This window comes from Prunus persica, chromosome G5, assembly GCF_000346465.2.
Source record: "Prunus persica cultivar Lovell chromosome G5, Prunus_persica_NCBIv2, whole genome shotgun sequence".
Lineage (NCBI taxonomy): Eukaryota > Viridiplantae > Streptophyta > Magnoliopsida > Rosales > Rosaceae > Prunus > Prunus persica.
The window spans coordinates 639,100-700,047 of NC_034013.1; the positions used below are offsets into that span (position 1 = coordinate 639,100).

Genomic DNA, 60,948 nt, shown 5'->3' on the forward strand with positions numbered 1-60,948 from the left:
AGGAAATGGGCTAATTTCCTAAAGTGATATCCTATTTTATTGAGATGATTGGCTAATTTTTCCTAAAGTATTGGGCTTTTTTCTCTAGAGTATTTGGTTTTTTTTCTCTCTTTTATGCTTACCCACATATGTGGGCTCAAGAAATGAGCTTGAGTTTTGGGGCTCCCAAGCAGCCCAAAACTTTCATTTCTCGGCTCATCAATGGGCCTCATGAAAGCTCGTTACCATTCATACCACAACTCACTCAGCAAGCCCCGAGCATTTGCATGGCTCGAGCCCACTTAAGCTTGTAGCGTGGCTATGTGCAAAATAAGGTTTTTCTGCTTTGCATTGCATGTCGATCGGCGTGCTCGAATTTTATCGCTTTGAAAAGGGATATGATACTTGACGGAATAATTAGCATGGGCTTGTAGAGCCAGTGCCTTTTATGGGCTCATTTTAATTCTTAGCATGATAGATTCAATATTTATTTGGCATGGCATGTGGTCATAGCTCGTGCAAGCGTGCATGACGAATTTCGCATGCTCCGAACTAGGTCTTTTCTTAATAAGGTGTCTCACTGGGCGGAGAATTTATTTGGGCCCAACCCTGGATTTTTTGGGCCTCAACAAGAGCAATGATCCCTAAATTTATGCCTTATTTACATTTTGGTCCTCCAACTCGAATATTGGCTATGCTAGTCTGGTTCACTTCCTCTTATGTAGTGTCATCACCACCAGCGAAGAACAAAGTGAAGGTTCCAATTCCCAATGCGCTAGGCCTTCTCCCCCATTGTCAACCTTTATACATAAATTCCTACATTTCTTCTTGTTAGACCTCATCCCTGATTTATAGCTAATTAATGTATATACCGTTTATATCTCTCCAGTCAACTATATTAATTGTCAATCCCTATAGACTAGGAATTCCTTTAGGCTTAAATGTTAAAATGGTCCTTGTGTTTTATCTCATAGGCCAATTTAGTCCCCGTGTTATCAATTTGGCCAATTTGGTCCTTGTGTTTGTATATGTTAGTCAATGTGGTCCATTCCTTTAAAAATATAAAATTAATTTTTTAAAAAATGTAATTGATGATAAAATTTTTAATTCAAATTGAAAATGGAATATATTCCTTTTAAATTTCACCTTCCCCAATTCGCGCACACACCTCAACCACCTCCCAAACCCAGCCACCATCACCACCACCACTCCAACCCCAAAACCATAGCCACCCTCACCACCATTCCAACCCCACCTAAACTACAACAACTCTCTCTCTCTCTCTCTCTCTCTCTGACAAATCATGAAGATCATCATAGCCAGTCACCGTAAGCTTGACGGCTCTACCGCCAATTGATCATCCTGGCTGTAGCAAAAGTCGATGACATCCAGACCCATGGATCGGAGAGGAGAGAGAGATGAAGGGTAGAGTATGAGAAAATCTTAAACAGAAGATAGAAGAAAATTTGCAGCAAGAAAAGAGTAAGCATCAATTCTACTAAGAACCCTTCTTTTTTTTTTTCCTACGAGAATCGAGACCATTGGAGGTTGAGGTTGTGTGAGTTTTAATCATTTTAGCATTATTATTATTTGAGTTTAAATCTTTACAATTAATTACAAAATTTTAAATTAATTTTAAATGTTCTTTTTTAAGGTTTTAACATAATTTTGACTAAAAGGATCAAATTTGTTAACAGATACAAACACAGGTACTAAATTGGCCAAATTAATAACACAAGGACTAAATTGGCCGATAAGATAAAACACAGGGACCATTTCAACATTTAAGCCATTCCTTTATATATATATATATATATATATATATTTCCTATTGTAACGTTAGCTTGGCTGTATATATACTTTCCTCCAACAGTGAGAAGAATAACAATTCATATTTCACAAACTTACATGGTATCAACGCAAATTATTTCCTAGGGTTTTAGGTTGCTATGTTCTCTATTTTGCAGGTACAGCACCATTCTTTTCTCTTCTTCTTAAGCCTGTCGCACAACACTTAAATGACCTCGCTCCACAATCACAACGCCCCCTTCCCAGTCCCGGTCTTGCCCAGGGGCAGTCAGTGCGACTACCCTGGGCCCATTATTCAAGGGGGCCCCAAATTTTTTATTATTATAATAAGTGTTATATTATATGATTATAAATTGATTTAATATTTTTCCATAATTTTTAGGAATAGGATATTGAGATGAATCTGAAATTTTGGAACAAAGGATCCATGACGAGAGTTTTAAAAGAAATTCTTTGATATTTGCTTGACTTGCATTCTTGAAATTCTTTGACTCACTGGTATAGTATCCATAGTTGGACATTTGTTTTCATTATTTAGTAATACGGAAGACATTGCTCAAAGTCTAAAAATATTTTCGAATAAATACTTTCTCAAAAAACCCAATGCTTAGTTGATAAAACAAGAAGTATACTAGTATTAGTGATTAATGTGTGTAGGGCACACTTTAGATTTTCGCTCTGGGCTTTTGAAAACTCAGGACTGGCCCTGCCCCTTCCTCTGTCTCTAAGATGAGTTCTTCCGCTATTGCCTCCTCAACTGTTGCTGCCATGGCCACGTATTCTCTCCCCAACATCACACACCTTGTGACAATGAAGCTTAATGTCGATAACTATCTCTTGGGGTATCATCAGGTTGAAACCTTCTTTATTCCTTATTGGACAAGATTTATTCAAATATATTGATGACACTTATTGTCAAGGAGCTGTACATTCCTAATTAGTCTAAGTCAACTATTTGATTATGCAAGATTATAGGAACATAATTACTTTCCTAGAATAGTTTCCTAGGCTCTGTATACATAACCTTCCTATTGTTATATATCAATATGAATGAAATATTATTTTTTACCCAATCTGATATGGTATCAGAGCTGTCGATTATGACTGTCTCTTGACCTAACCCTAGCAATCGCTTTTGCAACAGCAGCCGTCAACAAACCCAGCACTAGAAAATCACTCAACCGTTCCCTTGCCTTCTTTTTCCCAAAACCTCTATTTCTTATTGCAAACCAGCCTATATTCCATCTATATTCCATCAGTTTGTCTTATTGTTCACCTTCATCAAATTAGTTTGTCAAACCAGTCTGTATTTCATCTCACAACCCAGTACCAGTTTGTCAAACTAGTTGTCACATCATTCAACAAATATTCAAATCTCACAAACCAACTCAAATCACCGTTTCCCTTCAACCTAATATTTTTTTTTTGTCCTTTTCTCTTCAGTTACCCAGAGTAACGTTTACAGATTTCTTTTTGCCTCTTTTTTCTCTCATCACTTGTAAGCAATATCATGGCCAACGATGATAGGTCAGCAAACACCAATCAATCCTTAGTGTCAGGAGGCTCCAAAACTACCACACAAATCGTCACTTTGGAGAGTGACACCTCCAACTTCTCCGCAGGAATCAAACTAGATGAGAATAATTATTCTCTATGGCATCAAATCATAGAGATGAAGATAGCTGGGCGAGAAAAACATGGCCACTTGACCGGTGATATTGCCCAACCTGCAGACACAGATCCCACATTTAATAAATGGCGTGCATCGGATTGCCAAGTCAAGAGTTGGTTGTTCGATGCCATGCAACCTAATCAGATTAAACGATTTATTTGTTATGACACAGCAAAGCAAGTCTGGGCTGCAATCAAGCAAACCTATTTAGATGGTGCTGATGAACCCAAGATTTATGACCTTCACAGACGGTCATTCATAATGAAGCAAGCTGGCGCATCAGTTGCTAAATATTACAGTGAGCTCACTGAGATTTTTCAAGAGCTTGATCAATTAAGTCCAAGCACCATGGAGCATCCGAAAGACATTGAGACTAGACGCAAAGAGGTTGATTGTCTCTGAGTTTATATATTTCTTGCAGGGTTGGACAATAATTTCGATCAAATCCGAGGAGAGATTTTGCAGATGGAGCCAAAACTCGAACTGGAGGCCGAATATGCACATATTAAAAGAGAGAGTAATCGACAGGGAACCATGTCTGAAGCTGGTGTAACCTCCGAAGCCACGGCCTTGGCTACTGCGAGGGCCAAACAATCTCGGCCGAACAATTATAGTGTCGACCCTACTCGTAACCGGCCTCCAATGAAGTGTACCAAATGTGGTTTAGATAACCACACAATTAAGGGCTGTTATGAGATCATTGGTTATCCAGAAGGATGGGTCCATAAAGGGCAAAAAAAAGATTCAACCAGAGCCTCATTTGCATCCGCTCAATCATCCGAGGAGACTGCATCAGAACTTCCATCAGGTACATCTGGCTCCAAGGCCTTGGCCACCTCAGGTACCTCTTGCACATCTTCACTTACTTGTAATAGATCATGGATTATTGACACTGGCGCTACTGATCACATGACATCTAGTTTTACTGGGTTGCACTCTACCAAACCATCAAGCCAAACACATATTACCAGTGCCAATGGAAGCACCTCCCAAGTTATGGGAGAAGGGTCTTTATCTCTTACATCTTCATTAAGTCTTGATCATGTCTTAGTTGTCCCTTCACTCGACTATGACTTGTTATCTATTCCTCAAATCATTGATTCCCTTAATTGTACCGTCTGTTTTTGGCCATTGTATTGTCTATTTCAGGATCTTCTCGCCAGGACCGTGATTGGATGTGGTACTAGGAGAGGAAAGTTGTATTATCTGGACTTGACAGAAGACAGCAGTACGAGATTGACTCAGACACATCATGTGAGAGGAGATGAGTCTATCAGGATGAAGAAAATTTGGCTATGGTATTGACGATTAGGGCATGCTTCTTTTGGTTATCTGAAACTTTTATTTCCATATTTGTTTTCCTAGTTTGCTGAATCAGACTTTCATTGTGAAACTTGCATTTTGGCCAAAAGCCATCGTATTTCTTACCCATTAAGATTGAATAAAAGTTCTTTGCCTTTCATGATTGTCCATTTTGATGTTTGGGGACCATCACGAGTTCCACTATTAGCGGTTTTAAGTGGTTTATGACATTTATTGATGATTGCACTCGGATGACCTGGGTTTTTCCCTTAAAGCAGAAAAGTGAAGTCACTGCCAAATTCAAGTTATTTTATCAATATGTTGCTACTCAGTTTGACAAGAAAATCACTACACTTCGGTCTGACAATGGAGGAGAGTACGTCAACCATGACCTACATAATTTTTTAAGTCAACATGGAATTGTTCATCAAACCACATGTGCCTATACACCACAACAGAATGGCGTCGCAGAGCATAAAAATCGTCATCTCTTGGAGGTTGTTCGTGCCTCTTTATTTGAGGCTCGTATACCTCATCATTTTTGGGGCACTGCTACAAAAAAGCAAAAAGACGACGGTAAATCACCGTCGTGTATTCGATTTTTCAATGGTCGTGGAATCCACCGTCATCTTTTCCCTCATATACCACGACACTAAATCACCGTCGTTGTTAAAATATACAACGTCATCAACAAATACAAAACGACGTCTTTGTACTGCAAAAAGATCTAAAAAAGCAGTCGAGGATGAGAATAGACGACCAACACTCTAAAAACACCGTCGTTAAAAAGGAAAAATATGACACATATTAAGAGAACAAGGCCGCAAGATAGACATACAACGACGGAAATAAAAAAACGACGCCGTTAAATATCATTTTCACGACAATAAAAAATTTGACGTCTTTAAATACATTAGAAGACGACGTTATTGATACCTACTACGTCGCATATATAAAAACAGCCGTCGTAAAATTAATTTTCCACTTCGATTTTTCGATAAAAGATGACGTGGAAATAGTTGTCAGTGTCATTATTTACGACGTATGTATTTATTGAGTAGACGTTGAAAAACGAAACAACGTCGGTTACAAATATATGAGAGTCGTATTACAAAATTTATACGTCATATTTTCAGAAACAAACAACGACGATAAATATTAGACGTTGTTAAATAAAACAACGTCGGAAAACAATAAAAACAGACGTGTTTAGTCTGCTAAAGTTCTAGAAAATAGTCGAGGATGAGAATAGACGACCAACTCAAACAAATCACCGTCGTTAAAAAGGAAAAATATGACACATGTTAAAAGAAAAAGGCCGCAAGATATACATACAACGACGACAACTAAAATTTTACGCCGTTAAATATAATTTACACGACAAGAAAAAATATGACGTCTTTAAATACATGAGAAGACGACGTTATTGAAATATACTACGTCTCTTATTTACAAACAACCGTCGTGAAATAAATTTTCCACTTCGATTTTTCTAAAAAAGATGACGTGGAAATAGTTGTCAGTGTCATTATTTACGACGTATGTATTTATACAGTTGACGTTGAAATGCGAAACAACGTCGGTGGCATTTATATAGTCGACGTTGTATTTATATCTATCATCATTACTCACGACGCACTTAATAATATAGACGACGTTGAACTTCTAAACAACGTCGGTTCCAAATAAATGAGAGCCGTATTACAGAACATATAGACGGCGTTGATTATGATGAGAGCCGTATTACAAATAACGTCGTTTAATTGTTATTAGACGGCGGTTATAATGAATTTCCGTCGGAATTCATTTCGTTCCTCTTCGTTTATAAAAGAACTTGCGATGTGGAAAATGTATGATGACGTCGTATTTTTTAACGTTCAGATTATATATCTCGTTTTTTAGACGTCGGTATTATGGGATTGGAGTCGTGTTATTTTGAATTACATGGCGGTTCTTTATCCTTCACCGACGTGATATCCTGAATAATTGCTTCACAATAGCGTCGTGGTTCTTCATTGTTACGTTGCTTTAAGACGTCGGTAAATATGCTGAATAACTGGTTCACAATAACGTCGTGTTTTATTTGAACGTAGAAAGTGAAGAAATCACATTACAATATATTACAAAATTAATGTCATACACTGCCAATTACATAAGCATCATTCACTGCCATATATCTTCACACCCATCTCGAATATTTTGACCGCCTAACTCACCCACCAGTTCATCAAATGTGTCAACATTTGGCATCCCTCTAGTAAATGGCTCACACTCAATTATCACATCACCTAAGACTTCATCACCAATAACATCATTATATTCTCTATTAGGCATTGATAACACTACCGACCAACCACGATGCATCGGGTCGTCAACAAAAAATATTTGTTTGACTTGAGAAGCCAAAACAAATTGGTCATTCCTATGTCCAATTTTACTCAAATCTACAAGGGTAAATCCAAGTTCGTCGACTACAAGACCAGAACTATCTATCCAATCACACCTAAAGACTGGGATTGTAAACTTTTGGTAGTCAAGGTCCCAAATTTCTTGAATGACACCATAGAAACCCATATTTGAGAGAATTGGGTTTTTATCCTTGGCACTAGCAACTTGCATGGTATGTGCAAGTAAATAAACTCCACTATTTTGAGTTGTCCGCACATCATCTTGTGCCTTGATATTGAATTTAATACCTTTAATAAGATAGCTCCTATATAATGGCACTGACATGTTTGGACCAGCTGCTAGCCACCTTAAATTTTCTGATACGCCATGATTGTCTTCCTCAAGTTCACTTTGAACCTGCAAATTAATCATATCTTAATTCAATCTAACATATAAATAAGAAGAAAATTAAAAGAGAAATATGTTATTCAACAATATATACCTTGAAGCGTAGCCATTGAATGAAAGTGCTATTGTGCTTATCCTGCAGCCACTTTGTTCTCTTTCTAAATTTTGGATAAGCAGTCTTGATGTGAATCATATGTTGCCTACATGACACGAAAAATTCAAGCATTACGGTCCTAAATATAGAAGATAAACATAAGAAATAATTTAAAATGGAAACTTAAAGAATAAAGCTCATACGTACTCGATATAAGGTAGGACTTCCTCCGTATTCTCCAAGACATATAGATGTGCTTGATTCAACAGGTCCTGATCAACTACGCTCACTGTGCAACCTGATAATGGCTTTGAAAGTCCCATCTTTTGGCTTGAAGGCACTCCAACTGTACTAACATCAGATAAATGCTGAGTACAACACTCTACCGCTTCTTCAGCTATATACCGCTCAGCAATGCAACCTTCGGGACGAGTACGATTCTGAACATACCCCTTCAGAACTTTCATATATCTTTCAAACGGATACATCCACCTAAAATATACTGGCCCACATAGACGAACTTCTCTGACAAGATGTACTACTAGATGAACCATGATATCAAAGAATGAAGGGGGAAAGTACTTCTCAAGCAAACACAGAGTAACTACTACATCTTCTTCCAACTTATCTAGCTTGGAAACATCAACAGTCTTTGCACATATAGCATTGAAGAAGAAGCACAAACGAGTTATTGCATACCTTGCAGGCTTCTCCAAAACAGAACGAATTGCCACAGGGAGCAATTGTTGCATTAAGGTATGACAATCATGTGATTTAAGGCCAAGAAGTCTTGAATCTTGTAAAGATACAAGATTTTTAATATTTGAAGAATAACCTTCAGGGACCTTCATACCATAGAAAGAATTGCAAACCTCTCTCTTCTCTGCTCTTGACAAATTCCAAGGCCCAGGAGGCAAACGAGTACGTCTTTCTCCATACTCGGGTTGCAAATCAGTTTTGACCCCCATGTTCAATAAATCTAATCGAGCAGCAATCCCATCTTTATTTTTTCTAGGGATCTCCAGCAATGTACCAATGATACTATCGCAAACATTCTTCTCAATGTGCATAACATCTAGGGCATGCCTCACAGGAAGGTATTTCCAATACTCGAGATCAAAGAATATTGATTTCTTCTTCCAACAAACTCTGTCACCATTTTCAACCATATGCAGCACTTCTTCTCCGGTTAATGGCTCGGGAGGTATGCCATATTCAGGTTTCCCATTAAAAGCTGCACGTTGCCTCCTATATGGATGATTGATTGGTAACCATTTTCTATGCCCAATGTAACAAATTTTGTGGCCATTTTTCAACCTGTGACTAGGTGTATCATCGCCGCATATTGGACAAGCTTTATATCCTTTAACAACACAACCAGATAAGTTTCCATAGGCGGGGAAATCATTAATTGTCCACATTAATGCAGCTCTGAGTGTAAAGTATTCTCCATTATGTGCATCATACACTCCTCTAATCCCAACCCACAAGGATTTTAAATCATCAATCAAAGGCTCCAAGTAGACGTCTATATCATTTCCGGGTTGTTTAGGACCGGAAATCAATAAGGTTAACATCATGAACTTTCGTTTCATGCACAGCCATGGAGGGAGATTATATGTAACTAAGATAACCGGCCAACAACTATATCTGCTACTTAGAGAACTGTGGGGATTGAATCCATCAGATGAAAGAGCCAATCTCAAGTTTCTCGGCTCATTACCAAACTCAGGCCATTTATCATCAAGAAGTTTCCAAGACGGGGAATCCGCCGGATGAGACATCTGACCGTCAATTGATTTTCTAGCAACATGCCACCAAGTCAAACTCTTAGCTGTCTCATGTGATTGAAACATCCTTTTAAACCTTGGAATTGGGGGAAAATACCACACCACCTTCGCTGGCACACCCTCTTTCAAGATTGAATCTTTGCCTTCCTTCCACCTTGAGATACCACAAGTAGGACAATTAGTTGAATCCTCATACTCCTTCCTATACAAGATGCAATCATTGGGGCATGCGTGCATTTTCTCATAACTCAGCCCCAATGCACACAAAGTCTTTTTAGCCTCATACATGGAGGTTGGTATTGTATTTCCTTCTGGAAGCAAATCGCCTTGAAGTATCAATAATTCTGTAAAACAGACATCACTCATCCCATGTTTTGCCTTCAAATTATACAACTTCACTAATGCCGATAACTTCGTGTACTTTCTACAACCAGGGTACACTGGTTGATCTCCATCCCCAATCACATTGGCAAACTCATACGGATCCGAACCAAAATCACCAAAATCATTATCATCCATATCAATTTCTTCAGACACAAAACTGTACCTACTATGGCCATCATCTTCTTCAACATTTCTGCTAGCATTAGTAGTTGCTTCCCAAGGTTCTCCGTGAAATGTCCAATTCTTATAGCTTTGGTCAATTCCATTAAAGTATAAGTGATCCCTTATAATTCCAACCCCAAACAACTTCAAATTAACACATTTAACACATGGACAACGGATATGTGTTGTAGTTAGAAGATTTTCTACAGCAAAGTTCAAAAATGCTTCCACCCCAAATTCATATGCCTTCGATCTTCTATCCGAGTGCATCCATGACTTATCCATCTCCGACACTATAACCTATTATCTATAATAAAGTGAAAATACAGGCAATGACCATCACTATAGCAGATTATACAATGATCTAATCGCAAGTAATACACAACAGAGACGACGGGTTTTAAACAAAAACAGACGTATTTGGCATATATAGACGACGGATTTTCAACAGACGTCGTCTATTATAAGTAATACAAACGACGGTTTATGAAAAAACCGTCGTGTATAAGTAATACAACGACGGTAGTTTAAAAAAACCGTCGTGTAATCGACGTCGTATGCCTTAAAATTCGTCGTGTCTCAGTTTATTTTCAAGAACACAAAACCCATTAAGAACACAACATATATATGAAACCAAGCAAGAAACCAACATATACATGAAACCAAGCATGAAAACAATAAATCCATTCCCAATTCAACATAACATAGGGTGATTAAAAGATACGACAAAATTAAATCCATTCCCAATTCACATAACAGATAATGTAATCCATGAACCCATTAAACAGAAAATCCATGAACCCATATCTATAAGCATTGTGCACTTTACACCTTCTCAGAGCGAAATGACAAATCATTTGGAAGTTGGTGATCTGTGTCTTTTTGTGTTGATTTCCAGCAAAAGTACACCTTTATTTGATCTTGTCATGAACCCATTAAACAGAAAATCCATGAACCCATACCTATAAGCACATTATTAACAGATCGCAAAGCATACACATAAAACCCTTTAACAAAACAACCTAATATCATTCAATGAATTTACAAGGGGAAGATAAGGTTTATACTTACAGGTTGGACGAGCTCACAGATTCGACGGAGCCTGGAGAGTGTAACTTTTAATTAGAGCAGAAGTGAGAGAGCGAAATGTTATGTCGCGCGAAATCTGAAAATTTTAGGTTTCAGGGTTCGAAGTATAAGAATAAGAGCCAAATCTAAAAAAATTTAGGTCGCGCGAAAATTTTTAGAGTTTGCGCGTTTTAAAACGTCGAAAGAAAAACCAAGGCGAAAGTTCTACACGTACCGACGTAAATTTAATATTCCACGACGGAAACTTCATTTTTCGGATTAAGAACGTAAGGCCGTTCATTTTGAAGCTTCATTTTTCGGATTAATTTTAAATTTATTTTGAATTTTTTATATAACGACGACTGAAAAACCACGTCGGTGTTAAGAAATTAAAGACGTTGTAAATTATATAAACCGACTTACATATTAAAATGACGTCGTTTAAAGCGTAAACCATGTCGTATGTTTTTCTGTACGACGTAAAATATGTATTCCACGACGCAACCACCGTCGTTAAAAATTAATACCCTAAACCCATAAAACTAAATTATACAATTTAAAAAATTAAGTTTATAAAAGGTTTTATGGTTTTAAAGCCTAACATATACCCTAGACTACCCAAAAATTATACTTTAAAAATAAACCCCAATAAATAACAACCCTAATCTCTAAACCCTAGACTCTAAACCCTAAACTATAAAACTAGAAGTGATTTTATGACTCATCAAAACAATTTTGTTTTGGATGGTCATTTTAAATTTTTGTTATTCAAAATGAATTTTTTCAAGGTTTATGTGGAAGAAAATATATCAATGACTTCATAGGAGTTGACTTTTCAATTTTCTGATTTATTTTAAATTTATTTTGAATATTTTGATATAAAAATAATAAAATATTCTTACCACAACAACAAACCACGTCGGTGTTAATAAATTGTAGACGTTGTAAATTGTAATAGACTACTAAGTCGTTAAAATGACGTCGTTAAAATGAGAAACCATGGCGGCTATTTAACTATACGACGTAAAATATATATTTTACGACTTAACCGCAGTCGTTACATAAACGTCGTCGATTATACCCTGAACCCTTAAGAAATTGAAGATATTGTAAACCATTAACGACTCAATTGTTCAAAGAACGTCGTCTAACTATATTTTTACGTCGTATTTGTTTAAAACACGAAACAACAAAATACGACGGTTTGTGACTTTATTAGGTCGTTGGAAAAGTATTACACGTCGGTTAAGCAATTTGTATGTTTGTTTTTTTTTTAATTTAAGAAAACCTCAACAAATTTTTACATTACATATTATAGAGAAAATTGGTACATTATACATAAATATCAAGTGTTCAATAATTGCCCTGTTTAATAATTTGGAAAACAAACTCTGCGATTCATTCCGGACTTCATCAATGGCTTCTTGGGGGTATGAAGCTTCCTGGTTTCCCTTGGCATACTGCATAAACAATGACTATTAGGGTTTATAAATAAAAAGAAATTCAATCACAGACGACGATATTTTTCATAACCGACGTAGTATATCCATTCAACGACGTTAATTTTACATGACCGTCGTTGATAATACAAAAAACGACGTGAAATGTATGAAGGTAATTTCTTCTTACCTTATTCTCAAACCCCAAGGAAGGATCCATGATGATGTCCCTCATGAAGCGCATCACATAATACCCGCATTCGACATTGCTGGGTTGCTTTGGTGTGCCTGAGAGAGTTTTCCAAATTACATTTTTACGTCCTGCTCGGCCTATGTGGGTATTATATATTTTTAAAGCACTGTTCACGATGTTTTTCGCCTCTTCGTCGACCACACGATGACCTGGCAGAGGATCCAGAAAATAGACGGTCTCCTTCTTTGCTCTTACAATCAGCAAGATCCAATGACGGCTGCACAAAATTAATATAAAAACGACGGTTATTTACAAAAACGACGTATTATAGTATTTCACACGACGAAATAAAGTAGATAACGACGACATTATATATTTATCACGACGATAAATAAATACCGACGTGGTTAGTAGTTTCAAACGACTAAATAAAATAAAACACCGACGTGGTTAGTTTATAAGCTGTCATTTATTGAAAATCATAAAAACAAAATCCTAAGGAGACTAACCCTGGATTGTAAGGCATCATGAAAATCTGTTCACCGTCTGTCTTCTGAAGTCGAGCTGCTACCAGTCGTGATCTTTCAGTTATTGTGCCAGAGTTGGCACTAACTGTAGCAGGGTCGATAAAGCCAACCATGCTGCACATATTGGCTTGTTTCAAAACATCGTGTAAGTACCTAAATACATAAAATAATATAAACAAGTCAGCACAAACAAACACGACGGTTATGTATAAAAAAATGACGTATTATAATATTTCACACGACGTACTGAAATAGATGAGGACGTTATAATATATTTATCACGACGGTAGTTAGTTAAGACGACGTGGTTAGTTAGTTAAGACGACGCAATATATAAACCAACGAGGTATTATTTTAGAAGTACAAACCTCATATATACAGCCAATACAGTAGCTCCAATTTCTTCCATGCCTGCAAATTGTGTAATATCTTCAGGCAGGAGGAAGGTATCGCGCTCACCACCAAACACCTCCTTGTAAATTGGAGTGTCTTATCCTCAGGCAGGAGTGTCGTTTCCACAAAACGACAAAGGGTTTTTAAAGAAGATGGCGCCTCCATTTTTGAATAAGCACCAACTTCAATAACCTGTTTAAAGAAATAAAAAAAATGACGTGGTAATTCAATAAAGACGACGGTTTAAGTAATAAAACGTCGTCTTAAAAGTATTTAAACGACGGTGAAAAAACTGTCGTGGTAATTCAATAAAGACGACGGTTTTATGAATAAAGCGTCGTCTGAAACCATTTAAACGACGGTGCAAAAACCGTCGTTTAAATATTTTATTACGTCTTAAAAAAATTCCGCCGTCTAAGTTTTAAACAAACGACGGATTAAATAAAAATATCGACGTCTGAAATTTTGAAAAACAAATAAAAAAGGCAAAGTTATGTGAACATACCTTGTCGTCATGCTTTTCTTCATCTTCTTTCTCCTTTTCTTCTTCCTTCTCTTCATCTCTTTTTTCTTCTTCCTTCTCTTCATCTGGCTGATGTTTCCCCATTTTGGCAGTATCATCCTCCAAATGTAGGGATCTCACATCACCTCCAGAGCAGCTAGCTTTGTCAGACATTGGATTTTTGGGGCTTTGGCTAATTCTTGGTTTAAGCATGCTTGGATCAAAATTGGGAATTAATTGGGAAAGCTGACTCAGGAAATGCTCCCTCTCAGCCTCTACCAATTGTTTTGTCCTAGCCTCCATCCTTAAGGCCTCTTCCCTTGCCTTAGCCTCCATCTTTTTAGTCTCTTCTTGAAGGAGAACTCTTAAACTGTCCTTCAAACGGTCGTCAAAGCTCACCCTCTGTGGTTTGGGCAAATTGAAATATTGCCTTGGGGAAACACCAGCACCAACTCCCCTCAGTCTGCCTGGATGCTCGGGGCCCAAAGCCATGGTCAGCACATCATTGCTGCCATCTACTCTGACTTTGCCTTCCGAGACTTGTTTCTGCAATTCATCCTAAAAAAAGATAAACAAAAAAACACACGACGGTTATTTATGTACAAACGACGTATTATATAATTTCACACGACGCAATAATGTATAAACCGACGTTATTATAACTTATCACGACGGTAGTTATACCGACGTGGTTATTTATTTAAAACGACGAAATGAATAAACAACCGACGTCTTATGCTATAATTAAAGATAACAGAGTAGTGATTCCTATTTAGACCGTTAACGACGTTTTTAAAAAAGTTTCGACGTGGTAATATCATTCACACGACGCAAAAATGAACCACCAACGTCTTATGCTATAATTACAGAAAACATAGTAGTGATTCCTATTTAGACCTTTAACGACGTTTTTAAAAACTTTTCGACGTGGTAATATCATTCACACGACGAAAAATATAACATACGACGTAATAAGAATAATTCACAGTTTAATAAAAATTTAAAACAGAGTGATAGTAGGCTTACAATTAATTTTGCTTTCTCTGCCACCTTTGGATCAGGGATGTTACCATGTTTGTCCTGTCTAGCTCTCTTCCATAAGGTAGATCGATCAATTTCTACCCCAGGCATGGTTTCCTCCAATTGATCCTCCAATCCAGCATATCCTTTTCGAGACAATCGATGATTGTACTCGAGTTTCTCCCTAATCTGTGCATGTTGAGAATGCACAGACTCAAAATCTTTGGATAGCCTTGAAGCTACAAAGGCATCCCATTGTGCTTTCTCTATGAATTTATATGTTTCAGGGGGTTGGCTTAATTTCTCCCTGTCATTGGTGTATGGAAGGATATAATGCCTCGTTAGTGTAAACTTGAAATCCTTCCATTTCTTGGAAGCAGAAGCTAAAACAGAGGTCTTGCCCCCTTGGCCTACGACAAAAGCCATGTCAACTGCTTCCCAAATCTGCTCCTTTATATCCTTGGGGATTTGGGACCATTTCTTGTCCACAAGTGGGATCCTGGAGCGTGCCAACACACCAATATACGACTGCATCTCAATATGTGCTTGGCCAACACCTTTCCCCCTTTTATTGTACTCAACAATTGGCCTCAGTTTCTGAAGCTTTCTCTTCACAACACGAGGCATTGTGCTCATACCTCGACCAGTCTTTGAATCATCTGAGATTGTTGTCTGGCTGGTTTGTTCTGTCTCAGCAGATGATGAAGCAAACTTCATCTTCTTCGAAGACTTCATCTCCTTCGAAGACTTATCTTGAGGAGCTACCATTCCAAGCTTCTTGGAGCCAGAATCCTTAGTTTGTTGTTGAGAAACCATTTTAACAGACAAAACTGCAAGTGAAAATACAAGTGAAAAAATTTCAGGAAAACATTAAGAACACAAACGACGGTATTAAAAAAATACGACGTATGATATGATTTTAGACGACGCAATGAAATAATCTCAGACGTAATAAATGTTTAAAACCATTATTTATATAACGTCGTGGTATATATGTTCACACGACGTCGTGGTAAAACTATTATTTATATAACGTCGTGGTATTTATGTTCATACGACGTCAATAGTAATACATCGTCGTGGTATTAACATTCACACGACGTAAAACAATAAGATATTTTGTCGTCTATATTAGATACCAACCCTAGTTTCTTTTTCTTTATATTTTATCAAATAAGGGAAAAACAAAAACCATTGTTCAGCGAAATCAAACCTGCAATTAAACAAGCATATAAAAAAAGACTATTATTTTAAAAACAACTTTGTCAATTTTCAGACGACGCTAGAACAACTGACGAACCGTCGTGGTCTACCGTCGTCTTATTTAGTTGATGTAGTTGTCTTCAAAGTTGGAAACTTTCTCTCTTTGTCTGTATATTTTATCAAACTTGGAAAGAAGTAAAATGATTTTGGCCCGAAAAAAGGTAAAAAGATTTTTCAAACAAAAAACGTATGAGCATGCAAAACAGTAACCAAAATAGTGAAAATGAAAGCTTACCTTTTGCGTGCAATGAAAGCAAGAGGAAGATGATCGATGTTTAAGTTCAGAGATGATGAAGAAGACGAGAGGAAGACGATGAGAAACTCTGACAATGCTCTGACAAGGAAAAAAGACGAAAAGGTTTCTCTGAGAGATTGAAATTTTTAATCGGGTTTGGAAACAGTGCATGTGTAAGTCGAAAAGTTGCTTACATATAAAACCATTTCAAAAAAATAATACGGCGGTTACATTTAACTACGTCGTTTTTAACTAAAACGACGCAATATTTTTCATTCGACGTGGAATCATTTCATTTAACGTCATTAGGTTTAATATAACCGACGTGGATTTTAATTTTTAAATTATGAATAGAATTTTTTTTCCCGTGACCTTTCAGTTTATTTTTCAATTACAGTGCGTTATAAATAGAGTTTTTTTTCCGGAGGAAATTTAAAACGAAGGAAATTAATATTCTGCAATATGTAAAGTTTCTTTTTTGGATGACAGATTTAAATAAAATAAGAATATAAAAACAACAAATGTGTAAGTCAAGTAGACGAAAAGTTGCTTACATATAAAACCATTTCAAAAAAATAATACGGCGGTTACATATAACTACGACGTATAAATTACAAAATACGACGGTACATTTAACTTCGGACGTGGTAAATAAATACGACAGTAGTTTGTAGGTACCGTCGTAGTAAACTCAAAAATTAAAGTACATAAGTAATAACTCGCGTCATGGTATATTATTTAACACGTCGTTTTTATTAATTTACCGACGTGGATTTCTGTAATATACGTCGATCATACCGACGTTGATTTTACAATTTAAACGGCGGTTTTTTTGTAAGGACCGCCGTTGGTTTTAAAAATTTATTCTATAAATTTGTCGCTTTCATTCATTTTCGGTTTACATTTAAGGTTCCAAGTTCTTCCTCTCTCAGTCTCTCATGTCTCAAAGACAATAATTTGGATGTTTTCTCAAAGAGAAATTGAGCTTACTCGCATCAAATATATGTCCACAAGAAGAAGCTTGTCAACTAGCCTTCTCACTTCCTTGATCAAGCCTGATAGGACACTTAGTGCTTCTGAATACTCCTTGCTTTCCATCAAAAGAGATGCAAGCCTGGCCTCCACTCGCTGTCGAAGGAAAGTTCGCTTCTCAGGGAAATCTGAAGATCAGATGTGCCTGATCCTCTGCTTGATTTTCTTGCCTAAGAAGATCCGTCGGATTTATTGTGATAGCCTCTTCCTTTATCCGTAGAGCTTCAGAAGAAGAAGATGGGTTTCAAGAATGCGATAAAGAATAGAAATGGCTTCAGATGGCCTCTAAAGCATGAGCAATTGAATCAGTAGTTTCTGGGAGATATGATGAAGACATTGTCAATGCTTTGAACTACACAAGTCCTGCAGAAAGATATGTTAAAGAAACTGAAACAACGGCGGTTTTCTGTTCTACCGTCGTCTTTTCTCGTCGTCTATATTAAGTTAAGATGGCGGTAGATTTATAATTACCGACGTAGATTATTTTGTTAAACGTCGTTAAGTGTACTACAACCGACGTGGATTTTAATTTTAAATTATAAATAGAGTTTTTTTTCCCGTATTCTTTCAGTTTTAGTTTTCAATTCCAAAGCGTGATAAATAGATTTTTCTTTCCCGAGGAAATTTAAAATGAGGGAAATTAATGTTCTAGAATTTGTAAACTAACACGACGCAATATTTGCAAATCTGTGTCATCTGTTAAGATTATGATGTGGAACAGAGTTCCATCTGGTAAGATTTCGTAACCCTTGGGATCTCAGACAAAACTGATTATGTCGGCGGTGTTCTATATAAACCGTCGTGGTTATTTCAATTCTTGTCATTAAGTAGATCTACCGACGTAGGATAAGAAAATCAAAGAAAAAAATTGTTAACAAAAATTCTTATTAAGACGACCGTTAAAATTAAAGGTACGACGTATAAAATGAATAAATACGACGATAAATTTTATTGTACGATTTAAAGATAACGTCGTAGAACTATACGAGAATGACGTCGATATATTTATATTTTCCGTCGTTGTAAATTAATTTAATACGGCGATATTTTGTATTTTAAAGCCGTGGATTTGTTTGTAATTATACGGCGTCTTATACGAAAACCTCGTCGTGTTATTTTATGAGTAAAAACGGCAGTTTTTATTGAAATCATCGTCTTTACTTTCTACGTCGGTCGATTCATAACTTCTGCCGTTCTTTGTTGGCATTGATTTTACACTGCGGAAATCTGTTTCAAATAGACGTCGGTTGTTTAATTATGTACGTCGTTGTTTTTGAACAGCCATTTGAAACTCCATTTTTTAGTTGTCTAAGGTTGTATTACACGACGGTGTTTTTAGAACCGTCGTCTTTTTATAAACCACGACGGTTTTCACTTAGACCGTCGTTGTTTTCTGGTCGTCTTTTTCACTTTTTGTAGTAGTGGGGGGAGGTTCTTTGTTCTGCTGCTTACCTCATTAATAGAACACCATCCAGCACTCTTCAGTATCAAACTCCATTTCAGACATTGACCACTCTCCTCACCATGCCATCCACACCAAATCTCGAACCACGTCTCTTTGGTTGTGTTGCTTATGTTCAGGTGTATCTACATCAGCGTGGCAAGTTTGATCCGTGTGCACTGCGTTGTGTCTTTGTAGGTTATGCTGACACTCAGAAGGGCTATAAGTGTTTCCATCCTCCTACTCAGATCATGCATGTTACCGCAGATGTGACTTTCCATGAGAGTGAGTTCTATTACTTAGGGGGAGTTTCTGAGCATCCTCTGCAGGGGGAGAGATCTATCTTTGCAGAAGATACTCAGAGCATCCAAATTCAACAAACTGTTTTAGAGCAATTAGTGTCCGAGCAACCAGCTATAGTAGTGCAACAAGATCAAGAGTTACTGGAAACTCCAGATGATGGTTCAGATAATTTCCCTCCTACTACAGTACCATCACCAATCATCCAATCAGGTCCTGAAGATTCCCCGCAGGTAACTGAACATTTAAATTCCAACTTAAGCACTTTACATGAGTCGAGTCATACAGGAAACACAAGTTATCAGTTACCTATTCGTACCACTAGAGGGATTCCTAGACAACAGTATGACCCGGACCCAAAAACCAAAGTTAAATACCCTATTGCTAATCATGTGTCCCTACATAGGTTGTCTCTGTCATGTATATCATTTGTATGTCAATTATCCACTATATCTATTCCAAGTAATGTGTAGGAAGCTCTGAAAGATCCCAAGTGGACTCAAGATATGAATGATGAAATGGAGGCCCTCCAGAAGAATTCCACTTGCGAGATGACTATCCTTCCCAAAGGAAAGAGAACAGTGGGTTGTAGATGGATATATACAGTAAAGTTCAAGGCAGATGGCACCATAGAACGATACAAAGCAAGATTGGTGGCGAAAAGTTATACTCAGACTTATGGGATTGACTATGGGGAGACATTTGCCCCTGTAGCCAAGATAAACACAATTCGGGTACTTCTTTCTCTGGCAGCAAACCTAAACTGGCCATTACATCAGTTTGATGTCAAAAATGCCTTCCTACACGGCGACCTAGAAGAAGAAGTCTATATGGATTCCCCTCTAGGATGCAAGATGGGGCCTAATACTAGCAACATGGTGTGTAAACTGAGAAAGTCTCTTTATGGCTTGAAGCAGTCACCCAGAGCATGGTTTGGAAAGTTCAGCAAATCAATGAAGGTTTTTGGATACAAGTAAAATAACTCAGATCATACTCTTTTCTTGAAACATAAGAAAGGTAAAGTCACTGCCCTGATTGTATATGTTGATGACATGGTAGTTACCGGGAATGGCCCAGTAGAAAAGGCAGCATTGCAGCACCACTTGGCAAGTGAGTTTGAAATGAAAGATCTTGGTGCTCTGAAGTATTTCTTAGGCATCGAAATGGCTCATTCAGAACAAGGAATATTTCTATCATAACGGAAATATATCCTTGACATTTTGACTGACACTGGAATGTTAGCTAGCAAACTAGCAGATACGCCAATGGAGTTGCATCATCAGCTTAGTGAATATCCTGATCAGGTACCCACTAACAAATAAAAATATCAACGCCTTGTGGGTAAGTTAATCTATCTAGGACACACTAGACCTGATATAGCATATGCTGTAAGTGTGGTGAGTCAGTTCATGCATGCACCAAGTGAAGCCCACATGGATGCGGTAAACCGAATTCTGAGATACTTGAAATCATCTCCTGGAAGAGGATTGATGTTCGCACGACATGGTCATCTAGATGTTGAGGGTCACACTGATGCAGACTGAGCGGGCTCTGTTACTGACAGGCGATCTACATCTGGATACTTTACCTTTGTGGGAGGCAATCTAGTATCTTGGCGAAGTAAAAAACAGAAAGTAGTGTCAAGATCAAGTGCTGAAGCAGAATATCGAGGTATGGCGCACGGAGTATGTGAGCTACTCTGGATAAGGAATTTGTTGGAGGAATTGGGGTTCAAACCCAAACATGCCATGCAACTGAATTGTGACAACAAAGCTGCAATAGATATTGCACATAATCCAGTGCAACATGATAGAACCAAGCATGTTGAAGTTGACAGACATTTCATCAAGGAGAAGCTCGAGGCAAAGATCATTAAGGTATCATTTGTTAAATCCGAAGATTAACTTGCAGATGTCCTCACCAAAGCAGTCACAGGCAGGGTATTTCACAGCTCACTTAGCAAGTTGGGCATTGACGACATATATGCTCCAACTTGAGAGGGAGTGTCAAAGAGCTGTACATTCCTAATTAGTCTAAGTCAACTATTTGATTATGCAAGATTATAGGAACATAATTACTTTCCTAGAATAGTTTCCTAGGCTCTGTATATATAACCTTCCTATTGTTATATATCAATATGAATGAAATATTATTTTTTACCCAATATGATACTTATCTATGTCCAGCCACCTCTTCTTCCAATTATAATCATTAGGTTCACACAGATAAGACTTTTGTCAGTACACTATCTGTTACTTTGTCATAACCCATTCTTGCTTCTATAGTTGGCTGTAAAACCTATGCCTCCATGTGGTCTCTTATCTTCAAATACTTCATTTAGAAGTCAATCGCCAACTTCTCTCATCTTCGGCGTCATCTTAATGAGATTTCTCGCGAGACTAGATCTGTCTCAAATTGTCTTTAGGAGGCCAAATCAATTTCTGACTAGCTAGATTCCATAGAAGAACCAGTCTCTAATACATACTTGGTTAATGCCATTCTCCAAGGCCTTAGTGATGAGTACAAGATGTTGGTGACAGCTCTTGAGAACCTAGACACTCTTCCTGATTTCAGTGCTTTACGATCTCGTCTTCTGACTCAAGAGTCCTGCCGTCGACCTATCTTTTCCTCTTAGCCGGTTGCCTTGCTTGCCTCCCAGGGTGCATCCCAACCTTCCTTCTCAAATTCTAGTTCATGAAACAATCATAGGCACAGTGATTGGAACCACATGAATAATGGTCATCGAAACAACTTCGATTCTCGTTTCTCGACTCCTGGTGTTTTGGGTGCAGCACCTACTGCCTCTTGTTAGCTCTGTCATGGCTCAAGTCATTTTGCTCCGACATGTCCTATGCTCTCTCAGTTTTCCAGTCCACATGTGCCCAACTCTTTGCACACTGCATTTGCTGGATTACAAATTGCAGGACAGCCGCATACCACTCCTTCACCTGGTCCCACTTATACCATTCATTTTCTACATGACCCTTCTTGGTATCTTGGTACAGGTGCCATCACTCACATGATTGGGAATCCGAGCCTTCTCTAGCAACGCCTTCCATACAATGGTCATGATAAAGTTCACCTTGGCAATGGAGATCAGATGCCTATTTCCTACATGGGTAACATGTCATTCTCCATTGGCTCCAGCTTTTTCCAATTAAACAATGTTTATGCGATTCCTTCCATGCATAAAAATCTTCTGTCTATTGCACAACTTTGTCATGATAATAATGTTTTGTGTGCCTTTGATTCTCAACACTTTTATATTTTTGATCGCTCTAATAGTTCTCTCCTATTTCAAGGCCTATGTAATAACAGTCCCTACAAGCTTCCATATCTTCCTTCTCGTATTACATGTTTATCTGCTTCTCTTCAGTCATCATCAATATGGCACAATCACTTAGGTCATCCTTCTAGTAAAATAATATCCTTTTTAGGCAAAAATCACTTGTTAGGTTCCCAATTTAAATTCCAAAAATATTTTTGTAAAGGTTGTGCTTTGAGTAAATCCACACAACTTCAGTTTAAAAATTCTAATGAAGTACGTAACAATTCTCTTTTTTCTCTTGTGCATTCTAATGTTTGGCAATCTCATATTTCTTCTGTTAAAGGCTATAAATATTATGTGTTGTTTACTGATGATTTTACTTGGTTTACTTGGCTATATTTCATGAGACATAAGTCTGAGGTTCTTTCCCATTTTAAGAATTTTTTGTCATACATTATGACTCAATTCTCTACTTTCTTAAAAAAGTTTCAGAGTTATGGAATTTATCATAGCTTTTCTTGCCCCCATACTCCTCAACAGAATGGTCTTACTAAACGCAAGCACCATCACATTACTGACATGTCTCAAACTCTTCTTTTCTCGAGTCAAATTCCTACTTGTCATTGAGTTGATGTTGACAGGACCCGATCCAAATTCCGCTTTGGAATCCGAGTCAGACCCTGTGCGTGACCGACACTTGGCAAATGTCGGGTACAAAAGACCTATTTGCCCTTCTATACAAAACACGAGAAGATGACAAGGTTGACTTCTACCGAAAAACCGGCAGAGTTTCCCTTGTAACTGGCTCAATACCAAAACATTCACACCTGCCAAACAAGTATACATATATACAACCAACTGCCAGCATATGTATATATACATTCTAAGAGATCAAAACTCAGTCTAGGGCAAAACATCAGAGCGACTGCTAAGAATTTACGAAAGAGTGAATCTTTGTACAAATAGGTGAGAGGTGCCACTATGGTGGAGAACCCTTCCACGAAGCGACGGTAATACCCGGCTAACCCCAGAAAACTTCGTATCTCAGTAATACTGGTTGGTCGTAGCCAATTGACTACTGCTTCAATCTTTTGAGGATCAACATAAATGCCCTCTGCAGAGATCACGTGTCCCAAGAAGCTCACTCTGTCTAACCAAAATTGATACTTGCCGAATTTGGCATAAAGTTGCCTCCTTCTCAGAGTCCTCAACACAAGGTTTAAATGCTTCATATGTGCCTTCTGACTCTTTGAATACACCAGAATGTCATCTATGAACACAATCACAAAGCGATCCAAATAACGTCGAAACACTCTGTTCATGAGGTCCATAAATGCAGCTGGCACATTCGTTAATCCAAATGGCATCACCAGGAACTCATAGTGCCCATACCTCGTTCGAAACGCAGTTTTAGGCACATCCTCTTCTCTAACCCGTAACTGATGATATCCAGACCTCAGGTCAATCTTAGAAAAGACCTTGGCACCCTTCAGCTGATCAAACAAGTCATCAATGCGAGGCAAGGGATATCTATTCCGCACTGTGATCTTGTTCAGCTGTCTGTAGTCAACGCATAACCTCATGGTGCCATCCTTTTTCTTAACAAATAAAACTGGAGCACCCCATGGAGAAAAACTGGGGCAGATGAAACCCTTATCTACCAGCTCCTGTAACTGCGTCTTTAACTCCCGCAACTCTGCTGGTGCCATTCTGTATGGTGCTTGCGAAATAGGATTTGTTCCTGGAGCGAGCTCAATAACAAACTCAATCTCCCGCTGAGGAGGTACTCCAGGAAGATCCTCAGGAAATACATCTGGAAAGTCCTGTATGATTGGAATATCCTCCAATCGCAGCCCATTATCTCTGGTATCAATGACATGTGCTATATAGCCTGAGCACCCTTTTCTTAGCAACCGTTTTGCCGTCATAGCTGAAATGAGACAAGATGGAAGCACTCGGCGTTCGCCATAAAAAGTTACTTCATGTCGTCCGGGACTACGGAATACAACTTCTTTCCTGAAGCAATCTACTGAGGCACGATGTCTGGCTAACCAATCCATCCCTAAGATGACGTCCAAGTCAACCATGCCCAAAGGAATTAAATCTGCTTCCAAAAACACATTTCCCACCATCACTGTACTATCGCGATACACTGTACCTATCCTAAAAATCTCTCCTGTAGGTACTGAGATCGCCAGTTCAGTTTGCAGAGCCGAAAGTCTAACGTTGGCATTATGGGCAAAACTAGGTGTGACAAATGAGTGCGTAGCCCCAGGGTCAATCAAAACTCTAGCAGGAATGCCAAAGACTGGTAAAATACCTGTAATTACGTCAGGCGATGCATGTGCTTCCTGCTGGGACATGTTATATACTCTGCCTGTGGCTCTGGAACGTCCACCACGTCCCCTCTGCTGACTACTACCTCCACTTGCCACACTGGTTTAGGCACCACCACTGGACGAAGCCTCCACAAATGGTGGTATCTCCTGTGATCGACCCTGCATAACTGTCCCTGGAATTGGCGCATCTGTGGTCTCTCTAGTCTGCAGGAACAACGGGAAATTCTTCCGAAAATGTCCAGGTTGTCCACAGTAATAACATCCAGTAGTACCCTATTGGCAAGGCCCAGAATGGTACCTACCGCACCTGGCACATTGGGGGCGACTCCTCCTGCCAGATCCTGACAGCAACTGTCTTCCAACACCTCTTGCACTACCCCCAGAGCGGTTTTCAAAACTGCTACTTTGGTTGGAACCTCCGCTGGAGCTGAATCCAGGTCGGTAACCTCCATAGCTATGACCATTGGATGATCCCAAACTGTAACTGCCTCTCTTAGATGATCCCTGGCTAGGACCACCTATTTCAAACTGCTGCCTACAGAGTTCACCCCGTGGTCTGGCCCTCATCTGGCTGCTACTGTACAACATTACTTCACCACCCTCCCCCGCGCTCCCAGCACGCGCAGGCAGATTTGGGTGTCTTAAGCAATTTCGGGTGCTCAAAAAATCTCGGAACCAGGACTCCAAACTCCTATCCTAGATAAAACACCCCATTTGGAGTCACTTTTGTTCTTGGACCTACCCCAAAAACTGACTGGAAGTGGCCGAACATTGAGGCCGAAAGTCGGCCGAATTCCAATTTGCAAACTGAGCTAGCTACGGTCAAAATCGATGCAAACCTACCCAACCATCAGCTAGAGCATGAAAAATAGCTAGAAAACCATACCTTACTCGACAAATTTGGAAGAGAATTGAAGGAGAACGAGCGGTTGGAAGTTTTGACAAAACCGACTCGTTTTTCACCGTTTCCGGCGGCTGACGGCAGCGGCTGGCAGCGGGCTGGGCTGGGTGTGGTGGCGGCGCGACGCCGGTCGTTTTGGCTCCGGTCTTGCTGCTTGGAATGGCCGGTGGTGGTGGCTCTAACAAGTGGAGGGCGACGGGAGGGAGAGAAAGAAAACAGAGAGGGAGGAGGGCTCGGGGAGAGAGAAAGAGAGAGAGAGAGAGGTGAGGTTATATAAAAATTTTGATTTTCCAATTTACCATTTTGCCCCTCGTGATATTTTAATCATATTTTCTTTGTTAAAACTCCGATCCGAGCTCACTTCGTGTCTATGAACTCGTGTCGTCGTGCTCTACGCAACGGTGTATGTGGAATTGTCAAATTCCTTTTGGGTCAAAAAGTCAACTTTGAGTTCATAATTTAGTCAAAGGGCAAAATTGTCTTTCCGCATAATAAATTACTCATTAAATATGAATTTTAGGTTTGGGTCATTACAGATGTCGTCTCCTTTGCTATTTTTTTCATCAATCGTTTTCATTCACCTATTGTTCACTGGTCTTCTCCTTATTCTTGTCTTTATGGAAAAATTCCTTCATATTCTGAGTTGCGAGTTTTTGGTTGTGCATGTTATCCGCATTTAGGTGCATATATGACTAATAAACTTTTACCAAGAACTGGTGAGTGTGTTTTTCTAGGTTACAACTTGCAGCTTAAAAGGTACAAATGCCTTGATCACACTACTGGTCGTCTCTTCATATCTTGCTATGTTCACTTGATGAGCATTCATTTCCCTTTGTTGCACAGAAACGTTTGCCTCATCCCAGTGAATGGGTTACAATCCCCTTTTCACATGTTGTGCCTCATCCCACCTACTACTTTGCCATATCCCACCTTGCCACCGGCTACAGAGGCATCATCCCCACACGTGGCCCCTATTCGAACATACCAAGGCTGGCCATGTCCACCTCATGATCTGCAATCTCATTTTATATCATCCTCTCCTAGAGCTCCTGAGCCCACTGTTGATGGGTATACTTCTGATTCTGGTTCATCTATTGTTATGTGTCATCCTATGCTTACTCACCACCAGGCTGGTACTCTTCACCCTCGAGTTCGCAATGACGGCATCATTCAGTATCCTCTTCCTCGTGCTTTGTTGGCTCATGCTTCTCTTACTTCCAAAGAACCCACTTGTTTCTCTTAGGCTGTTCGTTTTCTTGAATGGCTTGAGGCCATGGTTACTGAATTTAATGTTCTTCTCAAGAATCAGACATGGGTTCTTGTTCCTCCTTCTCAGCAACATGTGGTTGGATGTAAGTGGGTTTTTAAGCTTAAACAGAAGTCAGATGGGTTTATTGAGAGGTACAAGGCTCACCATGTTGCTAAGGGTTCCATAACAACCTGGTATTGATTTTGATGAGACTTTTAGTCATGTGGTGAAGCCTACAACAATTCGGACCGTTCTTGCTCTGGCAGTTTCCTTTGGTTGGTCTCTTTGTTAACTGGATGTGAAAAATGCATTTTTTCATGGTTATTTGGACACTACTGTTTTTATGTCTCATCCTCCGGGTTTGTTGAACCAGCTCGCTCTACTCATGTATGTCGGCTTTATAAAGCCATTTATGATCTTAAGCAGGCTCCTTGTGCTTGGTTTCAGCGACTTAGTGGCTTTTTACTCCAGTTTGGGCTTGTTCAGAGTCGAGCTGATCCCTTTTTATTTATCTTTCACTGCTCGTCTAACATTATGGTTCTCTTATTGTATGTTGATGGTATTGTTTTTACATGGAATCAACCCTCTTTCATCTCCTTATTTGTTCTTACACTTGGTCAAGAGTTTGAACTTACTGATATGGGTCTGCTCTCTTATTTCTTGGGGCTTGAAGCCACCTCTATCACCTCTGGTCTCCTTCTCTCACAAACAAAATATATTCTTGATCTTCTCAAACGGCATTCCATGACTGATTGTAACCCTTGTAGTACTCCAGTTTGTGCATCTCATTAGCTATCCTCTCTTGATGATGAGTTACGTTCTGATGCAACTAAGTATAGGCAGTTTGTGGGCTACCTTCAATATCTCACTTTCACTAGACTTAACATCTCTTTTGCCGTTCATCATATTGCTGTCTCCGAGCCCCCTTGCTCTTCATGATTTCTCTGATTCTGATTTGGCTGGTTGTCCTGATACCCGTCGTTCGACCACCAGTTTTTGTGTGTTTCTTGGTTCCAACCTTATTTCTTGGTGTGCTAAGAAACAATAGACAATTTCTCGCTCATCTACTAAGGCTGAATATCGCTCTCTAGCTCATGTTTGTGTAGACACTACTTGGATCTCTTATCTCTTTCATGAGTTGGCGCTTCCTCCTTCTGGACCAACCTTATTGTTGTGTGACAATCTCAGCACTCCTACATGGCTTCCAATCTAGTGTTTCATGCTCGCACTAAACATATTGAACTCGATTACCACTTCATTCGAGAGCGCATTATCTCTGGCTCTCACCAAGTTCAATTTGTTTCCTCTTCCAATCAGCTCGCTGACATCCTCACCAAAGGCCTAATTGATGTATATACTGTTTATATCTCTCCAGTCAACTATATTAATTGTCAATCCCTATAGACTAGAAATTCCTTTATCTATATTTCCTATTGTAACGTTAGCTTGGCTGTATATATACTTTCCACCAACAGTGAGAAGAATAACAATTCAAATTTCACAAACTTACACTTCTAAAAAACTGGCTTGGCTGACAATAAGTAGGGGAGGAGGACTTGATGTTGTTTTGGGTGGGATCATAAAAACGCTTTCTACATAAGCATTCAGGACACACTACCAAGTGTTTGTTATAAGATAAACACTTCTAAATAAGTGCTTATAATCTAGCAAAAGTTCTTTCTATTTTATTAAGGGCCCGTTTGATAACCATTTCAATTTTTAATTTTCATATTTAAAACCCTAAAAATTGGAAACTTGAAAAATGAAAATAAAAAACTGTTACTAAACATATTTTCAATTTTTATTTTTCAAAAAAAAGTAAAAATGAAAATAAAAATAAAATAATTATCAAACGGTGCTAATATTATATGTGAAGTTAGAATGTTCTATTAGTTTGGATAATTTTTGAAGCAAGCAAAAATTATTTTTATATTTTTACAAAACAAGCTGAAGTAAGCAAAAGCACAAAGTGCAGTGTGCAGTGCAGATGACCAAGTAACGTTCATGAGAGCTGTGATGAAAGATTGGACTTCGGAAAAGAGAAGGAAAAAGAAGAAAAGGAGAAAGCGCCAAACACAAGATTGACAAAAAGAAATGTTATCCAGACGGGTTGAGAGCAGCAAATGCGATATACTCGCCTGGTTTGAAGGACCACGTAGACAGCGACCTACTTTGTTTTTGAATTTTAAAATTGTAACAGCGAGTAATATTAAAGCACAGTCGACAGTCGACCCAAAGAAAAAAGCAAATAGCAATGAAGGCGTTGGATTGGAGTAAATGCAAATTAAATTATTATTATATTTTTTGTAAGAATGCAAAATAGCAAATTAGGGCTTGGCTTTTACTCGCTTTTTAAATATACGCCCGTACACGGAAAGGCACGAAATAAAAAGAAAATATAATATCCGAATTAAAATATAACTAATATTCAGAATTCTCGCATTTCTCAGAAAAAGGGCTTCGGAGCCGCTCTGCGTTTTCGTTCCGGAACCCTAGAATTTCCGCGTCGGCGTAATTTTCCTGAATTATTGGTAAGTTGAACGTATTTTTTGGGCTTATTTTACGATTTTCCTCAATTTTCATTGTATTTTCTTTTATGATTCTTTTACTTTGAATTTCCGAATAAATAAAAGATTTATTTATTTTTAAACAAATTGTTCGTTGGTGGAAGTAAAATGCTGATTTTTGTTTGGTTTAAGCTTTAATTTTAAAATATTTTGCATGATCTATGCTGAAATTTGAAAAATAAAATAAAAGCAAATGTAAAATTTTCTGGTGGTTTTTAAACCAGGTCTGTAAGTTGAATGTAATTCTCGTCGCAGTTATTAGGGTTTGTTGTTCAGTTGGGGTTGGATTTTAGTCCCAGATTCGTGGGTAAGTATGTTGTCAGAGTTAGGGTTTAGATACTTGTTGCAGAATGAGCTTACTTGGAATCTAGCATCATCATCTTCTTCTCCTTCTTTATTTTTTTATTTTTCTGTTTTACTGGTGGTTAAGAATTAAGATACCACAAAAAACAATAATCATTTTGTAAATACCATTTTAAAATTGGTTGGTTTTGTTTATGGATTAGGGTTTGTAAATTGTGCTGATCTGAGAAATGGTAAATTTCTTTGCACTCACTGAGCTTTTATTTTATTTTTCTTATGGTGTTTCAGAGGCTGGTTTGATGGGATTTTAGTACAAGTGCAAAACTGCAAATTATTATTATTATTTTTAAATTTAAAAAAAGAAAAAAAGAAAGAAAAAAAAGATGTCGGGATCTGAGACAGGAGTGATGACGAGTAGAGAGCCGTTCAGCGTCGGTGGTCTGCAGAAGAGTCCGCTGCAATCACAGGCCGCCATACAGAACATGCGCTTGAACTTCAGTCCTGACGGCTCTGCTGCTGCTGCTCTCTACAAGCCTGTCGCCGCCGCCACCTCGCCCACTTACCAATCCTCTGCCGCTGCCGGCGGTTCTGCTCCTGTTCCGTTAGCTGCCGGCGAGGGTTCACCAGGTGCTGCTGTTATGGCCCCTGCTCCTGCTGCTGCTGGGCTTAACATGAACATGGGTAGCGAGCCAATGAAGAGGAAGAGAGGGAGGCCCAGGAAGTATGGGCCAGATGGCACCATGGCACTGTCTCTCTCACCTTCAGCTGCGTCTGTCACCGTAACCCAGTCCAGTGGTGGAGCCTTTTCTCCTCCTCCTCCTCATCCTCCTCCTCCATCTGTAGGTTCTGCTTCACCCACTTCCATCAAGAAAGCCAGAGGCAGACCACCTGGTTCTACCAAGAAGCAACAATTGGATGCTTTGGGTAAAGCTTCTTTCCTTTTATTTTTCCAAATTGGGTTTTCCTTAAATCCTTTGAATCTTATTGGGTTTGCTTTTATTTTTTGTGGGCGGCGTTTTAAATCTGCGTTCTTCTGTGTCTTTGATGTTGCTATTGTTTTTCTTTTGCGTTTACCCTTGTCTGTCGCGTGGTGATTTTTCAATGTTTGAGTGAGCCGTTGGGTTTTAAGGCGACAGTGGCTTTGACTTATTCCCATACCGGGATCAACTAAGTTCTATTTTTATGTACTTGTCTTTGTTTTTTTTTTTTTCTTACTTATTATCTTCTCTATTGGAGGTTCCTTGTTCCCACCCTTTTGGGTTTCTGACAGAAAATGAAGTGGTCGTTGTTTTTTATTTAATGAAAAGGGATATATTCGTGGATGACTCTATGGAATAGAAAAGGGTACTGGAACTGAGGTTCTGTTCAGTGTCTCTTTAGATTCTTATGTTTGTTTCAAAATTACTTATCTGCCCTTGATTCTTGTATTGCAATCAGATGCTGTAAGCTCAAAGATATTGAACCTTTGATTATTCATGATATTTCCATGCGCATATGATATCTTATAATGATAATGCTTTTTCGTATTTCTTTCAAATGGAATTATTCGTCTTAAATTGTTTACGCAGAGTCTATTTTACAGTGGAACTTTATCAATAAGATTTTATAAAATATTTCCAATATTGGAAAAATATGCTTTTGAAAGTTTCCAATCATGCTGCTTAAATCTTATTAATAGCGTTTAATTTAGTATTTCAAATATCAAGTGGTAAGACTAGAATTGTCACGAAACAAAAATGTTTATTTGTTTCCTTATATAACTTATAGATGCAGTGGCAAGGATCTTATTTTATTGTTTCCTTTTCAAGAATTCAATTTTGATGTTGCTTTTCCCCCTGCAAATTAATGTATAATAATAACGGTGCTAAGTGTTAATTTGTTTTCCTCTTTGCAGGATCTGTGGGGTTTGGATTTTCGCCACATGTTATCACTGTAAAAGCTGGAGAGGTTTCTAATTCCCCTTCTTTCTTTAATTTTTTATTTTTACTGCTCTTCCCTCTTTGAACATCACTGCACTCTTACTCTGAATAGTTGTTGAGCTACAAACATCACTGCAACCCTTACAGTTTCCATATTCTCCAACTTCTTGTCTGTTTCATTAACTTTTGAATTTGACTGATCATTTTTCTAGTTGATTACAGTATTGAAATTTTATTTTAATGCATTTAATCTTTCAGGATGTATCGGCAAAAATAATGTCATTTTCTCAGAATGGTCCTAGGGCTGTTTGCATCTTGTCTGCAAATGGAGCCATTTCTAATGTGACTCTTCGCCAACCAGCCACATCTGGTGGAACTGTAACATACGAGGTTTGTGAGATTGCTACCTGTCTGTTGGCCTTCCCTTGCATAGGATGTGCTGACTTTTTCATGCGGTTGTATTGAAAGTATGTTGGGCCTCAATAGTTATCCTCTGGGAGTATGGACGGGATGAAAAATTACTCCAAGTCTTTCTAGGACTGAAATTGAATTGTGTCAAAAGAAAAGAAAAAGCTTGGTGGTGAATTGGTAACAGTTAAAGTTTACATATACTCCACAACGCTGTGAAGAAAAGCACTCTAGGGGGCTACAGTAGTGATTTTTGTTGTTTCTCATATTGCCGCTTTTACTAGTTTAAATTGCCCTTGACCTAACACGAGTAATTATCATAAACTTTTTGTTAATCATTTGGTAATTACGATAGGAGGGTCGGCTTCATTTTATGTATATTTTCTACCTATGAATATTCTCTGCTAATTCCTGTTTTTCTTATGAATTTTCATATGCAGGGGAGGTTTGAAATTCTAACACTTTCTGGCTCATTTCTTCTATCTGAAAGTAGTGGCCAGCGGAGTAGAACTGGGGGCTTAAGTGTGTCATTATCTGGCCCAGATGGTCGAGTTTTAGGTGGTGGTGTGGCAGGTCTTCTGACAGCTGCCTCCCCTGTTCAGGTACATTTCTTATAACTTTTCCCATACAGTTATTTGTGTGTGTGCATTTTTATTTATTTATTTATAACTTGTGATGCGAAAATTATTAGTTTAAGTTCAGAAGATTTTCCACAATATGTGTGGGTCTATAAACTGTGATGTTAACACTGGACAGGCCCTATTCTATATATTTGTTTCTTTGAGAAAAAGGAATTTATCAGCAGTATTAGCACTGCCAGATACAGCATCTTCATATGATTGAACATAATAGAAACACTGATTTTACGATTGCAAAATCCATTGCAGGTAGTAGTTGGGAGCTTTGTTGCAGATGGTCGGAAAGAACCAAAGACAACAAACCAATTGGAGCCTGTAGCACCGAAACTTGCACCGAGTAGTGGGCCAACAGGGGCCAGTAGCCCCCAGTCACGCGGAACGCTCAGTGAATCTTCAGGCGGACCTGGAAGTCCGCTTAACCAGAGTACAGGAGGCTGCAATAACAGTAACCCGCAAGGCATGTCTAGCATGCCATGGAAGTGAAGCTTTCATAACTCCAGCCTTTTCACTAATTTGTGTAGTAGGCAAGATCAGGATCAGCAATGTTGTGTTTCTTAACTTTATTCGGAGTCTCGAGGGCACCCTGTTGTAGTTTCAACCTTGTGTAATGTATGTTTAGTAGAATAAGAACTGTATAATACTGCTTGACCTTATAGGATGTCGGCAGCTGAAAGTGTCAACCAGGTAACAAGAGGTGTTTGTGAAATAGAAATTAGATTAAGCCTTGTGCTTTTAGGACTTGGTAGGATTAGGATGAGTTGGTGATCTAGTTGTTTATCATGTGTTGGCTTCTTGTAATCTTTGTAGACCCTTCCTTCAGATATGCTCAGCTTCACCTTATTCTCGAATGATAAGATGGTAAATGGTGCCAATTTGATTCTAACCATTCTGTTTTGTAGAACCATCTCTTCTTTTTGGGTCATGGTTTGCTTTCATTTTTCTCTTTTTCCTGTCTTGCTTGGTTCATGCCCATGAAACTCCATTTGTTACTGTTCTCCATATGTTTATCACCTATGGAGCAGAGTTCAGAGAAAGTCTTCGCCATTGTTTCTGGGTTTCTGGTTTTCGTAGTATATAGTCTTTCGTGCTGTGAGATCAACAAGCATCTACGGTTAAAAGTTGCCCGCGTCTGCCCTTAGCAGTTATCTGCGATACTCTAAATGCATACCAAATCAGAACTTAAATCAGCAATTATCGCAACTGAGTTATGCACCAAAATAAATTTGCTTATGTTTCACCATAATTTTGCTTATGTTTATCTTTTGGCACTTTTTTGTTTTTGGTTTTGAATACAAGCTATATTGAGAGGAGGGAGAATCGAATTTAGAACCTGGAGTGCATAGGTAATTGCTCTTTAACCGCTTGAGCGACGATGCCCTTACCTTTTGGCACTCCAAATTGTATTAAAATCTTAAAATAAAATACTCAATTAGAGTGTTAGAATTTAAGTGGGAGTGCCAAATCGCTTGGGACATTTAAGTAACGAACCAAACTATAATCAAACGTACGAATTTCCACCTTTGGAAACTTTGAAACTGTGAGAATCACATCGCTTCAACCCTTTTGTAAGAGACACATGTATTGCATTGTACGTACATAAAACCATGTTCTCTCATACAGAACATACATAAAACCACTATCTTATAAAATTCTACGAACACTACAGGCATGCACTAGTAGGGGTGGGCATCAATCCGGCCGATCCGGTCAATCTGGCCGAACCGATTATATTGGATTGATTTGGTTTGGTTTTGACCAAAGAAAAAGTCAACATTTTGAAAAACCGAACCGAACCGGTTTGATTTGGTTCAGCTGTGGTTTGAGAGTTTTAAAAACTGTCCTAAACCGAACCGGACCGATTATAAATCAATTTATTATTTATTTAATTTAGTTTACATGTGGCAAGGTTTGTGTGCGTTTTGTGAGTTCGCGTATCTGAATGTTGGTGCACGTTTTGATCTTCTAATTTGCATATCCCAGTTATTTGTGTGTGCTTGTATTTCCCTCTCTTTCTATCTCTACTATGTGTGTTTGCTCTTTGTGTTGTGTGGCTCTTCTTACTCTATCTATCTTAATTAATGGGTCCATTTCATAATTTCATACGCATTCAAACTCCACCTCTGTGATAAAAGTATTTACCTCTCTGTGATAAAAGCTTTTCATTTGTTTGTATTGTGATGAATGCAATGAGTAAATTTAATGCTACTTGGTTAATGCAAATTTTGTATATGTTTGTTTTGATGGAAATTGTGAACTTAGATGCATGCTAGACATTGGACAACCTTTGAATAAATGGAATGATGTTGTATTAGCCTTTGATGGAATGGAATGGAATGATATAATGACAAAATGTTAGCATTATAATGTAAGAGCAGGTTGAAAAATGCATGGTTTTGTGTTAGGCACAAACCGGCCGAACCAATCCGAACCAAACCAATTACAAGTGGTTTGGATTGGTTCGGTTTCCATTATGATTTTAGGCTAATCCAAACCAAACCGGACCGTTATTTTCTTATTGGTTCAGCTGTGGTTTGAGAGTAAAACCGAACCAATCCAGACCGTGCCCACCCCTATGCACTAGTGACGAGGAGCTCTTGCCTTCCGTGCTCTCTTCAACAGAAAACGTAATGAAAAAAACCCAAGAGCCAAGGTCTGCCAAAACCATCCTCTTGAGTTAGCAGGGTCCACCCTTTTTGCCAGCTTCCACGCGTATACAGCCTCTCCAATATGTGCTGCTGCAGCTAGGAGAAACGTTGTCCTAACTACTCTCATTGACCGGAGAAAGAAGAGGCTAATAGCTCTGAAGAGTGGCACAGGTCCAATGTCTGGCAGATAAGCAGCACAGAATAGCGTGGCCATTCCAAGCACACAAAATAGCCATGCATATATTGTAGGCCCATCCAGAGTTTTCCTTTTCCTCTCCTGCCAGTATGAGATCGTAGCAGCCATTCCCTCTCGAGGAGTCACCATTGGGACATAGCCAAGCTCCTCCTTTGCTTTAAGGAAAGAGAAGTAATGGGTAACACCAACCTGTAATTTATACAAGAGATTCAACAAATGTTGACAGACACGACATAAGTATAATTGGTCTCACTACCCCTGTGTCTACATAGGATGAAGCTTTACTTTATATCCATAAAAAATAAAAATAAAAATGCACTGATTGATGGTTTTTCTCAGAAGATTAAAATCACATTATTTCTTAAAGCTTGATTTCTCTCCCAGAGGAACCATATAGCTCAGAGAAACTGTGAATCGGAATAGAGGAGCTCGCCACAACAGTGAGATAAAAGAGCTCGGCCACAACATGTGTGCTAGGCTTCAACCGTAATTATATTCACTCTCCACAATGCAGAAATTTTTGTTTCTATTGGGAGGGGAAAACAGTGAATGGATAAAGATAGAACTGCCACATGCATATCTCCAATACAGCCAAAACTTAAAAATGGAAGGATTAAGCAAACCTTGTATACTTCAGCAGGAAGGATCAATGGCTGAGGAAGCCACCATCGATTTAACCATGGATACAAGATAGTATAGACTGCCCAAAAAACCTTTCCTAAAGAAAGAGCACGAGGTACAGACAAGGAGGCCTTTGGTAGGTCATAATCCAAGCTTCTCAGCAGAGGTCGGATGAACTCAAAGGTGTTGACTGGAGACCCTGTAAGAAAGGTTGGTTTTCACCTTTTACGTTTCAGATACTACTCTTTATGTCAAAGGAATAGTTCAATAATCTGTGTCTAGCAAATTCCAGTTAATAATATGACAACGAAAAGAAACTACATTAAAAAAGGTAAAGTAAGGGTTGCATTGTTACCATCGGATACAAAATATGGCTGACCAGCAGCTATGGGATGTCTTTCTTTATCTCTCCCGGGAATGTCATCCAAAAGTCCCATGCTTGCCATTACCAGTGCAAGTACTAGGTTATCGACATAAATCCAATCTGTTTTCACATTTGCTTCGCCAATTTTGAATGGAACTAGGCCTAACTTTGCCAGAGACACTATCCTCGGAAGGTGCCTTTCTTCACCTGGACCATAGATAGCAGCTGGACGAACTGCACAGGTGTAAAGGCACTTCCCACTCTTCTTCCTATAAAGCACAGAAACAACCACATCTCAGCATATAATTAATGCGAAGACAAACTAAATATGGCGGATGAGAACCCATAAACAATAGCCAGTGTCATTACCAACAAAGATAACTCCACATTTCGGCTGGTATAAATACCACGATTTAATACTACTCACACTTGTGCTCACATACACTAAAGTTTTTGTATGAATCCAGCCCATATCTCCTAAGACACACAAATTCCCGGTACACTAGAATGACCCTATTAACAAGCACTTCTCCCTCACTAGTTTGCTCGCACGCATATCCTACGACACACCAATTCCAAGTACACTAGAATATCCCTAGTAACATATATTGTGGAATGCTTAATTGAAGAAGGCATAGGAACAATTTCAATTAAAAGTACTTACCTAAAGGGACGAGCATTGTACTTGAGGACCAACTGCTCGGCAATTGATTTACTACGGCCATACGGGTCGACATGGCTATCAATGGGGAAGTAGCGCAAGGCCTCATTCCCATTGACAATCTCCTCTCCCCCAAACACAACATTGTACGTGCTCACATAAACAAGCCTTTGGATCCCAAACTCGAGACAAGCGTCTAATATATGACAGGTTCCATTTATATTGACCTCGTCAACACGACCAAACTGCAGCATTTCTTTCCCTGACATGCCATATGAAGCAAGGTGGAACACACAGTCTGCTCCGCGCAGAGCCTTTTCAACATCTTTTTTATGGGTAACATCCCCTACATGATTATTACTATTGATTATTAATATTTACACAAAAAATATTGAAAATTTCAATATACCCAAGTGAAAAAAATTGAACTTGAAAGAGAAAACGCAAAAGAAATGAAGAAAGTGGATGAATTTGAAAGGCGTAGCAAAGGGGTAACGAGTAATTGGGAAGATGGATCAAACCTTGGACGCAGTGGACGCCGTGTTGGAGGAGATTGGCGGACCAAGGGGAGGTCGTTCGGAGGTCAAAGGCTCGGACTTGGTGAGCCCCTCTTCGAAGCAGCTCCAAGCAGAGTGCGGAGCCCACAAACCCCAACCCACCCGTCACCACAAAAGTGTTGCCTTCTATGCCTTCATTTTCGCTTAAGTGCATCTTTTCTTGCTTTCCTTCTTTCTTATTGTTTACTCGAATCGAACTCAAAGACCGACTCAGAAGAAGACTCTCTCACACACAAGTCAGGTCACAACAAAATGGTGGAGAAGAAGTATAAGAATTTGATCTGCTGTGACGTTGGTGCACGCACAAGCCATGACATGTGTCCATGTTTTAAATTCTCAATTAATTATTCACCTAAAAAGGAAAAATTACATTCAATTCAAAATCAGATTTTGTTCTTTTATCAGATTTCATAATCAGATTCAGATCTGTGTTTGAGATCTCACCACGCATCCTTAACTAGTAATATTTCAGCGGAGCAGTGATATTATGAGGCATGCTGACTCTGTGAAATGAGTTGTATTTCAGTAGAACGGTACAAAGAAGTAATGTTTTAGTTGAACTGTGGATGGAACACTAACATCACTTCGCAAGCTGACACAATATGAGTTGATTTTAATTATTATTCATGTGTTGCACCATCGTGATCCACTTTGGACAAAAACATTGTCATTATGATCTACTTTGACAAGTCATCTTTGCGTATTTGCGTCATACGTGATAATTTTTTCACATAACGTAATGTGATTAGTTGAAAATAGCAAAATAGTGTGCTATCTCATTCTCTTGAATTCGGCCGGGACAAGTTCTTTGAAACATACAAATACCAACGACCATCACTTAGATGACGGCATTACGAACATGGCCATAGTTTGTGATGAAGGGGCCTCGATCTTGACCAATACGACCAAGTTCCCCTTGGTTATTATCGTTACTTGTTTTTTTTTTCTTGGAAAAGAACTAAGGCCTCCTTGGTTGTGAGACAAACCACATATCAAGAACCAAGGGTTCTTTGTCAAAAGGAGACAAAGCTTGTTTGTTTTTTGGGTCAAAGAAAATAAAGCTTGTTGGTTGGTTGTGAAAAGGATCAAGAGCCCTAACTTGACAAAAAGGGCAAAGCCGGCTTGGTGATGACAAAATGAACTGCTGGTTATGAAAAGAATGGCAAGGGCCGCTAATCATTGCAAGGACAATCCATCTACAAACCTTTGTTTTCAGTGTTTTTTTTTTTCTGATGTGGTGCATCTACACAAATTATATCTAATGTAGTTATGTAGTTAATGTCACTCAGTAATATTATATCTAATGTATCACCTATCATTTAGGCACTGCTTTTGTGACATGCAAAATACAGAAAAGGGAAAGAGAGTTAAATATATATATATATATATATATATATTTTGAAAATCACAAACACAACCTTGGTAATTGGTATGCCATCCCAGTCCCACACATGAAACAACTCAGTGACTCAGATGGGTATAAAAGAAAAAGAAAAAGAAAAAAGAAAAAGGAAGAAGAAAGTTGTAGTATCTTCTAGAACAAGTTGAAGTTGAAGTTGTTGTTGAATCTCAAGCTTCCATAACTGGCGCTGGCATAAGCAGTGAGGAGCTCATTTTGGGGAGACCAGAAATCAGCTTTCAATCCTCCTCTCCTGATTGCTTTCAGTAATTTGTTCCTGTGTACGCATCCTGTTACAATCACCTTCTGACTGTATGCATCTACTTCCACCTTTTCTATCCCTGTATTCAATTTTTAATTAATATTATATCAATTGTACTTTAGTTTAAGATATGACAACTTCTATGTAGCATATTTCATATACCACAAAGAAAGGTATATTAAACATGTTATATGGAAATTACCTCGTCTTAAATCACAATTCACTAAAAGAGAAAAATGTATGAAACATGAGATAGACAAATTTTTTTTCACAACAAAGGATACCTCTCAATTTGGACAGGCATTTCCTAAGTCGCTTCTCATGTATCCCAACCATCTCCACCTTCAACTCCACACTCTGCAAATTAACCAACAATATTACATATGACAATGTAACATAACTTGTGAGAGGGAAAACACAACTGCTACACTTGCTAGAAATGAAAGGGTTAATTACTTGAAGAAAATATATATTAATGCATCAATCCAATATAATGTTACCTCCATGAGAGAATTCTGGGAATTCTGGACTGGAAATGATCAACTGATGATGTATGTATGTATGTATGTGATGTGTATGTATGTACAGAAGCTTGGAATGAATTAAAGGAGCAAAACAACGAACAAAAAAGAAGAATGGATGAATGAAACAGATAGAGATTTTCAGTCACTTATATATGAGAGGGTTACAGAGTGGGGACATGAAAAAGATGGAATAAACAGTAAAGCAATCTTGGTTTCTGGGACTGTCTCTGCCTCGACAAAACTTGTAGAAATTATATGATCTGATCTGCTTTGTTTTTAATTAATTATACTTTGCTTTTTCAAAGCCACAAGACATATACCCTAGAACAAGAAAACGGTTAACATAAGGAGACAGAGCAGTGAGTGAGCTCAAGCTTCTAGGCTTCCCGTCTGCGCAAAGCAATGTGAGTCTCAAGCATTTTGAAATGAATGGCTTTGACGGTCCAACTTACCCTTCTTCTTCTTTTTTTTCGGTTAGTGTTTCTTTGACGGGAATGCAGTCAATTCCTTAGGAATTTGCAATCATTGAGAGGATTATCTGAGCCGTCCACTGCATGATCTTGCTTGGTGGGGACATTCCCTCCTATCTTTAGTTGATAAAGACAAAAAAGTGATCCCTCGATCTGCTTGTAGTGTTGTGTTGTATTGACCAAGCATATACTTGTGCATATCGCAAATTGCAAGGTGGGAAAAAGGAAAAGAGTGAAAAAGAAAAAAGAAAAAAGAGAATAAAAACTTGATGCAAGGAAAAAAACTTCCCAGCAAGTTTGGTATTTTTGGGTTCTCTCTTCTATGTAGTTTGCTTTGCACATATTATTCATTATTAGGGTTATTTACTCAAATAGTTTTCAAATTTATACCCAAGTTGTATTTTGGTCCCTCAATTAAATTATCCACTAAAATGACCAATCAACTCTTTATTATTTAGCAAATTAGTCTACCATTACATTCTGTCAATGTCGTCGTTAAATATGAGGGCAAATTAATCATTTCGTACATTTTAAAAAAAATACTGAAAAATGAAATACCACCCCCCCCCCCCCCCCCCCCCCCAAAATAAAGATTATTAGTCACCAGCTTTTTGAGTCCTTTAGTGACAATAGAGCAATCAAATTTATTTCTTGTTACACTGGTTCTGAGTTACGAGATGGGTTATGGGTTCTCCGAGGTTGGGGTCGGGGGGAGGAGGAGGAGAGGTCTGTGGAGAAATAAGGGAGAAGAAATCTGGGGGTGGGGGTCACTTTTTTCTCTTTTTCTTCAAATTTTTCTAATTTTGTAAATTTAACCCTTTTTTATTTTTTTAATTATGAAAAGTTATATTTACCTTAAATTTTGGTTAAATTTAACAAAAAATTAGACAGTGGAACCAATTTGACGAATTATAAAGAGTTGATGAACCATTTGAACAAATAATTTAGTTGATGCAACTCGGGTATAAATTAATGACCATTTAAATAAATAACCCTTCATTATTATTAGATGCTACAATTTAAAGGGAAGACTTGAAGTGACGCTTAGGTGTGGTCCTGTCCATTGGTTCAAATTACTATAACTTATTTGGTTGGTTAACCGCTAATGTCAAAATGTTAAACCAAGGCCCAAAAAAGATTAAATGAAGATACTAGTTCTCGAACATTCGTTATATATCATTTGGAGCGATTTAAAAACCAACCGGGGTGGTGGCGCAGTTGGCTAGCGCGTAGGTCTCATAGCTTCTGAGTTATCCTGAGGTCGAGAGTTCGAGCCTCTCTCACCCCAGCACTGTTTTTCGTACCTTTTTTTTTTTAATTTCCTCAAATTGCCTTGGCCAATTGGCAGTAGAGCCCATGTTTTTCATACCTTAATATAAATGCAGCTTTTGTTTAAACTCAAAAGAGAGTTTATTCTTGTGGTAGATAATAATTTAATTTTACGTAATCTAGATAAAGTCAATAACTAAAATATAGCATCTAATTTTATAATAATGTAATTTAAAAACTTCAAAATTATATACATTGTCACTCCTTTAAAATCAATCACAATGTCACATGTCCACCTCTAGCAACCCTTTCTGGCTAGCCACCACTCGTCGTCGACCACCCTTGCCCACCAACGCCCTTTATTTAGACGTGGTAATGGGTCGTGTCGTGTCGGGTGTCGTGTCTAGTTCTGTTCGTCTTAAACAGGTTACCTGGTTAATAATCTGTTTACTTATTCCTAGTTTCCAATAGATTCGTACACTTGCGGGTATTTATAGTTGGATAATTAGCATTTTAATTTGTGTCATTAAAATTAGAAGAAGAAAAAAATTCGAAAAAAATTTATTTCACATTTATTAAATTTTATAAAATAATAATAATAATAAGGAAATAGGGCATTTTAATTTGTGTCGTTAAAATCAGGATGCTGAAATTTGGGGATTGTTTTTTGGCATAAAACTCGCTATTTCTCTTAATTCCTCTCCTCTGTTTGTTGTGATGGACTCTAATCTTGTGGTACAGGTCATACAAATGAAGGAACCCACCACTTGTCAATGAATGCAAACAGATGATGGACCAAATTGGCCAGTGCAAATTTCAGCATGTCTACTGTGAGAAAAATAGTGCGGCAGATTGTTTGGCAAATGCAAGCTTCAATGGAGACATGGGCCTTTGTCTTTTGGACACTGCACTTGTTTGGGTGACTTTTTTATTAGCTAATGATGTGTTAAGGGTTCCTAGGAACCGTTTGATTTACTTTTAATTGTGTTTGGTCCTTTGTCTGGGGTGTTTACCCCCCATTTCATAAATAAATAAAATAAAATAAAATCATAAAAAAACTGCAATCATTAGTAGGAACTGACTATAAGGGAAGTATGGGATATATTATTTCGTGTGATTTCCACCGACCCAAAACATGAAAATAACTGTAATTACCAAATTCTATTGTTAGTAAATCAAGATAATATTCTAAATTAGAAATTGTGGTAGAAGAAGAAGTAGACAAATTTGAAGAATCATGTGCCATCGTTGGCACAAGATTTTTCTTCTAGTGCTCATGTAATTCAAATAGTAAATCCTTTGAAGATGATAAAGTTTTATTAATTTCTATTTTTCCTTACCTATGAGTTTACCTTGCAAGTGCACAAGAATGATGTAGCGTTTTTGAAGTCCAAGTATCTTTCCCATGATGATTCTAAATTATTCTTATATTCGAATACCTAAAATTAAATCTCCTTGGTTAATTAGGCGATTTACTTCCTTATTTTATATAGTTGACATATCCTTGTATAATTGGGAGATATTCTCCTAATTGATTATTGTATCTATTTCCTTGTAAAGCACTCTTATAAACTTTTATATATACCTCCTTATGGAGAAGAATATAATTAACCTAAAGTATTCAAACCATATTCATATTTTAGCATGGTATCAGTGCAATTGATTCTAGGTTGTCTCTAAACCCTCAAATCATATTCTCAAATTCAAACCTAAACCCTAAATCAAATCCATTACCTCTCAAATCAAATCCTCTTATCAAACTCCACATACCTCACAAATCAAATTCCTAGATCAAATTCATACCTCAAAGTCCTCAAATCAAATTCTTCAAATTCTCAAATCAACTCCTTAACCACAAACACGCACTCATATCAAATCTTACTTCCACTGCGATGTTAGAACCCCTTACAACTCTCTCCCTCCTTGCAGACTTACAGAAGCATGCTGCCAATCCTGCTGAACTGGCTACTCAGGGTTGTGCTACTATCGCCACCACCAAAGGTTCTGCTTTTCGTACGTTCTCTCCAAAGCCCGCATGAATTATTGACTTGGGTGCTATAAATCACATGACATTTGATCCTGGCAAACTTATTCATCGCCAACCAACCACTCAGTTGGTAGTGTCTAATGCTAATGGTACCTCCCTCCCCTGTGGTTGGGGAGGGCACTTTATCTCTCTCTAACTCCATACATTTGAATTCTGTCTTGATTGTCCCATCCTTGAACCATAACTTGTTGTCTGTTCCACAACTTACTACTACTTTGGGGTGTACTGTAACATTTTGGCGGAATCATTATGTTTTTCAGGACATCCTTAAGGGGAAGACTATTGGTTGTGGTACTAGGTGGGACACACTCGACTACCTGGATTGGGTACTGGATAGTAAGACCAAGGTTGGTCAAGCTTACAAGTGGAACTCGTTTTGAGAGGGAGAGAGATAAAGTTTGGTTATGGCATAAACCTCTTGGGCATGCCTCATTCAGTTATTTGAAGAAGTTGTTTCCATAATTATTTTTCATTTTTGATGTTTCCAGCTTCTAGTATGATACGTGTGAATTGGCTAAAAGTCATTGCGTCTCGTTACTGTTAAGTTCAAATAAAAGTTTAGTTCTGTTTTCTCTTGTTCATTCTGATGTTTAGGGACCTGTTAAAATTGCCACTCCAACTGGAGTTTGATGGTTTGTCACGTTTATAGATGATTGCACACGCATGACCTAGGTTTCCCTTTTCAAAACTAAAGGGGAAGTCAGTTTAAAGTTTCAACAGTTCAGTAAAATGGTGGAAACACAGTTTCAAGCATGAATCCAAGTTCTTTGTTCTGACAATGGTGGAGAATTTCTCAACTAGGATCTTAACAAGTTCTTACAGGATCATGACATCATACATCAACGCTTATGTCCATAGTTAACTCGCAATTGTACGGGCCAATTAGTAGTATAGTGTTGAGGCCCAAAAAAAAATCCACGCTTCGGCCCAAATAAATGCTCAGCCCAATGCAATACCTTACCGAGAAGAAATCCAATTTAGGCACGTGAAAGTTCGCCATATGCGCTTGTACACATACCACGCCAAGCAAATAAACAACGCGTCATGCTACAAGCTTAAGTGGGCCCAAGCCACGCAAGATGCCCGGGGCTTGCTTGAGTGGGTTGTGGTATGGAAGGTAATAGGTCGTCATGAGGCCCATTGATGGGACGAGAAATGGAGGTTCCAGGTTGCTTGGGAGCCTCGGAACCCAAGCCCATTTCTTAAGCCCAAATATATGGGTGAGCAAAAAGAGAAAATAACCCAACCAAAATAACTCAACCAAAATTAGCCCAATCAAAGAATAGCCCAACCAAGAAGCCCATCATTCAACAAAAATAGCCCATTTACTTAGTGAACCTTGGCCCATACAATTGCCATAGATGAACCACAAGCTCCAGCACCTAGCTGGAATAGAAGCTACGAAAAGGAAGTTTGAAAGTTCATTGAATAAGGCTGCTAGGAAGTGCCAGCACATGGGAATGGATCAAGTTCCAAAACAAAACACCAGAGAAACCAAGGGATGTTAACATGCAAGCTACCAGGAAGAGAGACACTCTTCAAACCAACATACACATCCCAACTCCTTCCCTATCAAAACTGGTTATAGGAAAGAGTGAGAAAGAAAGGAAGAAAATGGCTGGAAGTAGAAATCTTCTACTGAAGCAGCCGCAGGAAAGGAGGCCTTGAGCTCCAAAATCCCTGATTTTGTGCAAATAGATAGAGAAAATCTCACTAAAACAGGAAAAGTCAAGAGAGGAAAGGAAAAGGGAAGGAAAACCTTGCTAAGTTGGGGAAGAAACCATTAAGGTTTCTTGGGGAATGAAGGTTTCCCGCAGCTATAAAAGGAGGTCCCCTCCACCTAGCAAAAACCAACCCAGGCTGAGAGAGCAAGCTCCCTCTCTTACTTGCAAAAATCCAGTAACCCTATTCACTCTTCTTCTTCGTTCTTCTCTGTTAACAGACTATTTTCAGAGTCTGTCAAGCTGCCGGAAGAAGTAGTGCCCTTCCTTTACCCCTTTTTAGCCAAGATCATCCTGCAAACCTTGTCTCCCTCATCTTAAACACTCCCATTTCTCCCTAGGAAGCCTTATTTTCCTCTTTGGTGCTCAACTCATGCTGACCTTGCTCCCATGCCACAATCTCCTCATGTTAAGCTAAAACTTTATCTGTAAGCAAGCATAAATCACCTGTAAGCAGCCATCATTTTCGTTGGTGAAGGTAACCAGAACACTTCCTAAGGCTTTACTGCCCTTTCGAAGTGCTTTTGGGGCTTAATTTTCGAACTCAGGCACATGGGGCAATTCCAGTAATTTTTCCTTTACGGCAGCCCAGCCTATTTGCAGCTGCTGGAAGAAAAAGACCCCCACATATAGCAAGACAGAGGTCATACCCACGAGGACTGATAAGTTCAAATTAATTATGTACTTAGATTACCCAATTCTAGAAACAAGAAGTTAAGTCTAAAACATAATTTAAAGTGAGATTACTTGTGATTGTGAAAACAAATGAACAAAATAAAATTGCAAACAAAAGCAAGTAAACAAGTGTAACAAAGAGTGGTCTTAAGGGTTGGAAAACAGATTTGGAAACTAGGGCGTTCGATTCACCATAACAATCCAATTCTAGGTTATAAGGATTCAAGTGACATGTCTAATTTAGATTCAAAGATTGATTCTAGCTAAAGTATGATTAAGCCATGGTATCTGGTCCTAACCTTATATTCCTAATTCCCTAATTAAGTCCTTGTTGTTGAACTTAAATTAAGCATTAGAAATCCATTAAGCATAGAAGAATGTTTTAAACAACCAAGCATGTATCTAATCCCTGTTGTCGAATGTCCATACATACTCATCTTATTCATAGTTCAATTGAAACAAAAACATACCCTATTCTTAAAGCACAATGGTGGAAAATTCACTGCATTAATTGTGTATGTGGATGACGTGGTCGTAACTGGGAATGACATAGGAGAACAACAGAAACTACAAAATTATTTGTCTCAGGAATTTGAGATGAAAGATTTAGGTGCTTTGAAATACTTCATCGGAATTAAAGTAGCATGGTCAAAAACTGATATATTTCTATCTCAAAGGAAGTATCTGATAGATCTACTCACTGAAATAGGAATGCTTGCATGAAAGCCTGCTGACACACCCATTGAGATGAATCACAAGTTGATTGAAGACATGGACCGGGTCCCTGCCAATAAGGAACAATACCATGGCCTTGTTAGAAGGTTGATATATTTAGCACACACAAGACCAGATATTGCATATGCTGTAGTGTGGTTAGTTAATTTATGCATTTATCAAAGGAATGCAGTTGATCGAATGTTAAGGTACTTAAAGTCAACCCCTGGAAAAAGGTACGAATGTTCTCCAAGAATGGAAATCTTGAAGTTATTGGATATACAGATGTTGACTGGGCTGGTTCCATTACAGATAGACGCTCTACATCGGGTTACTTTACATTTGTTGGAGGTAACCTTGTCACTTTGCGGAATATTTCCAGGTCTAGTGCAGAAGCAAAGTATATAGGAATGGCTCAAGGAGTGTGTGAATTATTATGGATCAGAAGACTCTTGACAGAATTGAGTTTCAAACCAGAAAAGCCAATGGAGTTGCATTGTAACAACAAGTCAGCTATTGATATTGCTCATAATCAGTTCAACATGATCGAACTAAAGAAAAAATTGAGAACAAGATCATCTGTCTACCTTTTATAAATTCAAAATATCAAATAGAGGATGTCTTAACTAAAGCTGTATGTGGACAAGTGTTTTATGACTCACTTAACAAGTTGGGAATTGATGACGTGTATGCACTAACTTGAGAAGGAGTGTTGACATGAGCTATCCTAATTAATCAAGGAGATTTATTTCCTTGATTAATTAGGTGATTTACTTCCTTATTTTATACAGTTGACATATCCTTGTATAATTGGGAGACATTCTCTTAATTGATTACCGTATCTATTTCTTTGTAAAGCACTCTTGTAAACTCCTATATATACCTCCTTATGAAGAAAAATACAATTAACCTAAAGTATTCAAACTATATTCATATTTTAGCAAATCTAACTAATATGCAAGTGAATTTGTAGAGATTGTTGTAGTGAAAGTTTATTAAGGAAAGCAAGAGTTATAAAACCAAATAAAACAATTTCTATTTCCTTTAAAACCAACCGGGCTCTTAGAGTTTTCTTGGCTCAGGTAAAAAGGTAAAAAAAAAATGTTTTCAAGCACACCCCAGCCCATCATCCTCTCTCCTCCCCTTACCCACCGCCCAGCCCTCTAACCTCAGCAGACAGCGACTACCTCCTCTTGTGTTTCACTTCTTCGAAATCACTGCTTGTATTGTATGTTCTTCACAACTTCTTGTTTTTCCTTCTTCTTCATCCCCTTTACGCCCCTTATCCATTTCTTCTTCTTCTTCTAATCTTCTTCATCGGCCTAACCCAGGTTAGTTCGAATTCTGTAATTTATTATTCTTAATTGTTTTATGATTCGCGAGTATGAACCCTTTTTTTTTTTTTTTTCATTTAAGTATATTGTTAAAAATGTTTTATGTCGATGTAGTTTAAGCTTCAGCTCTCATAACTTATCCTTCTTGATGGTGTAATTTAGACTTGTTGGTTAATAGTTCCCTTTTTTTCCTGTAATTTTTTTTAAAGAACAAACTGTTGCTGCATTGTTGGTGTATTTCTCTGCACTTGCTAATTGGGAACCACCCAAAAAAAAAGAAAATGATAGAATATCAGGTTGTGAGGATTTCATTAATTTGTTTTTCTTTTTATTTGGTAGCTTGGAGGTTTTGCCTACCCCAAGATAGAATCTAAGACCTTTTGAATCTGAGTTCTGACTTTCAGTCTACACCATGACTGAACCATCACAAATGACTCTCCCTCATGTTTGATTGGACTCGCTCCTACATGACAAATGATACCCAATATCCAAACTTACATTTTAAAGGAAATAGAATTATTATTATTTTTTTCTCTAGCCACAAGATGATTTTTTGAATATTAATTTATGTGATGTGAAGACCTCATCTCTAAATGTCTTAGCCAAGATGACTAAATCTTTATGTGAGTATCAACCTTGTGACATTGTCTAACACTGTAAACGCACCCACCGGTTAAAAGTCAAGTTTTTCATTTTTTAAATTTATAAGAAGTAAGAAAAAAAAATTCTATACACTGAATCTACTTATCTTGAAACCATGAAGAGCAATATGGTTTAGTATGTTGTTTCAAGTCATTTATTTATGCACTGAAGTTAGGTGAATTTACAGGTGTAGGTGGGTGTCAATAATTTTGTTATTGGAAAAGAATAAGCTAGAAGCATGGAAGATGACCCTCCTAAAATGTCCGTCAATCCATCGTTTGCCGACCAGCTTTTTCTACTGAACTTCGTAATGGGAAATTATTTGGGCCCTGATGTCACGTTTGATAACCTCGAATGTTCAGCATTTCAAAGGATAGCTGAAGGTTCACCTCCGTATATGTCAAGTTATTTGGGGCCTTCTTATGTTAGTGTGTCTCTTTTGGAGGGTTTATATTACTATCTCTTGAGAAATGTTCACCCTAGTCTCATTTTGAGACCAGAAATGTTGCATAAGTATTTAAAGGGCAGCCTACCTTTGCCAAATTCAGGGCTGACGAAAGACAGTTGGCAGTTCACAAATTTTTTCCCTTTGGATCTTCATGAACAGATATGGTACCCAGAAAGCTTCAGAATTGTTAAGGGGATTCTTTTTATTGATGGTCCTGTTACATCATGTATGAAAGAGGACGATCTGGAAAAGTTCAAATCTTTATCAGGTATAAATAACATGAAAATTGATATAGATGAAGCCATACGATATCAACACAAGTACCTGGATAATGGGGAAAGTAAGACGAATTGCTTGAATGATGATTGCAATTTCACAAAGACAGAATTTTTTTCCAATGGAAATGGAAATTGGTCGGAAAGATTTCAGCAAAAATATAAGAGAAGGTGCTTCTCTCATTCTCCATCAAAGCCAGCATTTCCCCAAGTTGTTACTACAAAACATTTAAGCAAATATGGAGCTTCATGGAAGACCTGCAAACCAGATGGACCTGTGTTCATGCCCCTTATCTCTGTTCCTAATTTGGAAGAATGTACTTCAGATTCTTCTGTTGTTTTGTCTGGGACTGCCAGGAAAGGGGTAGTTGGGCCACCTGTTGGTGTTGTGGACATTGGTGTTAGCAAGGCTGCATATTACTTCCGGGTTGCTCTACCAGGGGTCAGGAAGGATTTTTGTATGTTCTCCTTTCGTTACTTCTTTTCATTTATTCTTGCTGACATATGCTATTAAAATGCCTATAGTTTGGTGTCCCCCTAATGTTTTCAAAGTTTCTAAGGTACCTCCTCTACCTTGAATAGGATACTTGTCTCTCAATGCATCATCGAGTGGAACAGAGTTTATATGCAGTTAATGTTCCCATTGCTGCCAAGATATAGCGCAGATGTATATTCTAGGTAGCATTTTTTTAATGATTCTCACTCCTGAGAAGGTGAACACAAGAAAGCCTCTTGGAAGCTGTATCTTATCCCACCTCCCCCCATTCTAGGTCTGATTAGTGCTGGGGAATTTGTTTGAACCCATGAAGTATATCTGCAAGCCTGTACTCACACGTTCATGCTAGGCACAAAGGATATCTCATATATTCTTTTCATCAGCTAAATGTTCATATTTTTCACATTTACAAGTTGATATTATTTGTGGTAACAGGTCAATTCAATTGTGAGATTGAATCTAATGGCAAGATTCATCTCCAAGGCGTCACAAGTGGTGGAAATCCCATAAGGAAACGTTCGCGTGTATTCCAAATGAAATTGCAGCAATTATGCCCACCCGGACCATTCACGCTCTCGTTCAGCCTTCCAGGACCTGTTGATCCAAGGCTCTTTGCACCAAATTTTGGACCTGATGGCATTTTTGAAGGAGTTATCATAAAAGACGAGTGATATCTGTTGCTGAGTTACATTCTTGATGTAGCAAGGGTCAACAAAGGGGTAGGATTTTCTGACTAGTCCAGTCACTAACATCATAGTCTGCTAGCAGCAATGTTGTAAATGTTGTAGAAAGAGTATTGGTAGGATATAGGTGAAGCGAGTGTGCTATTCAATCCTTTCCCTCACACATTTTCAGGCATGTGCATGCACGTTGCACATACGTCAACATAAGGTACGAAATGTACGATTTGGCGGGACACTTCATGCTTCTACGTATTTGGTGGGTCTAATTACTTGAAAAACAAAAACATTTGTTTATATTCTGATTATCGATAATAAATCTTGTTTTTAAGTACACTACATGAAGTTATTTGAGTGGCTAGTTATATTCAGTGATGAAAATATCTGTTTTCACGGAAAAATCGATACTCGAATTTACGGAAATATCGATATTGTTGCGTGTAGACGGAAATGTTGGAAATGTGCTCCAAAACTTGGAAACTTTGGGTGAAACTGTAAGAAATACTCAATCACCCAATAATGCATGTATAAGAGTAATAAACTTGATAAAATACCATTCATATGATATGTATAGGAATGCAATTACGCTCCTATAACCATATTGAACCTTTCGCTAAATAAAAAATAAAAAATAATAACAATAATAACCATATTGACCATAAACATAGCATAGGCTTCATTTGAGTTGTTACTGCGCTCAGTTCCTAAAATCATGGAGTCAACACTGATAGCCATGGAATCCTCAGAAAATGGATTGCCATATCCTTCATCCATTTTTGGTGTCCTGGTGCAGTGCAGGCTTTCCCAATAGCAGCAATGCCTACTCCACAACCAGTCTTCATCTTGGGTGGCATAAGTATAGTGACAAATAATAGTACGTGACAATTTACACCTATGGCAACTTCAAGGACAGCAGATCTGAGCTTCCCAAATTTACACCTATGCCAAATGAAAAAAATACAAATAAAAATAAAAATAAACGAAAAACTACTTGTCTTTTCCTTTTAGCAAATTGATAGGAATTAAATATGTTTTAAGATGACAGTTACGGTAAACTACAGTAGCCATGTGTGACTTTTGGCGTAAAACAATAAAAACCCTCTTCTGAGCGTGCACCACCTGCAGAGTCATCGTCTTCTTACAATTAGAGCTTCCAGAGAGCAAGAGAGAGAGAGAGAGAGAGAGAGAGAGGGGTTGAACTACTAGGGCTTGCACCTTTGAGTTGCGGTCGCTGTTGATCTGGAAAGGAGGACTGAGGTAAGCAGATTTGGTTGTAACAATCATCCAGAAGAAATTTTGAATTTTGAATTTCTTGATAAATGGGCCACTTTGGCATTGGAATTTAATTCCAGCTTGAAATCCATCAATTGTGAATTCGGCACTGTAAGGGCCGATGGCAAAATGCATTGCCAAATCCATGAAACCAAACTGACCATTTACTGAATGTTTATTTGATTCATTATTTTGCTATCTGGTTCTTGAATTTGCTCAAGTAGAGTAGAGCGTTTGGTGTTGCTTTCGTTATTTTAAAATGTGAAAATCTTTCTTAGAGCTCGAAGCTCTCAGGATATTTTTCTTTTGGGTTGCGATTAAGTTTAGTGGCGGAGCATGAGAGGTGAAGATACAGAAACTTAAGTCTGAAATCAAAGAATTTTTTCTTTTGTGGTTCAACTTTAGGAACAATTTTGGTTCTCTTGCTTAACTTGTAAACCCAAAAGAGGGAATATTCAAAGAAGCATAATATTTAGCCTCAAAGCTCTATGAGTGTGTAACTGGAAGGGGATAAAAAAGACAATACCAAACAAAGATAACTACTTTTTACATAAAAGAAACTAAAACCTAGATGAGAAGTTTAAAGGAAGAAACAAAGACATAGCTTTTCTCAGAAAATTATAAGAAAACAGTAAATATTCAACTTGATTGGAGGGAAGTTTTGTATTGATGGCTTTCCAGGATGGTGTTCTGTCTGCTGGTTTAGGTTTTCTCTTTGGGTTTTTCCGTCTCTTCTATTGTTTTAGGTGTTTCATGCACTAGTTGTCCATGCTTCTTGTATATCTTGTCTTTTCTCTTAATAAATCTTGGGTGTGTTATAAATATTTAAGAAAACAGTAAATATTCAACAAATTTATCATCAGAAAACCTAAAACAATACCTAATTCCAAAATCATCAGTTCCATGTATCTATGAAAAAATAGCATGAAATTTTGTGCTTATTGAAAAGTGATTTGTGCTATAGTTCGTGCTTCCTGAACAAGGTGAGATATGGCCCAACCAAACACGAATAAAGAACAACAGGAGCCAAAGAGACAGTAAAATTTCCAATCATAATTCTGTTCTGGTACTTCTTGAATCAATTGTTGTAAACAGATTTGCAACCATGTCAAACAGTCAGCCAATTTCATGACCGCACTGGCGTTGTGCCTGATGTAATTTTTTGGTCCAAGTTTTTCTTTACAAGAATGCTGTATTTTGCCTTCATCTTTTTTTTTTCTCCTTCCAAAGATGTCTGTATCAGCTGTAGGTTCTTCTCAAAAAATATTGCAGCATATGGTTAGCCTACTGGTGCCTTAAGCCCAAAGACAAAAAAGTTTTGTATCTTGATACAAGTTGTTCTTCCTAAACCTGTTTTATCTTGAGAAGTGTGGAACCACCAATGACCTGTTTAATTAATGACGGATGCTCTCATCTCATGTCAGTTTCGCTTGGATGTAATATTTTACATTTATTATGGTATTTATCTCAGGCATGTATTTTGCATTTTGCTGGGTTTTCTTCTTCTCCTTTTTATAAACCTTTTTTTTTTCATGTGTATTCTATTTAGTCTTTCTTTCATCATCATGATTTTCTCACTCCTCAAATCTTTGCGTCTGCTTTTTTCGTTTTATTTTCTGCCAAGACACCAATTACTACAACTGAAAAAAAAAAAAAAAAAAAAATTACCAGCTGTCATACAACCAAAAAGAAGAAATAATATGCTGTAATGGACATAAATTTCACAAGGCATTTCAACATAATCTGTAACTCATAGTTTCACATAACACATTGAACAACTTTTATGTATTTTCATATTAGTTTACTTAAAAGCTTTTATTTTCTTGTTTTTGAACTGCATGTGGGTATGCTGAATCTCAGATTATATGTGAACTTAAATTCTGCTGATTAATATAGATTTTCCTTACTTCATGAAGCTTCACCAAATGCTTATTTAAATTAAACTAACAGGTGTATCTGAGTGATCACAACGGTAAAGAAGCAAAGTTGGTGGCATGGGAGTGGAAAATGTCGCTGATCTTCCACCTCTGGACCCAGCTGTTGTTTTGATTGGAACAGCAAAGGGAGGTAATGTTGGACCTCCTAGCGGTCTTGTTGACATTGGTGTGAGTGAAGCTGCCTACCTTTTTCGAGTTGCACTTCCTGGTATTCGGAAGAATGAATGTGAGTTACCTCAGTTCTCATTGGATATGCATGCCTCTCATGCTGGCGTATGTATGAAGCACTATTATTGCACAGGGAGCTCTTTTTAAATGCTGAATTAATGTAGTCAAAGATAGCAATGACCAAGTAGGTAATTTTTGCTCTAGCAGGTAGGGTAAAATGTGATATCCAACGTGATGGAAAGGTTCATATAGAAGGAATCATGACAGGTGTCGGACTTTTGAGAAACTCGTCAACTGTGTACCATTCGAGAGTCCAGCAACTATGCCCACCGGGAGAATTTAGCATATCTTTCCGTCTGCCTGGACCTGTTGACCCCCGTTTGTTTTCTCCTTATTTCCGGCATGATGGAATCCTGGAAGTGGTGGTTATGAAAGGCAGAGCACCTCTACCCTGAGAAGCCAGGTTTCCAAATCTGTGAGGTTAGTGGAAGGACACTCTCTTAGGTTATGGCGTTTAGTTTTGCTTGAAGTGCAAATGGGGATAGTTGTAATGAGGGAAGAAAATGCATGCATACAAAGATGTTCTGTCTTGTTTGGAAAAAGGCAGTGTGTTTTAATTGGCGCAGTGATGCATAGAGTCAGTTTGAGGAGAAAATCAGACTTTATATAAATGGATAATGAAGTTCAAATAGCTAGATTGTTTAATACAAAGAATTAATTGGAAACTCAAAATCTGGGGTCAAGCTTTTAACCCAGATCATCCTTTATGCAACTTGTTAATTATCAATTGTCAAAAGTTGGTGAGGAGGAGCAGTGAATATAAACTTGGACTTGGGCTGAGTTTTGGGTACACCTCCATTTAAGGATATTTATTGGGCTTCTAAGACTTGTTGTACTTTGGCCCAAATGCCACAAACTGACAGAGCTGCATAAAGTGGTGGAGAGTTTGAGAGCGCTACCAAAAGGAAGTATCCAGACAGAGCAAGTATAACCAGCAATATCATTGTCGAATAGGCTCCCAGCTATCGGCAAATCACCTTTATCGTCATTGAAACGAGAAATTGAGAGCGCTACCAAAAGGAAGACCGTACCACTTAATTCCTCCCGACATTAAAGTCATCTAGCACAAACCTTTCTTCACCAGGAGCCCAACACCCAACCTCTGAACAAATCTTGGCTTCTCCTCCATCAAACAAAAACCCCCAATCCACAAAAATAAGAACCCCAGAGTTGTGAGAGAGATCTACCCAAAACAGAGAAGATCCCACAAAGTCAAGGAAGTATACAGAGTCAAAAATTGGGGGAAGAGGAACCACACAATGCCCCTTCAGTTGATTGACCCAATTTTGCTTCCGAGGCAAAATTCGATGAAAAAGAAGAAGAAAATTTAACAAAATTCTATAGCATTTATAGAAAATTGCAATTATTATCAAGATATGACATTTACTGGGCCAGATTTGTGGAATTTGCTGCCAAGTTTGGGTTGCCAGCTAGTGTAAGTCAAGTATTTATAAAACTGAAAGCATAGACAAAAGCAGTTATTATTAATTAAGCCAGACAATACTATTAATAATCTTGATTAATGAAAGATTAGTCCAAAAAAGTGTCACCATTTAAGGGTCCACGCGAAAGTAACTCTTCTTGGTCTCATTCTTAACTTGCTCCTTGATTTATAAAGATGAGAGAGAGACAGCTTCTTTTAAAGCCTTTACACTAAATGGTACCAATTGACAGCAGCGCTGACGTTGCATGAGAGTTTCTCTCCTAATTGAAGGTTTTATGAGAGGGAAAAATGTGAGGTTGATAATGCTTCACCACTTTTGTGTGGTGTACACATATGCACACACCACACCAGATTGTGATTTTCATATTTGAGGGCCCAAGTTTCATTAATACAACTACGATCCTTTCTGGTAGAAGTGAGGTTAAGAGTTATCATGTTCTAGAGAACTACTCTGTCACTTATCGTTTGGAGAAAAACTTTAGTTGCAAGGAGATATAATTGTTTTGCTATCCCGGTCAATAAAATTAGAGCATATGAAAGTATTATCACGTGTGTTATAGCGTTATTAACTGGGAATAGCAAAATAGTGTTATCTCCGTTTTATAAAAGTCTCTCTTTTTGATTCAAAATTCATTCAAAATAATTACTCAATAGCATGGCAGTCGCTGTGAGTAAAATTAAATCCATGATTCTGAGAATGTGAATACATTCCTTCTAGGACGTATGGACCTGGCTCCGATAAGGTCCAGCTGGTGTTTGCCTCAACATTTCCTAACAAACCAATAAAGACAAGCTACCTAAAACCAAGGAAGAAACTTAGAGCGAGATCCAATTAGAATGGTCCACAAAATGTCAAAAATTAATAAAATCGCAAGTCAACAACACCATCTCCTGTTCATGTATTTGTATTTTTGCTAGCAAAAGTCCAACACGTACCCTCCCAAACAAAAACAAAAACAAAAACAAAAACCAATGTATATGAGAGCGAAAGAGCAAGCGGAGGTGAAGAAACATAATGTACACCAAACTTACGGGCCGATCCCTACCACATTATAATAAAATTAATAATATAATATAGAATAAATGACGCAAACAAAATATGATTCCGCATATCCTTGGAATCACATACTCGTATTAGCAGTCCGTCCACCTTAATCACATCAAATGTCCTCTGCGAAATTACCCCATACCTTCCTTTCCTGAACCTTACCTCCACATAACATAATTCCTCTCTCTGTCTCTCTCCCCCCTCTGTGTGTGTGTGTGTATATATATATATATATATATTAGCTCGCCTTAATAGCATATAGCAAAGCTTAATTAGTTCATTGTAGTGATGGCGTTAAAAGTCCTTTATGCCCTCGACACGGCGAGGACCCAATGGTACCACTTCAAGGCCATCATCATCGCTGGCATGGGCCTCTTCTCCGACGCCTACGACCTCTTCTGCCTCCCTCCCATCCTCAGGCTCCTCGGCCGCATCTACTACCAAAAATCCACCGACAACTTCGACAACAACGACAACAACTTCGTCATTCACAGGCATGTCGACTCCGCGCTCCTCGGCGTGGCTTTCCTGGGCACCGCCATTGGCCAGCTGGTCTTCGGCAGGCTCGGGGACCGAATCGGGAGGCGCCGCATGTACGGCCTGTCCCTCATGGTGATGATTCTCAGCGCACTAGGCTGCGGCTTCTCCATATGCACCTCTCCGAGCTGCGTTCTGGTGAGTCTCGGGTTCTTCAGGTTCCTGCTCGGGGTTGGGATTGGCGGGGACTATCCGCTGTCGGCGACCATCATGTCGGAGTTTGCCAACAAGCGGACACGTGGCTCGTTCATAGCGGCCGTGTTCTCGATGCAAGGGTTTGGGATTTTGGCGAGCTCGATCGTGACGATGGTGGTGTGCGGGATCTTCCACGGAGCGTCCCATCCCAAGCCCAAGGAGAAGACTCCGAGTGAAGCTGACCTCGCATGGAGGTTGATACTGATGCTGGGTGCAATTCCTGCTGCCATGACCTATTATTGGCGAATGATGATGCCTGAAACTGCCAGGTAACTAATTATTTTTATTTACTATATTGATTATCATTTGTTTGACATTGTGGGTTGGATTTTATTTATATATGTATGAGTTCGTCAACATCTGTGCGTCTCATCTTGGTTGGTTGTATATGCGAGCTATAAAATTTTGAACAAAAATATTGGTAAGATGTGTGGATGAGGAGGGAGAGGCCAGCGGGGTTTAACAATGACAAATAAAAATGTAAGCCTAGAGTTAAATTAGTTGAACTGATTTTCCCTCCCTCGACTCTTCTATTGGTAATTTTTTGGTGTGATGGCGACACAGCCGCACAGTATTATTAATATATTCATATTATACGCGTGTGTACTATATCCTAAATTCAAAGTTGATATGAGCAGACGGCAAAAAAATTGAAAAACATAAAAATATTTTGCTCTTTCTCATTAGAGTTATCATAGATGAGGATTGCTTCATCCGCCATTTCATTTTTGCCAAGCGATGGAGGTGTGGATTTGTATGTTATTTTTATTGATTAGGGAGTTAGAGAAATAGGTTAAATGAGAGTATGTATATGAGAGGTTCAATCAGTAAAGCATATTTGGTAATTTACAAATGGGTATGATAATTGTTATTTTATTTTGAAATAAGTTGATGGAGATGGATGTTCATAAATAGGAATTGCATGTCATGCCTCTGTTTCGTATCAAACAACAAAATATTGACTTGCAAATAAATTCCTTTGTTTGATCTAGATATACAGCATTGGTGGAGCTAAATGTCCAACAAGCGGCTAAGGACATGGAGAAAGTGTTGGATGTTTCACTGAGTCAAATTGCAGAAGATGAATCATTGACATTGCCTCAAGATCCATCGTCCTATCCCCTTTTCTCCAAGCAATTCTTACGCCTACACGGCCGCGATCTCTTCGGTTGCTCAGCTTCATGGTTTCTCGTGGACATAGTCTTTTACAGCAGCAACCTCTTCCAATCTCACGTTTACGGAAAATATCTCGGGAAAAAGTACAAATCCAACGTGTATGAAGATGCTATACATGTTGCCCTATTTCAAGCCATCCTTGCAATATGCTCAACAATTCCAGGCTACTGGCTCACTGTGTATTTCATCGATCGCATCGGAAGGCGCAAGATTCAAATGATGGGTTTTCTCGTCATGGCCTTGGTTTATTTCGCAATTGGGATACCCTACAGAACTTATTGGCAAGATAACATAAATGGAGGTTTCATGGTCCTCTATGGCCTCACTTTCTTGTTTGCAAATTTTGGACCAAACACCACTACTTTTATAGTGCCGGCTGAACTTTTCCCGGCGAGATTTAGGTCAACCTGTCATGGGATTTCCGGGGCGGCTGGGAAGGTGGGGGCCATTATTGGCGCAGTTGGATTTGGGTCGGCCTCACATGGTCAAACGGAGGACCATAAAGCAGTCCAGATTTTACTGGTGATCTTAGGTGGAGTTTGTCTTTTGGGATTGGCGGTAACGTATTTTTTCACACCAGAAACGAAAGGCAGATCGCTAGAAGAGAATGAGGAATGATGAGGAAACATTTATTAAATGCTCAGATGTTTGTTTCATAACTAGTGAGGTCAAATGCTGCTGCTATTCATAGTTCCTAGTTTATAGTTTGCAGACGGTGATCAAGTTATTGTTGCAATTACTTAGAAATTCAACCAATTTTTTCTTCAACTACGTGTGTTTATGTAGAAGCCTCTCTACTGTATTCTCCCTCTATCTTCTGTACATAGTAGGCTGAGGTTTGAGGGAGCCGTCCATGAGGAAAAAGTATATTATTAGTGAATTTATATATACTATATAGTAAATTATGCATTAAATACCAGTTTCGGTCTCCTTTTTTACTACAGTTAGGAAGGGAGAGGGGGTATTTTCACACAATTTCATGGGGATCGAACCGCATACCAATCGCCAGCATGCAAACAGCTCTACCACTGAGCTAAGGCCCCATCTGCAGTATTGGGTCATTGTTTACTTGACCTAGTTTTTTCTACATTAGACATCAAGCAAAAGCTAATTTGTTTAGATAGAATATGCGACAAACGTCTCTTGTCAGCTGGCTCCAATGCTTAACGAAATTGTTAGGACATTACCACTTTGTTCCTAATCCTATGTGGTTGGGGACATCATTGCCACGTTTCACAACTGGCCACCACCTCCAGACACCACCACCTTCAACCATCGATCGACACCATGGCACCACATAATCTAACCTATGAATCATGCCATTGTGAATTGAGTGGGGAACTGACTTGGTACTTTTATATGCCTTCAACCAACAAGGGACTTCAACAATTTCTGTATTGCAGTTGAGACATCAGTTGAATTGAATTAAGATGAAATATAAAGGGAATAAGCACCGTAAATTCAATACAAGCTTAAATCCAATCTGAACCACAAGGAGTCAACAGTTACAGACCTTGATTGAAATCAATAAATAAATAACACAAAAATAAAGTAAACTATAAAAACTAAAGTTACATCAAGGCAGTGAGCCTATCTCTTTACACTCAAGTTCAAATTCCGTTTTCCGTACAATAGATTAATAGTTTAGAATATTGCATGTATTAAAAAAAAAACTAAAGTAAGTTATTTTTCGGGATATACTTATTCTTCCATGTGGGACTCTTTACACAAACTTCCATTCTCCGGTATAGGATACTCAAGACTAGGTCCGAGCTCGGTTAGGTAACCAAACTAAATGGCGAATACCGCCTACAGACCAATGACTGTTAGAAGGGAGACAAAATCGAAACCGCCACCATACCGCCGTTGTCGGTTGTTTAATTCTTCTAGGAAGTCATTAACTATCCTCATTATACCTATATATTTCACAACAGAACTAATTACTCCAGTGGTATGAGGACTTTATTACCAAAATTTAAAAAAAAAAAACCTTAAGGGGGTTCAACTCCTCCTCATTGCACAATTTTGTAATATTTGGAGCATCTGTAATGGTTGTTCAATAGGTCAACGCAATAATTTAATTTATTGAACTATTTTGGCATCTATTGAATTGAACTA

The 60,948-nt window shown here is 38.3% G+C and overlaps 6 protein-coding genes and 1 non-coding gene across 10 annotated transcripts; 5 read left to right on the plus strand and 2 right to left on the minus strand.

Annotated features, from left to right (window-relative positions):
* On the plus strand, window positions 29,428–33,889 carry LOC18777064 (AT-hook motif nuclear-localized protein 10). Its single transcript, XM_007209197.2, has 6 exons — window positions 29,428–29,689; window positions 30,317–30,952; window positions 31,923–31,975; window positions 32,206–32,337; window positions 32,796–32,957; window positions 33,243–33,889. The coding sequence occupies exons 2-6, from the start codon at window positions 30,412–30,414 to the stop codon at window positions 33,474–33,476; spliced, it is 1,122 nt and encodes a 373-aa protein (XP_007209259.1). The 5' UTR covers window positions 29,428–29,689; window positions 30,317–30,411; the 3' UTR covers window positions 33,477–33,889.
* On the minus strand, window positions 34,460–38,516 carry LOC18776126 (short-chain dehydrogenase/reductase family 42E member 1). 4 transcript variants are annotated; one of them, XM_020564645.1, is made up of 6 exons: window positions 38,002–38,516; window positions 37,484–37,826; window positions 36,811–37,088; window positions 36,458–36,654; window positions 35,576–36,023; window positions 34,460–34,671 (listed from the first exon to the last, which is right to left on the minus strand). In XM_020564645.1, the coding sequence occupies exons 1-6, from the start codon at window positions 38,189–38,191 to the stop codon at window positions 34,667–34,669; spliced, it is 1,461 nt and encodes a 486-aa protein (XP_020420234.1). In that variant the 5' UTR covers window positions 38,192–38,516; the 3' UTR covers window positions 34,460–34,666. The 4 variants fall into 4 exon arrangements, with proteins under 4 accessions (XP_020420234.1, XP_020420235.1, XP_020420233.1 ...); XM_020564646.1 differs by having other exon boundaries at window positions 34,460–34,668; window positions 35,570–36,023; XM_020564644.1 differs by having other exon boundaries at window positions 34,460–34,661; window positions 35,566–36,023.
* LOC18776788 (heavy metal-associated isoprenylated plant protein 44) lies at window positions 39,434–40,444 on the minus strand. The gene is made up of 3 exons (XM_007211207.2): window positions 40,199–40,444; window positions 39,983–40,055; window positions 39,434–39,777 (listed from the first exon to the last, which is right to left on the minus strand). The coding sequence occupies exons 1-3, from the start codon at window positions 40,202–40,204 to the stop codon at window positions 39,572–39,574; spliced, it is 285 nt and encodes a 94-aa protein (XP_007211269.1). The 5' UTR covers window positions 40,205–40,444; the 3' UTR covers window positions 39,434–39,571.
* Window positions 41,896–41,980, plus strand: TRNAM-CAU. Its single transcript is given in 2 exon segments — window positions 41,896–41,933; window positions 41,945–41,980. It is a non-coding gene; the product is annotated as a tRNA-Met (tRNA).
* LOC18778074 (increased DNA methylation 3) lies at window positions 48,015–51,332 on the plus strand. The gene is made up of 3 exons (XM_007209161.2): window positions 48,015–48,449; window positions 49,282–50,275; window positions 50,749–51,332. Exons 2-3 carry the CDS (start codon window positions 49,333–49,335, stop codon window positions 50,982–50,984), a joined length of 1,179 nt encoding a protein of 392 aa, XP_007209223.1. The 5' UTR covers window positions 48,015–48,449; window positions 49,282–49,332; the 3' UTR covers window positions 50,985–51,332.
* LOC18776094 (increased DNA methylation 3) lies at window positions 51,717–55,137 on the plus strand. Its single transcript, XM_007211153.2, has 3 exons — window positions 51,717–52,250; window positions 54,216–54,428; window positions 54,578–55,137. The coding sequence occupies exons 2-3, from the start codon at window positions 54,260–54,262 to the stop codon at window positions 54,823–54,825; spliced, it is 417 nt and encodes a 138-aa protein (XP_007211215.1). The 5' UTR covers window positions 51,717–52,250; window positions 54,216–54,259; the 3' UTR covers window positions 54,826–55,137.
* LOC18778021 (probable inorganic phosphate transporter 1-9) lies at window positions 56,572–59,730 on the plus strand. Its single transcript, XM_007208758.2, has 2 exons — window positions 56,572–57,923; window positions 58,647–59,730. Exons 1-2 carry the CDS (start codon window positions 57,211–57,213, stop codon window positions 59,446–59,448), a joined length of 1,515 nt encoding a protein of 504 aa, XP_007208820.1. The 5' UTR covers window positions 56,572–57,210; the 3' UTR covers window positions 59,449–59,730.

What these genes read in the sequence shown, in the direction of transcription:
- LOC18776788 (XM_007211207.2), bottom strand. An exon ending in ATGCCTGTCCAAATTGAGAG is followed by an intron (nt 39,778 to 39,982) that starts GTATCCTTTGTT and finishes AATTGAATACAG; the next exon opens with GGATAGAAAAGGTGGAAGTA.
- LOC18777064 (XM_007209197.2), top strand. Translation starts at nt 30,412, where the DNA reads ATGTCGGGATCTGAGACAGGAGTGATGACGAGTAGAGAGCCGTTCAGC. An exon ending in GTGGAACTGTAACATACGAG is followed by an intron (nt 32,338 to 32,795) that starts GTTTGTGAGATT and finishes TTTCATATGCAG; the next exon opens with GGGAGGTTTGAAATTCTAAC. An exon ending in CAGCTGCCTCCCCTGTTCAG is followed by an intron (nt 32,958 to 33,242) that starts GTACATTTCTTA and finishes AATCCATTGCAG; the next exon opens with GTAGTAGTTGGGAGCTTTGT.
- LOC18778021 (XM_007208758.2), top strand. Translation starts at nt 57,211, where the DNA reads ATGGCGTTAAAAGTCCTTTATGCCCTCGACACGGCGAGGACCCAATGG. An exon ending in ATGATGCCTGAAACTGCCAG is followed by an intron (nt 57,924 to 58,646) that starts GTAACTAATTAT and finishes TGTTTGATCTAG; the next exon opens with ATATACAGCATTGGTGGAGC.
- LOC18776094 (XM_007211153.2), top strand. Translation starts at nt 54,260, where the DNA reads ATGGGAGTGGAAAATGTCGCTGATCTTCCACCTCTGGACCCAGCTGTT. An exon ending in TGGTATTCGGAAGAATGAAT is followed by an intron (nt 54,429 to 54,577) that starts GTGAGTTACCTC and finishes TTGCTCTAGCAG; the next exon opens with GTAGGGTAAAATGTGATATC.
- LOC18778074 (XM_007209161.2), top strand. Translation starts at nt 49,333, where the DNA reads ATGGAAGATGACCCTCCTAAAATGTCCGTCAATCCATCGTTTGCCGAC. An exon ending in AGGGGTCAGGAAGGATTTTT is followed by an intron (nt 50,276 to 50,748) that starts GTATGTTCTCCT and finishes TTGTGGTAACAG; the next exon opens with GTCAATTCAATTGTGAGATT.
- LOC18776126 (XM_020564645.1), bottom strand. Translation starts at nt 38,191, where the DNA reads ATGCACTTAAGCGAAAATGAAGGCATAGAAGGCAACACTTTTGTGGTG. An exon ending in CGGCGTCCACTGCGTCCAAG is followed by an intron (nt 37,827 to 38,001) that starts GTTTGATCCATC and finishes ATAATCATGTAG; the next exon opens with GGGATGTTACCCATAAAAAA. An exon ending in TACAATGCTCGTCCCTTTAG is followed by an intron (nt 37,089 to 37,483) that starts GTAAGTACTTTT and finishes TGTGCTTTATAG; the next exon opens with GAAGAAGAGTGGGAAGTGCC.